The sequence below is a fragment of the Clarias gariepinus genome, chromosome 2 (genome assembly GCF_024256425.1).
Source record: "Clarias gariepinus isolate MV-2021 ecotype Netherlands chromosome 2, CGAR_prim_01v2, whole genome shotgun sequence".
Lineage (NCBI taxonomy): Eukaryota > Metazoa > Chordata > Actinopteri > Siluriformes > Clariidae > Clarias > Clarias gariepinus.
In genome coordinates, this window is record NC_071101.1 from 14,030,371 (window position 1) to 14,102,459 (window position 72,089).

Genomic DNA, 72,089 nt, shown 5'->3' on the forward strand with positions numbered 1-72,089 from the left:
CACTTCGAAATAAATATAGATGATAAGTTAAGATACCTAGATGGCAATTTTTCTTTTCTTTCTTTCTTTTTTTTTTTTTTTCCTAACGAGAATAGCTGGCAACTCACTACTTACTGTATATAACACGTGTTGATTATCTTATGTTTATTCTAATTGTTTTTTTTTTTTTAGTTCTCACATATTAATTTTATGAGAGAACTGACAATATTTTACTGATGTGACCAATGACCAAAAAGAAATCTTGGAAATAATTTGAATGCATCTGCTAGGATGATGAGAAATAGCATTTGATGTTTGAGTTCATGGGGGAAACATTAAACCTGTCAACCAAAGAGCATGGAAAAGCAGGAGAGTTTTTAATGTTGCCTTTGCAACAGCTGACTCTTACAACTCTGATCAGTCTCATCTCATCATCTTCAGGAAAGACTTGATTAATATATGATGCAGCGTCTGGAAGCTAAATCAGTCTGAATCTGGCATAACAAACAGAATTACTAAGAGTGTGACTCATATTGCTATATGACCGTAAGCATACTGCTGTGTAAAAGCTACTGCTTGCATACTACATCTACTGTATAATATACAAGAGTAGCTAACTAAAATAGTGATACAATGATAATTATAACGATTCAGATATTCAATAAATGCTTCTGTTGTTTTTAAACAATGAAGCCTTGTATTAATTGTGTATCACATGCTTTTCTGGAACATTTTCCAAGTTACATGCAGCATTTAAAGAGCCTCATCATTATCTCTCTTCACTCGAATGATCTCTGTTCACACCAACATTGACAGGAAAATTATCAGTTATTAATTTAACTAGCTCTGCTCTGATCTTCCCTGTTATTAAAGTCTTTGCAGGACAGGTTCAGTGTTGTGAAATTTAGACTCATGTTGCTAAACAAAAAGCCTCAGAGGATGAACAAGCTTAGTATGAGTGAATTCATTTGCATAACGTTTAATTTAATCTCTTTGGCCAAAAGCAAACAAATTCTCAACATTTTTACACTGATCAACCTTACACTGATAACAACACCAAAATATTTCTGCCATTTCAGCGCCAGCTGAGCCCTGTGTGCAGCGAGCTGTGGTGCACTGGGGGTTCGTTTGTCTTTCTATCATGGCTAGTATTGACTTTTTTCCAGCAATTTATGTTGCATTGGCTTTTCTGTGGGATCAGACAAGATGGGCTGTTCTTTGGTTCCCACAAGCATAAATAAACCTTGGGCACCAATGATCAGTTTACTGGTATGTAATTGATAATCAATGTTAATATTTTAATATTTTGTGGTTTTAATGATATACTGATTAGTATGTTATCATATACATTATGAAAATATGATCATATTTATGTGACAGTAGATGGACAGACTTTTATCAAAGAGTTCAGGTTTTCTACACACTCTCTGAAGATAAAATACAATTGCAGTAAGCATTACACTTGTACCATGAAAGACAGAAATGCTAAAAAGTTTTGGTGAGAAAATGTTTGTAATTTTTGGAATAAATGATTTAGTATAGACTGGTATTAAATTATTAAAACTGCAGCTATTCCTGACATTTTTTCTGGTTCTTTCCTCTCATTTTTAAAAAAATTAAATTGTAGACTATGTAGACTAGTTGCCTATTATTTGGAGTGTGTTGTTGGTTTGAATTGGATTGGTAAAAACCTTGTGCATTATTTCAGCTTTTTTTTTTTTCTATAACAAGGTTGATCTGTGCATGAAATAGCCCAATATTAAGTAATTTAATTTTTTTTTTAAAGCCATCTATACACAGTTCATAATCGTTCTCTGTTCTACTAATGTATTAATGTAAATAAGATTGGAATATGGTTTGATCAAAGCATGAAATTTACTTTGTGAACAAAAGCACATTTTTAGACCTTGACAGTCTCTGGATTTTTAAAACTTTTTCTGGTTCCCTTGGTTCCGATCCTCCATCACTGCTCAACTGGTCCCAGAATCTCCCAGGGATCGAGGAAGACATGCATCCAGACCTTTTTTCTGTCCTGGCTCCAAAGTGGTGAAATGAAATTCCTCTCGATGTCCTAACAGCCGAGTCATCTTTCAGCAACGATTAAAAACATGTTTGTTTCTTAAATATTTGGGTTACCCATTTTAATTTAATATAAAAATAATTTCTAACAAAGCATGATCATTGCTGGCTGACAAAAAAAAAAATATTCTGGGCATGTATCAAGTCAGGCGAGATAAAACACTTCATACAGTATTCTTGGGCTGCTGTAAGTCACCATGGAAAGCCTAAAATATTTAATAGCCATCAGAGATCGGTTTAAACATGTGTGTATTTGACACTTGTAGGTCACTTCTGACCGGCAGAACTACTTCTGTCACTACTTGAATACTCCTTACACACGTGGTTATCAATTTAACAATCCCCCCGGGGGAGCAGTACACAGCAGAACTCACAAATTGAGTCACAAATTGTTCTTCCTTTAATTGCTTTTAACAAGAGTTTTTTTTGTTTTTTTTTAGTGAAGGCGTCAGCTCCCTAAATACCTGGAATTTTACAATATTTCATTATATCAGCAATATTAAACTGTAATCATTAATTAATGTTCTTTTTATTTTTTTATGACATTAATATTTTTATTTTTAATTGTACTATTACAATTAGTACTTAGTGTGTGTGTGTTTGATATACTGTAGGCTGAAACAATTTTTATGTGCAATTCTTTTAAGATCATAAAGATTTGGTAGTGAATCTTTTTACACATTCTAGAAGATTCAGTTGTATCATAGTGATACCAGATGTGAAAAAGAAATCCACCTGCTGACAAAAACCAGTTAACTTTAATGGAACGTGGTACACACACAAAGCATTAAGGCATCCTCCACCAATTCTACTTCCAACTAATCCAGTCAATCTGAAAAACCTAAGAAGCAAAACTAGTTTTTTTTTTTTCTATAATTTTTTATATTATACAGTAATGTGCAAATGCAATTATTCTTTCATATTCAATTAAATAAAATGATGTAAATTAAATTAAAGAAATGGAAGCAAATGGTTTACTGCAACAGGCTGCAAAGTGCCTAAAGGTACAATTTTGATTGTTTACGTAGCACATTCAGCAGCAACCTCCTTTCCCCTTATGTCTGTTCCAACCACTGAGCACTCAGCATCACAAGGATACTAATCACTGGCCTGATTATCTCTCATCATCTGCACCTGTTTCTCACTGGTTCATGCCTTAACTTAGATGGATATGTTTATGTTTCAATGATTTCTTAAAATTCCCCAGTGTTGAATAATCAATTAGTGTTGAATTAACCCCCAGCAGTGTTATATGAGTCTAGCTGGAATCTTAAAGTTTTAAAAACTAAAATTTTAGTTTTTCAGGAAGGCTGGAAAACTATTGCTCGATATTACATTAAAGGTTTTTATTCTAGTCTTTATTCTAGTTTTATACTTTACCAGAAAGTGTGCCTATTTTTAAGGAAAATATCGAAAAAATGAGGGGTGGCCTAAGACTTTTGCACAGTACTGTAGATTAATTGCTTTTTACTACCACATCAGGACACCCAGTTTTACAAATCATCAGCATATACAGTATGCACATATGCATTCTTTTAGTGACTGGGTAGGTTTGAGCTAACACATTATCATAATATAGTGAACTTGCTAAGAATATACGACTTATTGAAACACTCAAGCTGTTTGCAAATAGTAGCATAATGTTTCTTATCACTCAAAAGCAACACCAAACAAACTGGCTATGGTTGACAGGCCACTGAATGTATCGATTCCCTCCAGCTAGAGAACAGGCTCTGACTAAATTGAATAAAGAGCATTATGTTTGGTTGGAACACTAACATTCAAACAAACACATTTTCACTTTATATTAATCACTCAGGAACATCAATTTAGAAACTTCCTGGTCTTGCAGTAGAATTCTGGATTCAGAATCTTTTTTTTCCCTCCAGTCCTACAGCTGTCTCTATTCTCAAAAGACATTAAATGTCACCTTGCACATTAATATTAAACACTGTTTTTCCTGTATTTTCCATTTCAATTGAGTAAATGATAGCTATGTTGTTGCTACAGTACAAACTGCTAGCGACACTGAAGATAACACACAGCAAGCTATGAAATGATCACATCAAGTAACCAGGTCTTAAATACATTCTTTAATATTGATTTTAATGTGGTAGATACTTATTATTACACTCATTACATTTCTTACCAAGAACAATAGTCTAAAATCCAGGATCTTGAAATGAAGAAAGTGAAATTCCTGTTACTTTAGGTCTCTTTACCAAAATATGAGGGATGTTCAGATTAAACCAGGATTTGCAACCTCTTTCTCAAAGTTGCAATTTGCATTTTTGCATTTTGTACCTTGGAGATTTGCCTTTTAGGTTAATGTAGTGGCATCAAGGGCTTTTAGTGCTTGAAAAGGTCACAGGCTTTTAAATGTAAAAAAAAGTCAGCAAGTCAGCATGGAAATTCAGTTTTCTTTAAAGTCCCTGACTTGCAAAATATGCTAAGAGTTTTCATTTGTGACCTGAGACGAAGACAGATAAACTTCAACCAAAGAGAATCCAAATATAGTTTTATATTCAGAAACAACGATGATCCATCAACATGGATTCTCTTACAGCATAATGCTAACACACAGATACAAAAGATTATTAGGTGTAAGCTTCATAAACAAACTGATTTAATGTGAAAGTACTCATGCTACATTTTGCAATAAAGGCTGATAATTTTTTTTGCCTCACAGATCCTTTTGAGATGAGATGAAGTAGGCTATAGAATTTAATATAACATGCAATATAAAGCATTTATATGAGGTAATTTAAAATGCAAAACTAAGACTGACTGCTCTTGCAGAAATGAGTATGATGATTACTTTAGTGGAATCTAAAACATACAGTAGCTCTGTAAGCTCTGTGCAAAACGCAAAAAGCTGTCAACACTGTGACACTGGCTCTGCAGGATTAACCAGCCCCGATGTATGATGGGGAACCTTAAATCAGCGAATCAGATAGACGATTAAACCCATGCCTCTCGCCCAGGTGCAATCTGCAGGCTGGATAGCCAAGCGGTGTTTCCACTGTACTATTTCTGTCCCACACATTCCTACCACCTGATAACACACATGCTACCAGCTGGCCAGGCACCCGTTTTAGCTATCTCTTATCCACAGGCACTTTCTCTGGGCCTCACTATATGATTGTGTAGCTGTCCTGACAATGGATTGTTATTTTTTTAAACATTTACCCACATGTTGGTTTATTTATAGATTTCATATTGGGAAATGAAAAGGAATCTAATGTGTTTATTAACGGTTTAATTTGTAATGAACTAAAGTATTTAAAGACCTCTTATAATAATAGTGTAATAATCCTAATTCCAAACATACCAATGAATATACTGTTTCCATCAGTTTGTTTAAAATTCCATCAATTTGTATATTGTTTTAATATATATATAAGCCCAGCATTGTGTAGGTTTCAGAAAACCTTGAACTTCTTGCCTTCTAAGCGGTATACTCAGTAACCTGTAATGCACTGGAATAATTATTTATTTTAGCAATTTGTGCTATAGGTATTCTGCGGGATCAGATGAGATGAGCTAGCTTTTAGTTCTCTCACAGGCATAGATGGGCATTGGTGCCGGTGATCCTGTCACCAGCTTACTGATATATAATTGATAATCAGGGTTAATGTTAAGTGGTGTTAATTTTATGGTTGATCAGTGTATACTGTATGTGCCAAATTCCATGCTGAAATTAGTTACTTACCCAACTGCAAAAGGCAGATGAGGCATGCATATAACTTTAATAAAGAGTTGGAGTCAGCTGGGGAAAGGGAAAGGCCTTTCTGTTTTCTCTGCAAAATGATTTCAAATCACCAGACAGGCAGCAGATGGCTTTTAAATGAATAAATAACTCATTAGAAATACATATATTAAGTTATATCCTACGTCACATTGTAGACCGTATAAACTCCACTTGATACAGTAGTCCAGTCTCTCAAATTGGACCCTTTTCCCCATGTTATGCAGATAATGCGTACAATATATCATATATAAACAAAAGCAGATGCCCAACCTGCAATGACCTTGTATCCAAATACATATACACAAGATTTTAGAGTGTTTCTGTGGGAATTCATGCCCATTCATTCTGTAGAGCATTTGTGAGGTCAGACACTTATGTTGGATGAGAAGGCCTGGCTCACAAACTCTGTTCATTCCAAAGGGGCTTGTTGGAGTTGAGATCAGGGATCTGTGCGGCCCAGTCAAGTTCTTCTTCACCAAACTCAGTACAGTCATATGAGAATAGTTAGGGACCTTCCTCAAAATGTTGCCAAAGTTGGAAGTATTGGATTGTCCAAGGTGTTGGATGTTGGAAGCATTGAATTTTGCAAGATGTCTTGTATAGATTATGAGATATAAATTGCTGAACTGCTAAGGAGTTTCCAAGAAATGGAAAGCATTCATTTGTTAAATCATGCAACAAAATCCAAGACAAAGTCCAAAATCAGAGTCAAAATAAGGGCAAAGTTCAAAATTTTTAAAAATCTTACAGAATCACAGCATACATTGTTGATACGACACATTTTAAATGTAATTTCTTGATTACTGATCCTGCAGTAAAACTCTTTTTGGTAGGTTATTTGTTGACTCTAAATTGCTTCTAGTTATACAGTATGTGTGTGTGTGTGTGTGTGTGTGTGTGTGTGTGTGTGTGTGTGTGTGTGCTCAGTGCACTTCAATGTACTAGCTTCCATCTGTGGTCTATACCTGCCCTATGTCTAATGTTCTCAGGAAAAGCTGATAGTTTCTAAGCCATAACTTATTATAAATAACTGACTGAATGAGTGAACAATAACAAGAATGCATCAAATATTGCAAAAAAAAAAAAAAAAAAAAATCTAGTATATATTACAACAGCTTATATTTTGAGACATGTATACCACTGCTCCTCATTTATAGTTGTCCTATCCATATTGGTGTTTCCCTTTTTTATCTTACCTCACACATTTTTCCAGCTCTTTACTAAATTATTTCTGTGTTAGAACAGGATAAAAAAAGTATCCAATGTTTTGGGATTTCAGGATCTGGACAGGAACACACTGAAGCAGCTGTTAGACCGAGGTGTGAATGGGAAACATTTCCTGTCTGATTCTCACCCTATGCATCTCTTCACTTTCCAAGTCATTTCACACAATATAAACTGTGAAAGTAGGCCAGGGGAAAGCAGCCGTGAAGCAGTGAAGATGGCAGTTGTAGTCGTAGGTGTGTAACCCAGAGTACGCACAAGTCAGTTTTCCAGCAACTCTGTAGTCAGCAAGTACCAGCACATTGCAGTCACGCACTTCCTGATATGCGGTTGTATTTCTTAAAAAAAAAAATAAATAAATAAATTACAACAATCAGGAAAGCAATTTATTACTTTTAATTCTTTTTGATTCCAGGACGATTGTTGATGATTATTGCTAAATAGTGTGAAGCTCTGCAATCACAGATGACCTGAGAGTAGAACCGCTGGTCATCCTAATTGAGAGTAGCCACATACGGTGTTTTAAGCATCTAGCAAATAGATTTAATCAATATGAGTATGTACTGAATAGGCACTTTCTTATTGTTCTTACTATTATTAAGAAGAGCGTTTAAGTCAAACCAGGACTTGTGATAAAATTTCTAGTGAATGAAGTTGCAGAAAGACATTTAAATGGTGCAAACATTTTACAGAAGGCCATGAATAACAAGCACCACTTGCACAGCTGCTACAAAAAGCACACAGTTGACTGAACCATCAACTGCATGGAAGAAATGTGGTCGAGAAAAAAAAAAAATAGGAATGACTGAAAATGGAGATCACTTAAACACTTGGTGAAGTTGCATCGTAAAAATCAACAGTAAACACCAGAGCTATGTTTAATAGTGAAAGTAAGAGCATTTCCATACACTCACAAAGCAATGGGAACTCACAGGATTGGGACTAAAAATCTTATGTGTGGCCATAAGAAAACCACTTTGTAGTAAGACTAATCACAAATAAAGTTTTCAATTAGTTTGAGAGGATAAAGATTGGACTGTGGATCTGGGGTTACTAGGTCTAGCAACGTTATGCGGCAATAAAATGAAGCCAGCTGATGACCTGAAAGTACTGTATGACCAGGTTATCACATCAGTGGATTTGTTTTTCTCTGATGCTTGAGAATATTCCAGGATGACAATGTGATAAATCATTTTCTCACGCAAATTAGCCACCACAGAGTTCTGATCTTAACCCAACTGTGTGTCCTTGAGATGTGCTGGAGTAGACTTTATGAGTAGACTCGACTTTCCCGTCATTAATCCAAGATCTCGGATAAAAATCAATACAAATCTGGATGGAAATGTATAAACTTGTTGAAACAATGCTACAGTCAGCGTGCAGTGTAATCAAAGCTTAAGGCAGTCCGACATAATATTGGGGTTTGCGTTTTTTTTCACAGGCAGTGTAATATCCTATGATGTGCTAAAACACAATCTTACAAAGCGAGAAAATATTAAACCATGGCCGCTTTAAACGAAATGAATCAGCCTCTCATACATAAACTCCTTTAAAGAATGCTTATCAGACTTTGAAAGGAAATTTTGTTCCTCCTAATTTGGTCTCCTTCTCCTGTTGTGGTTCTGATGTATATGCATGTTGGTCTGTATGTGTCCTCTATACAGTAGGTTCTCTATTGCCAAGATATGCCAAGCAAATCCATGATCCATAAGTTACAAAGGTTCACTCTAAATACCACGCAACATCAAATGAAACTGTCTGCTGAACTAGAAAGAGTTGGAAAGAGGGAGTCAAAGATAAGTAAAGACATTTTGATGACTGGAAATGAAACTGAAAAGTCTGAGATGAAATGGAGTGGGAAGTCTGAGAGAGACAGGCAAAAAGCGTGCATGCATGGCAAAATACAGAGATATTGAGTGTGCTTAAAGGTGTGGTTTAAGGCCTGAAATTAGTTTCTCAATCTCCTTTTTCCTTACTGTACCTCGCCATTATTTCATCCAGTCATTTTGAATGTACCAGCATTGACATCCTGTGCAGAGTCAGACTGGCACAATGTAACTGGGTCAGCCGCTGCCACAGGGCGCCAGTAAGAGCCATTGCTTTGCTGGCTGTGTCTCAGAGCTACTGAGGGAGCATGACATCTACGGCATGACTTTTTAACAAGAGCCACACTAACTTTTTTAATACCTTTTAGTCTAAATGCTTTGAAATGCAGAAAGTCAGAGCTGGAGTGTTAGCAAATTGAACTATTCAGCCTTGAGGGCTCATCGCACACCCACAATATGTGCACTGTATTCCACAGCCTACGTGCCTCGTCGGCTACAGTTTCTTTCAAGCTGTTGCCATGGAGAGACAAGATATCAAAGAGTAAATCTGAATTCCATGCAGGGAAGAGGTGTCTTTAGAAAAGTTAAGATAAATACTGTAAATACAGATTTGGATACTGACAGTGTAACTTCTTTTAACCCTTAAGGTACGAGTGAAGAAATTTTAGGTAAGATTTTACTTTAAAAGGCAACCATGATATTGTAGTTTATATATCAGTTATTTAAAAAAAAGTATGCTCTATTTAAGCCATCATCGAACCATCCTGCAGGACCAGATGTGATCTGTAAGAAGAATACACATCTGGAGACAGTATTGGATTTATCTCACCTGCTGAAATGTAGAGTGCAACAAACAAAGTATTACATTTTTAAGCCAATCCAGTGGCATATGAATGGGAGCTCAATGTAAGCCAACAACAACACTATTATAAACACTCTAGCCAGGATGGTTGAAAAGTCTTTTTTTAAAAAGATATGTGCAAAAATGAATGCATTAAGTAAAAAAAAGCAAGGATTTGAGCAAAACAAGAATTGTTCAGTTAAACATTTACATATCTTGCTTGAAGGAATTTACTCTAAGCCATTAAAAGTGCACAGACTGGAACTAGGGCAAGTTTTCTAAGGCAAAGCCTGTACTGCTGTTTGTGGGTTTTTTACTCTCTTTTTTTTTCTCACCAAAATTCACTGCCATGTTTTTGAAGGTCTGTCACCAAACGTGAACTCTTGTTGTTCTGGCCTTGCGAGGATAATCCATGAGTATAAAGTGCATCGAAAATCATCAGTGATGTAAGACAGCGCATGGAGTTGGCAATGATTTATTTAATCTCCCCAATCTCACCATGTGATAACAGATTCAGCTCAAGTTCCCGCCATGCAACTTTCCACCCATGATTAATCAACATAACCTACTTTTTTGGGGGGCTGCATTTTGCTGACTACAATCAGCAACAGACTAAATATTGAATCTTGCCTAATGCAGATTATTAAGAACAGGAATTGGAAGAGGCAGAGTTTCAGATCGATGTTACTCTGAGGCCTTTACAGTAAGCAAACAAACTGCATGTGACATAAGTACCACATATTGGGCTTCATTTTTTTCAAGCTGATTACAAATAAATTCATATTACTAATCATTTCTACAGTATAAGCTTTCAAACAATATGTGCTTTTTGAACTTTTGGGTCTTTTAGTGCATCATCTGAGTCTTTCAGTGGGGTTTAAGATAAGGGTTTTATAGAGGACACTTGAGTTCTTCCATCCTGTCCTTCGCAAACTATGTGTTAATAGAGCTAGTGTCATGCTGGAACAAGTTTTAAGCTTCATAGTTTGACTGAATAGGAATTATAATTCCCTAGCATGCAAAGACATTTTCACTGTTAACTTCCAGGTTGATAACGAAAGGTTTCATAAAAGAAACGCATATAGGGGTAATTGTCAGGTGTCCAATAACCTTTTAATGGCATTGGCATGAGTCAAAATAATTTTCACTTCTACCTTTGAGGAAGTTTATTTCCTGTTTACTCATTTCAGCCCGTCAGCATTGTCTTTTGTGGGGTTTTGTGGATGTCTAGTAATTTATAGGGGATTGGCATGCATTAACATATGCACATAAGTATGAGAAATTTTGCAGTTTGGAAATATTTGTAAAATCTGAAAAAATTAGGAGAAAATTTTGTTTTAGTGTGGCTTAGGCATTAAACATACATTAGGCATTAAACATAACTTTTAAACAATAATAAATGAAGCCCATTGTGCCTATGTTCAGTATATTTATAGCTCTGAGTTCATTCATTGTGTTATGCAATGTTTAGCATTTCATAATGTATAAGGTAAGATGGGCATTTACTGTAAGTACAACTGGGACTTTTGATAAAATTTCTCATGCAAAAATTATTTCAGGCACAGTAAAATTATGAGATATGAGGCTGTCCGATCATGACTCCGGTGTACTGGGAAAACTTTCTATCTTGATATCCAAGCACAAGTAAAGCACTGGGATAAGTGAATTAGTGTATCAAGGGATTATATAGAGCAATAAAGAAAGTTTTATTCCTACAACTGTGTTCTGTTATTATGCACAATCAACGGATTCAGTTTGACTTGAACACCCCTCATTTTATTTTTAGGAAATCTTTTTTTTTTATATAATAATGCTTCTCTTTTGCAGCTATAAAACATGGTGTTGAAACTAACCAGATTAAAAAAAAAAAAAAAAAAAAGAAAAGAAAAATAAATGCTAGATAGCCTTTACCAGGTATCACATCAGAGAAGCAGTCGGATGTTAAACAAACAAAAGAAGTATGTAAACTCTAATAAGAGGCTCTTCAAACCTTAAAATAGGGGTGGGGAGTGGGACCTATGCCAATCAGTGGCGGCTTGCTCTTGGGCCAGCACATCAGATACCTATGATTTTCATACCACAATTAACAGTGATACACATTTTGGCCTTTATTTATCCATGTTATATTGAAACCAGTGAACAAAATGACATCAAAGAATCAATGTCTAATTCATCAAACTTGTATTAAAGCATTAAAACAAGCTGTGACTTTAGTGTAAATGATGTCTCAGTTAGAGTTAAGTGGTTTCTTACTCCCTAGTACCTTATTTACATGTCAGAACCATACAGTATGGCACACCCCAATTTACCCTCACACACATCTGATTTACATTAAACACATTTACATTTACACAGCCTTGTGACAGTGAGCCGGAGAAGAAAAGAGAATTAGAAGAAGTCTTTGTCATTATAAAGTGTACAACAACATTTGGGAAAAAAAAGGACATCATAGCAGGCTACAGTAACTAAATATTTAAATAAAAGGACATTGGGATATTGGAATCCATGGTATTCTCATATTTCAATGATGTACACTGGGTACAATATTTAAAATAAATATTCAGAATACACAGTAAAGTGCAAAGTCTTGACCCGCCACTTATTTTTCTATATTTTGCCTTGAAATGATAGATTATAGGAACAGTGATTTATTGTAACATGTGAGAGTTTATGTACTGTAATTCTAACAAGCTTTAAAGTCAATATTAAGTATGACCACCATTATTCTTCAACAATTTCAATTCAATTCAATTTATTTCTATAGCGCTTTTAGCAATTTTCATTGCCGCAAAGCAGCTTTACGCAGTCAAAAGAATTATTTAAGTTGGTATGAAATGTGAATTTGTATGAATCAACACACAGTAGTCTTCAGGAATAGTTTTCCCAGGTACTTGAACAATATTTCAAAGCTCTTCTTTCGATGTTTGCTTCCTTTTGTTCCGTTCTCTGTCAGGATGATCCCACACTGCTTCAATAATGTTGAGATCTGGAAATTGGGACTCATGTTTCTTTTTTATCAAGGTATGCTTTAAGTGCATTGCCAGTGTGGTTGAACGATTCCTCAAGATTACAGTACATTAAAAATTTAATACAAGAAAATTGTAAAGAAATAAGGGATGGCTCAAGACTTTTGCAAAACTCCTGGTTTTTATAAAATACATGCACTCAGATTTAACTATTTTAAGCTTTAGTGAATAAGAAGCAAAAGTTAATGGCTTGCAGCAGTTCATCATCTGTCAGACTCAGGGTGAGTAGGTAAGCTAAGCTAAGTGTGTCAGGTAGTTGTGAGCAATGCACTGAGACTGATTTGTTCCTGTGGCTGCGCACACCTGTCTGTCTCTCGGCAGGGTGACCTTGCGTCTGGGATCTTGTGACACAGCTGCCGAAAGATGGTTATTCAGGGCCGGGCTGGTTTCTGGGAAACAGAGCAACGAACGATGCCAGTCATGCATGAACTTTAATTGGAGAGCGGATCGTATGGTGCCTCTGTGCTGTTTATGGCAGCTTCTGTTTGTCTTGTTGTTGATAATGATACAGTGGTGAGACAACCAAAAAAAAACTCTTTCAGACCAATATATGTGTGGTAATTCGCTGCGTTGTATATAATCAGCATACATTTGTCGAAGCTAGCAGAAGCTTTTCTGCGTAATCAGATGTTATTTAATCCCAACAACAAATAACAGATGAGGTGGTTTATAGCACAGGAAAATAAGGGTAGCAGAATCAGAAAGACATAGTAAATAAATGAGCGCATCTTTTTATTTTAAAAGTAGCCGAAACCTCATGCTCTTATCTTTGAATTATTAGCAGTTTTATTTTCTGTTTGACCAGAAGACGATTTTGTATTAAATCTGACTCACCTACCGAGTGATGCAACCATTTTTAAACCAACGCTGCCGAGAAACAGCACGATTTTGATCTGGCCCAGACATAGATAATCAAACGCTGAAGCTCGATTACAGGCTGGAAATAGCAGCAGCTTACTTTAATGAGATTTCAGCCTGCAGTAAACACTAGAACGGCCCTGCACAACATTCTCCGAGCCTGCTAACCCATCATTAAAAAGACATGCACAGCTCATATAGCGCGCGCTGAACACAGACGGACTGAAATGAAAAAGGCATTCACACTGGATGTACAAGGAATACAGATAGGAAAATGAAAACAGAATCAAGGCGTTTGAATCAGAATATATCCATTATATAATTTTATTTCTTAGCACATTAAAAGTGTCAAGCTCAGTCTTCCTTTATCTTGTGTTAAGAAAATATGAAAGAAATTGATTTACATAATTGATTTGTAAAGTTGCTTACTTACTATAATTTAACAATAATAGTATTTAGTATTTTTGTCTACATGATTTTATGCATTGCAACATGATTGGCTGACTGGATAGCTGCATAAAAGAGCAGGCCGACAGACGTTTCTATTAAAGCTGCTAGTAATTGTATACTACGTTGGGGTACCCATTTAAGAAAGAATAAAAAAGTAATAGCCGAGAGTTATAGCTGGTCGTATTGTATCAAACACTGGATTTCACTTCAGAAAGAAACCAAAGGTTACTGCAACAAAAAGAGAACAGGAAGAAGAACTGATTATATCAGTTTCAGCAGATAAGTAAGCCACTGTCACTAGCGAGCACGAACAAAGCAAATCTTTAGAAATTAAAGAGGGAATTAACAAAGCAAATAGAGATAAGCTGGTTTCTCAGACAGAAAAGAGGCACTTCAGCTCACTGAAGAGAAACTGGCCTTAAGGGATGTGTCTCTGCCAAGAAACCTCTTCTTTAAGCAATGAACAAGAAAAAAAAAACACTCCAGTGGACAAAGGAGATTAAAGACTGATGAGTGGATGATTGTTAGCGTACACTCTAGACTGATGGAAACATCTTAACATCACCATTCTTGAAACATGGTGGAGGTTGTGGTGAAGTAGCATATCCTGTCTCCCTGTCTATAACAACAGAACAGCACAAGACAATGAAATAGGGTGTGTGTGTGTGTGTGTGTGGGGGGGGGTATTCCATTATAAAATAAAAATGAATATATAAAAAAGCGTTATGTCCAAACAATTTGTACAAATGAGCAGTATCCAAAAGCAGAAAAATGGATATTCATTTATAAGTGTACAGGATTTACATTTCACAATTACTGGCACCCTTTAAGAGAATAGGCACATACACTATAAGTTAAAATAATAACGCCACATTTTCCATTATATTTTTTAAATACTTTTAGATTTTAAAAGTCGGTCTTTGACGGTCTTTGACCGTGTCTGGTATTCCTGGTGTGCACTACACACACATATGTAAAATATCCGTCATCACTATGAAACCTGAAGAACTTTCAACACAAAGAGACAGGTGTAAGTTGACCTACAAGCTGGCCAATGGATATGAAATATACATAAGCAGTTTGAAATACCATTACACACAATCAGAGCCACAATATAAAAAGAAAGAAAGAAAGAAAGAAAGAAAGAAGTAAAAAAAAACTCCTGGCCAGAAATTGGACATTTACAGTAAGTACTGATGTTATTTTGAGCAAAGGAACATTTCTTGGCCGAATTTTGTGCGTGTGTTAATGCAGTTTAAATTTACACCAGTGCTTTGCAAAACAAACAAGCAAACAAATTAAAACTATTTTGCGATTGGAAAGCACAGTGGTGAACTGGGTGATGTTGCCACCTCACAACTCCAGGGTTACCGGATCAATCATAAGCTCAGGTTACTTTCTTTATGGAGCTTCATGTTCTCATTATATCTACTTAGTTTTCCCTCATGGTTCTTTGGTTTCCTCCCATTTCTTAAACATAAGATAAACTAGAAATATCAAAGTATCTCCTAGGTCTGAATGAGTGTGAGCATGGTACCCTACAATAGCCGGGTATCCTATCCGATGTTTCCACAGGATCTGTATCCATATCAACCCCAAGTAGGATAAAGCACTTATTAAAAATGAATGAAAGAAAGCTTATGCATATGCTTATACTGGTTTTGTTGTTCATTCCTATAAAGGCTGCAAATAATTATTAATATTTATAAAAACATGATTGACAATTGATCTAATGTAGAATTTTGACAAAGTAGCTTAATGTAGTTAAATAGTGTAACAATTTGAGTACTTTTTTGTAATACAGGATGTCTCATCAGTCTCTATACATAAGGGAAATTAAGATTATTTTTTACTAAAATGTAACTTTTTACAAAACATACAAGAATTAGAATTTTTACATTATTATTCCAAAACCATTCTCTATTTCCAAACATCCCCTAAAAATGAATAACATTACAGAAGAGCATCACATGTTACATGACAAACCAGTTTTTGGATGTGGACTAATAATCTAGAACCTGGGTTTTACATGAAAATAGAAAGGAGGAAGTGTGCCAAAGTTACCAGAAAAAAAGTGCTTTGAAGTTCCCGACATAGAATATATATTCTTACACTGGTTTACCAGGTTATTAAATATACGTACCATCAGTCAAATGGTACTGTTGGGAAGGTTTTAGTTTTTTTAGAGTTAACCCAAATACCTAAGAAACAGATAGGCCCTAGTCATTGCTTAAAGATTGCCATTGACTCGGCTGTACACACAGAAGTCATAGAACTTATTCTCCAGAATGCTGATTTACTTATAGCTGTTTGTAGTACTCCTTATAGAAGTGTCTTTTATATAGAAATATTTTAAAAGGCATCTTTGCTTATGGCATCTTATGCTTCTTATTAAGTAAAATACAATAGCTGTTAGGTTGCATTTTTCTGGTTGTTGTTAGTCTTTTGGCTGCTTCCGTTGAGGGAACAACTTACCACAGGTTTTTTGCCAGATGCCCTTCCAATTTTATCCAGACTTGGGACCGGCACTGCATCCCGTGGCTGGGTATCGAACCTGGGCCTTCAGCATGGCAGATGAGAAACCTACCAATGAGCCACCAATGGCCCTACATGATGGACATACAGTATGTATATACAGTATGTATATTTGTATATAACAAAAGTTATACTAAAGACATTTGCACAGTACCGTATGACATATAGACAATTTTGGAAGACATTTTGCATAAAGACAAACAGTATTATTTGAACATTTCCAAATTTTGTCACAGTACAACCCAAAACAAAAGTGTATCTTTTGAGATGAATGGACCAACACAAAGTGGAACATAATTGTGAAGTGGAAGAAAAATGATGAATGTTTTTAAATTTTTTTAAATAAATAAATATCTGAAAATTGTGGTGTGCATTTGTATTCACCTCCCTTTACCATGATACCTCTAACATAAATCCAGTGTAACCAATTTCCTTTAGAAGTCACCTAATTAGTAAATAGTGTAATAGTGTGTAATTTAGTCCGTATAAATTTAGTGTGTAATTTAGAAGTATAAATACATCTGTTCAGTAAGGCCCTGAGAGGTTTGTTAGTGAACAGTAGTGAACAAACAACATCATGAGGCCCAAGGAACACACTAAACAGCTCAGCGATAAAGTTGTGGAGATGTTTAAAGCAGGGTTAAGCTATAAATCTCACAGAGCGCTGTTCAATCAATCATCCAAAATGAAAAGAGTACGGCACAATTGCAAGCCTCCCAAGACATGGCTCTCCACCTAAACTGACAGGCCGAGCAAACAGAGCATTAATCAGAGAAGCAGCCAAGAGGCCCATGGTAACTCTAGAGGAGGTCCAGAGATCCACAGCTCAGGTGGGAGAAGCTGGCTGCAGAACAACTGGTAGTCGTGCGCTCCACAAATTTGGCCTTAATGTAAGAGTGGCAAGATGGAATTAGCTGTTGAAGGAAAATAATAAATCCTATTTGCAGTTTGCGACAAGCCATGTGGGGAACATCAAACATCCTCTGGTCAGATGAAACCAAAATGTAATTTTCTCGCCTAAATGCTAAATGCTATGTGTGGCATAAAACTGACACTCTGCATGGTGGTGGCAGCATCATGTCGTGGGGATGCTTTTCTTCAGAAGGAACAGCAGGGAAGTTGGTCAGAGTTGATGGGAAGATGAATGGAGCCAAATACAGGTCAATCTTAAAAGAAAACCTGTTAGAGTCTGCAAAAGACTTGGGGTGAAGGTTCACCTTTCAGTAGGACAATGATCTACAGTATACAGCCAGAGCTACAATAGAAAGGTTTAGATCAAAGCATAAGCATATTGCGTTAGAATATAGAATATTGCCGAAGTTCAGACCTAAATCCAATTGAGAATCTGTGGCAAAACGTGAAAACTGTTGTTTACAGATATACAGTTCTTCATTCAATCTGACTGAGCTTGAGCTATTTTGCAAAAAAGAATGGGGAAACATTTCACTATCTAGATGTGCAAAGCTGGTAGAAATATACCCCAAAGGACTTTATCATTACAGTGAAAGTTAGCTCTACAAAGTATTGGCTCAGGGGGGGCTGAATACAAATGCACATCACGCTTTTCAGATATTTATCTCTAAAAAATAAAAATTTAAAATCATTCATCCCCCTGTCCCAACTTCACAATTATGTGCCACTTTTTAATCTATTACATTAAATCTCAAAAAATGTTTGTGGTTGTAACGTATTTTTTTTTTTGGAAAAGTTAAAGTGGTTTGAATACTTTTGCCAGGCACTGTATACTGTATATCAGTCATTGTTGAGAATGTGCAAACATAATCAAGCAAATAATTTTTTTTTTCTGTAAAATTCAGAAATAATTCATATTTCTATTATCAGTTTTAGCTGAATCAACTCAACATGATAAAATATTATTTTCAATTTTACTTACTTTTTTTCATTTACTTTAATAAAGTATTCCCATTAGACCTGAAAAAGTTCTTGTCCAGAACAAGGATTTACATTTTTACATAGCTAAAACACTGATTAAAATATATGGGGGGGAAATCACTTAAGTAAATGTTAATTTATTAATGGCTGTTAAAATTATTTTATTTTTTTTAACTTTAATTTACTTTGCTGAATTTGTGTCCTGGGTTACTGTCAAGGACACAAATCCAGCAAAGTCATTAAAAAAAAAACATCAATCATTTATAAAAAATAAATCAAGTCAGGCAATCTTTTGGTGAACGCAAACTCCAAGGATCCCTTTATGACTACCTGTTTTGTTCTATATCCTCAAGTTCACAAGTTCTTGGAAATGTGATCATTTCTCTTCATTTTAAAAATTAGATATTGATATTGCTGTGGTCAAAACCATAACATGTAAACACTGCATGTCTTAAATTATATTTGAATTTGGGGTAATTTTTAGAAACTGTAATAAATTTCAGGCACATTAAATATGTATCTAGCAAATTATGCAAAAACAAACTGGCTCCCACATACATTTCAAAAGTTATCTAGCATAATGTGTAATTTTGTTGACATATGCATCCTAAGTACATTTTATTTCACTACTTAAAATACTTTTTATAGTTCTAAAAAAACCATTAGTTTTCGTTAATATTAATTTACTGTTTTCTTTAAAGCATGATTCATTGCAATTTGGTAATGCCACTTAATCTAATCTATCTTTGGCTTGTGAAGGGAGACCGGAGTATCCAGGGGAAACCAGTTGTTTAAAAAATATGAATGCTGGATTCGAAAATAGTTCAATGCTAAAACTTGTATACATTAAAAAATGTGAAAATTAATTTAAAAAATTTAAATACTGCATAAATGTTTACAATAAAATGTAATAGTTTTGCATGTGTAAAACCTTTGATATCTTCAAAGATCTCTTCCTGTCGTATAAGCCTGTCACTGTAGACACTTTGCAGTCTGATCAGTAGCCATGAGATCTGCCTGACGTACCTGTTTTCACCACACCTACTGTTACATCCTGTAAGAAATGTCTGTGATACGATCGTAATATGCTGTAAAAGTTGATGATGACACACCCATAGTATGACATGAAAGCTGATTTTATATATAGTCAATACCGTCAGATGTGTGTCAACACCATCAGGTAGGAATTTTTTGGTGTTTATGTGTTCTTTTAGAAAATCATTCCTACAAAAGTGTATTTCTAATGAAACTACTAAAATTACATTTTTCTTAACATTAAAGAACATTTTATTAATAGGATTACAACTTCACTGTTTTTGGGAAGTAAGCATGGAGGGATTTTTTTGTAATAACTTAGAGGAAGCCAGTTTTTATCCTAATTACATGCTATTAAAAAGTGCTGCATTAAATTTTAAAATAACTATATGGCAGAACAAAAAAATCACTTAGTTATTAGAAAAAACATTTTAGGAAAATAATAAATATTATATGTTCATAAAAATCCTGTAATGCACCAAGATCTTTTCCTGAAGTTTGTTTACATTTATGTGGCTGACTCTGATATATTTACACATATCAAGTTCTTGACTTTTAATAAATGAATAAATCTATTAGGTTTGTCCATACACAGCCTAAACATACGGTAGTTTTTTTTTATTCTAAACATATTCTATATTGTGAAAGCTAAAGTCCAATAATGGAATCAAGGGGGAGGGCTTGTGATACGGGGGGCGTGGTTAGAAGCCGGAAGTGCGGTAGTATTGGCCATTCAGCTGTCAGAGTTAAGGTTAAGAGCGTACCTGAAAATAGAAAATGCGATAATTACGTTGGTCTAAGTGACGAAATACTACGAGGGGGAAGCATGAGTTGTGTAAATGATGATCTGCTGGACAAGCGGTAGTGACACACACACACACACTCACACGCACAGTCTCTCTCTCTCTCTCTGGTGCGTTGTGTCGTCAAGCAACCAGAGCGCGATCACTGTGTGCAGGTCCGCAGGCTGTGCGCTCAATCCCGGATATCACCGAGCCTGGACACACACACACACACAAACACTAACTCACCGGCTGGCCTTCAGAAAGCTCTCCGATGGCAGAAACCCCGTCTGTGCGGCTGCTGTGACAGTAAGCAGAAGGGAAACTACCCCCATATCACGCACGCACGCACGCACACGCACAACCGCGCGCGCACACACACACACGGGAAACGTCATCAGCATTTTCCTGTAGTTAAATGGTCGAAACCGAGGAGGTCACTGGCGAAAAAAGGAGGATTATTAAAAAAAAAAAAAACGGTAGGTCGATTTCCTTTTCTCTGATACCACAAGGACATTTCATTTCACTGCACACACCTTTATCATCATCATCATCATCATTATTAATATTATTATTATAATTTATTATTATCATAGAGATCCATTTAGCGTTTAGCACGACATGTTACATTTTTTTCATCCGTGCATTCGATGAAATATCTCCTAAACGTTTTAACTTCCTGCACATATGCTGTCGAAATGCTGAAATGCAATAAGCTTTTCTTTCTAAAGATTACATCAGGAAGCAGATCAGATGCTTCCACAGGCTTTCTCATAGCCTCATTTTTTTTTTTGTGCTGGTGCATGATGAAATGAATGAATGAATGAATGAATGGTTTGTATATGGCATGCATTTACATCTTTTTCCCCCCTTTCTCCCAAGATATTCAAAATAATAGAGGATTTTTAAGAAAAATAAGGAGTCACCATATACCGGATTAGGCTTCCTAAATGGGGGATTACAGTTTCGGAGTCCTGGTTAAAAACAACGCGTCTAACAAAGCCGTTTTCCCGGTCAGAATCCACCCGCACCTGCAACATCCAGTCCACCAACCTTCAAGCCCACCTGCTTTTATAAACAGTAACACTCCAAGCAGCGGTGGAAATGCAGGCTCTGCTTGGCTGTTCCCTGCTGTATCAGCCCACACTGGTACGCAAGATGAAATACTGGAGTCTGACAAAGCCAAGGCCCAACAACAGCAACACCAAGAAGACCAAGAAGGACAGGAAAAGCGCCCTCGTACTCCTCAGGGCCACCAAGAAACGGTGAGCATCATGTCTGAGCTGGAAAGCGCCATGCCGGAGGAAGGTCAGCTGGACAAGGGGGCTGTAGAAAATGGCAATGGAAAAGAAGTCCTTCGAATGGAATCTCCTGTATTATCAGGTTTTGACTACCAAGAACCAGCTGGTATTGGGACTTTGGCACAATCCAGTAGCTCCTCTTTGCCCAGCTTCAGCAGCTGGTCCACGGCTATTCCCGCAAACCCTTCTGCCATGATGGAAGAAGTGGGTTTCTTTAGCCAGAACGCCACCACTGCTAATGCAGCCCCTCCATTGATGTTCCAAAACTTCTCTCATCATGCAAGTCCTGGGTTTGGGGGCAGTTTTTCCCATCAGATCGGCCCACTGTCCCAGCACCACCCGCCTCCTCCCCATTTCCAGCACCCCCACAATCAACACCAGCAGAATCGCAGGTCCCCCGCCAGCCCGCACCCTCCTCCCTTTAACCACCGCAATGCTGCGTTTAGCCAGCTCTCTCATTTGGGGAATAACCTAAATAAACCACCATCGCCATGGGGAAATTATCAGAGCCAGTCCTCTACTCTTTCCTCCAGCTCATGGAGTCCAGGTGGAGGTTATGGAGGATGGGGAGGCTCTCAGGGGCGAGAATACAGACGAGGCCTGAATGGAGGTATGACCGCAATTAACTCCATTTCGCCACTAAAGAAATCTTTCCCAAACAACCAGGCATCTTCACAGAAGTACGCCCGCAACAGCTCAAGCTTCAACCCCAAGCCATGGATGGAGGATAGCATAAACCGGAATGACAGCTTCTTTCCTTTCCAGGTAAGAGGCCTTGAGCATGTGGGCTACATTCCTTTTTGTTTGTTTTTGTTGAGCATTGAGGCCTGGATCTGGGCTGCTGTGAGTGACATGCAAGTGGGAGAGTAAACCATCTGTCAGAAAGGAAAGGTTTTGAAACAAAAGTTTTCTCCAACTAAATTAACCTCAATACCACTGAGACCCAGTCACATGATACATAAAAGCACATTGTGTCAACGTATGTTTTTAGCTGCTTGCTATCTACACCTGCTTTCAGGCCAATCTCATTATGACTAGTGGGTACTCCTGAGGCATAGTTTGATGGATGTGTTAGATCACAGCCCAGATGTGCAATGTGCCTCTACCATTGTACCTCTCTAAGCGGAGTGTGCTGTTGATATAAAAAGACATGGATGAGTGAGTCAGTGTCAGAGGATGGGCTGTATGACGTGGAGCTAGACGGAAATAGGAAGATAAATGGTGTCTGGTGTTGTTAATGGCTCAGGACAGTGTGATTATCTGTAATTCTGGATTTCCAGAGGGGGGGGCGGAGGGGGGGGAACTGCAGAGACTTCTCTAAGGTCAGTCATTTTCTTCCACCACCTGTCATGCTGTAGTGATTGGGCGCTACAGTGGAACTCTTAATATAATTTCTAACAGTCATTTTGTCAAACAATGGGTTTTAACATTCTGTTTCCAAATACTATTACTAGTAAAATTTTAACCATCATGCCAGTATTATGGATTAGTGTAATTTGAAAGTATATATACAGTATCTTATACTAGCTAGTTAATATTTACTGTTGCACACACCGTTTATGTTTACTTAGATGGTGTTCTCATTTGAACCCAGTGGTAACAGTGGGGACTTTGAAAACACACTGTTGTTTCATATGCTTAGTCAGTCCTCCCCTCTGCACAGCTTCTAGCCTAATTCCAAGAACAGAGCTCGTATTGTGCCTGCAAGCTTTTTTGCCCTCCTCTTTTAGACCAGGCCTGTTCTACTAACAGACAGTTCACAACGATGAGGAACTGCATGGCATTAGTTGGTCTTGTTAAAATATACACATTATTTATTGCTCCACTTTGCACCTACAGCTTTGACATCTCTAAACTTTGTATTGTTTCTCATAATGTATGATGGCTACCTCCCAAATCAGACGCATCCCCAGGTAATTTGATGCGTCATCCACTGAGTCCTCTATACCAGTCCTGGTATCTCTGGTTGACTCCTGAATTATTGGTAGCCTCCATAAAATGAACAGAACTTACTTTAAAAATAAGCATTACAACCCCTTAATGTTTCCTTTAACTTAAGTTCCAGTCAAAAGTATTGTTTTTCACGGGTTTGGATTTATTTTCAACATCATACTGGATTTTTTTTTTTTTTTTTTTTTAGAAGTGCAATAACATACGACATTAGGTAGTAAAGTCAGTAAAAACAGTCAGTTGTTATTTTAAGAGACACAAAGGTTAGCTGTTCTGGATCATTTCTTGCAAGAACAGTATTGATAAGTGCATTTGCAAAACCCATCAAGCACCATGATGATGAAACGGTCTCTCATGAAGACCTTCCCAGAAAAGCGAAACCAAGGCTTACCTATTGCAGAGGAGAAGTTCATTTAGAGTTACCAGCCTCAGAAATCACCAATTAACAAACAGCACCTCAGATTAGAGCCGTTATGAAAGCTTTACAGAGTGTAAGTAGTAGATACATCTCAATATAAACTGTTCAAAGAAGATTGTTGCATATTTTGCACGCATTCAGCATTGTTTTACAGTGTAGAAAGAAAGAAAAATCAGGAAAGACCATGGAGTGGTGAGTCCAAACGTTTGACTGGCATTTAAAATCTATTCATAATCTTAAAAAAATATAATAATAATAGTAAAATGTTTTAAATAAATGTCATATTCCACAAAATCTGTTTTAAGGAACCATATGTCTTCAACTTTTTGATTTTCTGCAGTATACATTTGTAGGCAGAAGAGCTGGAATTGTTAGGAACCCCAGTATTTAGCGGATTCTTTGGGTTGTCAAGATTCAAACGCAACATTTTTATGCCATGTCCGTAGCACCAGCTATTAGTAAGAGTTGCACAAATGATGTAATTCCTGAAAGAAGCTCACAAAAGGTGGTATCTGAACTTCCTTTACAAAACATCATTGAAACTACAACCAGCATTGTGTCAGATACTTGGGTTAATTCACTATCAAATATGGTGTTGTTTGATGCATTGGGACTGTTTTGTTTTCTGTCTGGGGGTTCAGGCAATCTTTTGCATGAACTTGAATGAATTTGATGGTGTTATGAATTCCCAAATTTAATCCCAAAATCTGGTTTCCTCATCCATTAGGTATAAACTTGGTTGTAAATGAATCTTTCAACAAAATGATCAACCCAAAAAAACTCTAAAATCAACACAGATTGGGACACTAAATGGTTCAGTGGTTGTAGTATCTGCATATGAACCATATTCAAAATGAGTGGTCAGAACTAAAAATTACATTACAGTAACTCTTAACAATATAAAGAAGCTTAAAGCATTCTGTATAGAGGAAGATCGTCTTTCTACAAGTGTATCTAACCTTGTGAGACATTACAGGAAGTGTCTTGGCACTATCATTCCAACAAAAAAGGTTACACCTAATAGTAGCGTTAGGTTTGATTCAAGCATGTTACAAAAAGCTTGAATAAAGATGTGTTGTGTGTTCTTTTTGCACACTTCGAATGAATGTTGGCAGTATTAGATAAATTGCACTAAATTCTGATTTTAAGATTTGATCCGTTTAATTAAACCCACCGCTAATCTCCATTCAACATCTTATCATCTCCTATCTTTTTGGAGTCTGTTTTTCTGTGAAGTGCCAGTAGGTGTTTTCTTTTTTGTGAAAATGATAGTGACCTGTCATGGATTGGCCTACTTTACAGCCCTTTACAGCCCATCACAATGTGAGGATTATTTTATCTTCATCACATCACTTAAGACATTGCTGAGACAATCTATCAGAAGGTTCTGAGGCTGACCTGTTTAAGTATTTAAAGAGCTTCCATTGCATTGCGGTGCTCAGGGTAGATCAGGTTTATGGGTTACTGCAAGTCAGCATTGGTGCACAGACTAATATGTGCATGAAAAGTGACTGACATCCCTACCATAAACATCGATATCATTTAAAAGCACACACACACATTTATTTACATGCATAAAACATTTTGGGCCCAAAGGGAATTTTGTAGGTTAGCTAGGCTTTCAGTTTATTTTTCTTTATTTAATTCAATAAACTTCATTTGCAATTTCCTTTTAATTGTTTTTATTTATGCATTACTTTGTAGGGTACTTATATGTACATATTAAATAAATTTACCCACCTTTGATCTGATGCATCTCTACCACACTCTTAAATGAAGACGGGTGTCTCAGTGCATATACCTCAGTGCAGAGGTGCCTTGGTATAAAATGAACAGAAAGAGAGTGATTTCAGTCTGTAAAGGTTACTAACAGTTCTTCCTGGGCTCTCAGCAGGAGCGCAGTCGGTCCTTTGATGGCTTCAGCATGCACTCATTGGAGAACTCACTGATTGATATTATGAGAGCTGAGCAGGATTCTTTGAAAGGTATGTGAAATTGTGCGATCTAAAGTACTATTGCTTGCTTGGGGAGTTGGAGGGACTGCATAAATATTTACCGCACTTACCCAGGAATACAATATTATGATTTTTACCCAAAGTAATGTTTTTGTGCAGGTTTGCATGATGTGGTATTCTCTGTTTTCAGTCTGTCTTGATAAATTGGTTATTGTGATTTGATGGTGCCATGAGGTCAAGTGATTTTAAAAATCACAGGAATGTTTTGTTATATTTAATATTAAATTGCAGTCCTCTACATAGTTCCCTTATATTCAGAAAGCTTAACTAAAATACAGTACATTCTCCATGGCCTAGAGTTTGTAATTGGAGGAAAAAAACAGTTGTGAAACACCAATGTCCAACCAATCAGGACTAGGCAGTGTTCTTGGATCCCTTTCTTAGATATTGTCCTCGCACTCAAAATGGCAAACCTCATAAAAGAAGTAAAATGAGTGCTTTTTAACAATTGTGTGGTGTACACTGCCTGGCTGAGGAAGAAAGTCAGGAAGAAAGAAATTAGCAAACACTTAAGAGCCTTTGATTGGATAATTGCTGCAGTTATACACACTTAACAGCTAGCAATGATTCTTTTATCCCTAACTGATGTGGTAAGTAGCTTTAGATTTCTTAAACATTCATGCTAGAAAATGTATTACATGGGGGAAAAATGTTACTGTGTGAAACAACTAAGCAGATGTCTGGAATTTGGTTAAGATCTGTCCAACGCATCACTAAAACCATCAACATTATGGAAGTAAAGTGTTTGGAAAACGTGATGAGAATTAACAGGACTGGGACTAAATAGCTGTGTGGCCTTAGGAAAAACATTTGTTAGTGAGACTAATGAGGAGGAAAAAAGGTTTTGGAATTGTTAGGGAGCATATAGACTGTACTTTGGAGCAATGGAAAAGGTCATGTGGTCTGATCAGCTCAGTTTGAGCCTCTTTCAAAGTGATGGATACATTAGGGTAAGAAAGAGAAGTGCATGGAGCGATGCACCAATCATGCAAAGCGGCTACTGTTACAGGTCTAGAGGCAGTGTTATGATCTGGGGTCGCTTCAGTTGGTGAACGTTCAGCAACATTCTGTGGCAATATACTGAAGTCAGCTGACTACACAAATGCACTAAATTTCACCAATACAAAAAGATCTAAGCCAACAATTAATGCATCAAATAAATGGTGCATTACAACCGTGTAATCATAGCTAAGAGCGTCCAGACAAAATATTAATTGGCGACTTTATTTGGGACAGGCAGTGTTTTTTTTTTTTTTTTTTTTTTTTTTTTAGCCAGATGTCCTACCATGAACTTCTCAAACAAAAAAATCTTCAGTTTTTTTGAAAGTCCTGTTTATACTGTATGCGTATTACATGTCATCTTATCCAAACTTGGGCACACATTTGGAGAGGTGAGGCAGTATTAGCATAATGGTATGGTAAGTGTAATCAGTGTTTCTATTACACTGCCCATGGTAATAGTTTTAAAATTATTTTCAACTATATAAAACATCATCTACGTGTGACTTTTAAACAGCATGTCATGTTTTTCTGTGAGGATGAAGTGTTCATTCAGTAAAACATTATATCAAATACTATTACTAATCTTAGATTAGTAGATTAAGAAAAATTTAGGACCGTCAGAAATATAGAAATATAAGTTTGGTCATATTTTTTTTTTTTTACTTTATTTTAGCCAATCTTCATCCCATTTATGCCTGAAGTTGTTGTTATCGTTATGATCCGAATGCATGTGGCGATTCCCATAGCGAAAATGCTCAGGCACAAAAGGTTTACAAGGCTATTATTTTTTATTGACTGGACTTTATCTTATTCAATAGGATAGAGGTTTCATTTAGAATGGCAATCAGTTTACTGTAATTTAACTCTGTGTATACATGAAGGTTTTTTATAGAGATTTTAATCCGGATTGGGTTACTAGGTTGCATGTAAACAGCAATCGAGTCAAAGGAGGTTTAAGCTTAAGTCTAAGAACAGCTTTAAAAAACACAAAGCTAGACTCGTGCCAAATCGACAAACCTATGAATGAACATGTTTGCAATCTAAACCATACTCAGTAAAGTCATCAATGCAATGATTGTGCACATAGTAACTAATGCAAAAAAATCCCTTCAATTAGTTGTGCACTTAAAATAACATTTTACTGTAAATGAATAATTAGCCATGATGGTGTGTCTGAATGTGGACTTTACTACAGCATGCAGGTTATGGTTACTAAAAATGAACAACTCTCTATTTTGTTTTTAAAGAACTTCAAAGGCTATTTCAGGGGAATAGCCTTCCTAAAAACAGTTTCAGGTAGTCAGCTGACGAAGTAAAGCAATCCCAGATCATAACACTTGTACAATGGGCACGATGCATAATGGCCGCATTGCTTCATGCGCTTCCCTTTTTACCCGGACACGCCTATAGCTCTGGAACAGGATCAATTTGGAATCATCAGACCACATGACTTTTTTTTCCATTGCTCCAAAGTCCAGTTTACCAAAATTTAATCCTTTTGCTTGGTTAGTCTCATTAACAAGATCTATTCTGATACCTAGACAGCTATTTAGACCCAGTCCTGTGAGTTCCCATAGCTGCTTTTTTTTTAATATATATAATTCATCTTCACCAAGCCTTTACATGATCTCTAGTCGTTATTTTTGACAACCACATTACTTCCAAGAAGTTGATGGTTCGGCACTGTCCACCCTTGATGCAGGCCATTAGTTTGACCTTTCTGAAACACAGTAACATCTTTTCACGTCCGCAGGATAAATTTTCTGAGATAGACATTTAGGAAATGAGAAGCTGCTCAATGCATCAGTTGTGATTAAAAAATTATTGCCAGCAGAAACATCTTAGTCACTGCAGTAATATTTCAATCAAGGTTTTGCTTATTTAAAATCCATAAAATATATTCTGGCCAGGACCAAGGACCATGGTAATGAGAAATATTCAAATGTTCAAATTATTCAAGGTTGCCCTAGAATACATAGTTAGCATTTCTGCTTTACTAGGAGCAGCAGTGGAAAATGAGCATGTAAATCAGCTGATTTGATACACTGATTCTGGACATAATATCCGTCACAGTGTTCAGTCACTTGATATAAAAGCAAATATTTAGCTTGCACTGAATCTGATTCGACTTTGAAACATGACAGGTGGCAGGATTACAAAAATTCCCCCATGACGAGATTTTCTGACAAGGGTTTTAATCTGAGCAAAGCTCAACTCTACAACAATAATATAGCAGGAAAGTCACACACTGAATTGTGAATTTTCTCACTTCACTGAGATCACCACACGATAAGAGTATATGCATTTTCCAAGAGAAATACCTTTGTTGGACTGTGAGGCCACAGTTGTGGCAGGCTGTGACATTTTAATGTCTTTCAGCATAAAACCATTTTACATAAACGTTCATGCTCTGGTATATTTGATCATAGACCAACTCCATGTAAGTAAATGGAAGATTTAAGCGTAACTGAATATATTTTATGTAGATGTTTATAGATATTTATGCTATATTTGTTGGACATGCCAAATACATAGCATGGTCACTTTGTTGATTATATAAATGTAAAATGTTTATGTGACATCATTCCAGAGAACAGAGCAGACATTTGATTCGGGTGAAGCCGCTCCTGTCTTTGGGTTATGTTTCCATTAAATCAAAAACTGTTTTATTTTATTTCAATGCTTTATTTCCTCAGAAAGTTCTAAATAATGTGGCATAAAATAATAAAGAAACAATGGACTTAATTACGTACAGTAAATGCAAGATAATCAGGGCACCAAGATGAAGCTTATTACGTAACATATTAGCAAAAACATTATTAGTATGACTAGTAAGAAATATTAATTTGATTATCAACGAAGTGACATGATATTGTCTGAAAATTTCTTCCCAAGAAAATATTCCACCAGAACTTCTTTACATGGCAAATATATGCGTAAACAATATTGCGTACATATTTTCATGGAAAATATTTTACTGAATATTAATATTTTATTTATTTATTTATTTATTTATTTATTTGTACAGTCCTTTTACCACCAGAAATCCTCATGTAGATTTAGAATGAGATTTAGGTGAGGAAAACTTTTCTGATCTGACCTGAAGAACATACCTTAAGCCTCTCATTTTTCTTGGGTGAGACTGGATAGTGTTGTTATAAATCAGGACTGTAAACTGTACAGTCCTGAGTCAAGCATAATAGAGTCTTTATTCATAGGTCTACAGTGGTCAGGTGAGATTATCCACACCTACAACAAGCAGCAAGTATAGCAGTCACTGCACACACACACACACACACATAAAGTGACTTGTCACTCTCTAGTGTGAGCATGACATAAATGTAAAGATCAAAGGTCAGTTAGAGGCATTCACTACTCATATTTCCGAAATGCTTTAATCGATCAATCATCATTAACGTTGTGTTGCTGTAGGTCGCTTTGGCTTTTCCCATCCACCTGAGGAAGGCTCTCTCACTGGGAATGGTATGTCATATTTCATGTTCTAAGCTTCCCTTTGCATACGTGGACATATTTTTTTAGACTTCACTGAATGATATCTGTTCTTGTATCTGTTTTGTCCTACTTTGCATGCAGCAAGAAATTATGGAAGACGACGAGGTAAATGCTGCATGGTGTACTTTGATTGTGTTTAGTTTGGCCTCAGTTCTTTGATCATATGTATACCGTACATTCAGGTTGAAATGTCTCCTACCCATTACACATCCAAGAGGTTGTTTGCAACCACGTGACTCTTATGATAAACGATATCCCTCTCTGTAGGGCAGGAAGTGAAAACCAGAATGGACAAGATGGGGAAGGTCCATATTGTGCTAGTTTAGATGATATTCCCAGAAAAAGGTAGAATCCATAAAGCTGGGCTGGCTCAAATGGTTAAGGGTGTGAGTTCCTGGTTTTTTAATTGGAAGGTCATGGTTTTGAGCCCCAGCATTGTCTAATTGCGAGTGTTGAACCCTTGAGGAAAGCCCTTAACCCTACCTGCTCCAGGGGCAGTGTATCCTGGCCCTGTGCTCTGCCCACAGCTTCTTAACTAGGATATGTAAAAAAATATTTCTCTGTGCTGCAATGTAACAAATAACTAAATCTTAAGCTTAATAAACGGAAGATCACCAACTATTTTGGATGAAGTCCTTATATTATAAAGAGAAGCAATTTTTCGTAAGAACTGAAAGATGTGGTGGTGCGAACCTGCTCCTCGCACTGGATTGGGCGCGACGTGTTGCTTATTGCTGCCTTCTCCTCTTACTGTGCTGTGATTGGCCGGTTGAGCTGTCAATCAAGCTGAAATTTTATTCATGCTCACCAATCTTATGTGTAACTGTCAACCCCTATTACTAACAGATGTTGGTGGTGTCGCTTATGTGTTTTAAATCTACCACACAAAATACAGTTGTACATTATGTTGACTTATTGTTGCTATTGTTAAACGGAGGTACAGAAAAAAAATAGTATTAGGATGGAAAGAAAGATTACTGCTTAACTACATAAATATTGGTCTACATAAAAGTGGCCTCTGCATATCCACGCACACGCAAGCAATATTTTAATCTTCTCTTCCTGACCACGCACAAAGATTTTTGCTGCCAACATTTTAATTTTGTTATTTAATTATTATTTTTTTCTTTTTCATCCTCGTTATGACCAAGTACCTGTTGTGCTTGATTAATCTCCTCGTACAGTAGATTGTCTGTTTAATCAATCTGAGCGTTCATAAACACACAAACTATATATTCCTATTTAGAAAATCACTTCCTGACCTCCAGTAACATTTCACCCCATGCAACACCGCGAAAGTGACGTCATGTGCAAACAACCTATTGTTTTTATGCTGTTTTTTTTTATTTTTTTTATTTAGTTTAAGCATTAAATAATGATATGATTGTATGTGCATGTGTTTCTAGGTCCTTCGTCCCTCTTCCCAATGGATGACGAGCGCAGTTTCGGGGATGATGAGAGGTCTGAGCAGGGTCTCGGTGGTCTGGGTTCCCCGCACTGCTTTCCTCATCAGAATGGCGAGCGTATTGAGCGTTACTCTCGCAAAGTGTTCGTCGGTGGTCTACCTCCTGATATAGATGAAGGTAATCTGAAAGTAGTTTAAATTTCTGCCCATTGTGCTTCAGCGTCTGCACACAGTTTGTGCTACGGTATATACAGTCCTAAATAGATTTGAACAGCATATTCGCTGTTTCTTCTATTCAGTTACGTTTAAAATGCATGTTTTTACTAAGATTTCTAAAATTCTACTAAATGAAAACTATAGTTCATGAATGAGTTCCTGTTTTGTGTTTCCGCTGCATTGCAGTAACCATGATTGTTGCCGTTACAGACATTATGCAACTGTTAACAGACTGTGCACAGCAAAGTTACAGCGGAAAAGTGGTTGAGACTGAAGTCGTATTATTGTTTTACTTTGTCTTTTAAATCTTCATTCCGGATAAACCCATTTACATACAAAGTGCTGTGAAAAAGTATTTCCCCCTCCTGTTTTTATTTATTCCTATAAATATTTGCATTCTTAAATAATTTGGATCATCTAACCAATTTGAATATTACCCAAAGATAACCAGGGTAAATAAAATATAAAATAAGAATAAAATTATAGTCTTTAAATGATTATTCCATTTAGTAGGGGAAAAATAAATTTTCTCATTGCTAAATTATGAATGAACTTTTTGGAAAGCTGATTAAAATTGAATTTGCCACACCCAGACCTGATTACTGCCAGACCTGTTGAATCAAGCAGTTATTTAAATAGAACCTGTCTGATGAAGTGGAGCATGCTAAAAGATCTCAAAAAGCAACACATAATGATGCAATCTAAAGAAATTGGAGAACAGATAAGAAACAAAGTAGTTGTCATGCATCAGTCAGAGTACTTTCAACAGCACTGTATAGATTCACAGACTATGAAGCCCCGAGCAAAAACCTTAATAAAAATGCATGAAGTTTAAAATACAAAAGTGTGTATACAAAAGTGTGTATACAAGTGTGTTTGGTTATTTTATTTATTTATTTATTAATTTATGGTTTAGTGGGATGCCCATACTGTACCAAGCTCTATTATATATACAGTATATATGATTCCAGTCCACAGAAATATGCTCAATTTGGTGCATGAACTAAAAAGTTCCCTCAAACATGGCTCTGCAACTAAAATGCCTTAAAAGCTTCTGAAAAAATTATTGTGATGGCAAAGGACCGTATTCCTAGTAATGGCGTTATCGTGTCTTGTTTTAGATGAAATCACTGCTAGTTTCCGTCGTTTTGGACACTTGTTTGTGGATTGGCCCCACAAAGCAGAAAGCAAGTCCTACTTTCCACCCAAAGGTAGGTCTTATAAGGTTGGACATTTTCTGGACCGATGCAATAAGATGAGAACTTTTTAGAATAACTGTTGAAGTAAACCTTGCAGTCACACATCCCACCATTCTATATGCTAACATTAATCCTAGTTCCTATTTCAAACCACGTCATGCTTATTTACTTACATACTTGTCAAGGATATTCTTTCACGGATTTTATAAATCACATGTAACTATTGTTGGACAAAAGTTGCAGCCAACACATCAAATCCAAATTCACATTTTATTTATTATAGACAGTACACGACCATACACAGTATGTTATGCAATGATGTGCTTATACGACTATTCCTGTCCTAAAGTAGAAAATTACACAAAAAATAGAATTAAGTCTTATTAAAGTAAAGTAAATGCTTTAATTAATAAAGCCAACTGATGTAGGTCAATTTAAATAATCTTGAGGTTTAAATAATCGCACTTGAGGTATGTGCTAAGCCTCCGTTATACAGATTTGCAGAAGTATCTTGAAACGTCAACATATTTTTGTAATAAAGCCACAGACGTTGCGGCTTCTCTTCTCTGAATGTGTATGCAAAAATGTTCTCTTTTACCAGGTTATGCATTTCTGCTGTTTCAAGAGGAGAGCTCAGTCCAGGCACTGATAGACGCTTGCATGGAGGAGGAAGGGAAGCTCTACCTGTGTGTGTCGAGTCCCACTATCAAAGACAAGCCTGTAAGAGCCAACAGCCTGCACATCCACTCCATCTCACAGTATTTTTAAACTTCCACACGATTCACGAAAAGACGCAGTGACCACTTTGCAACAGTGCTTTCAAAGTGGGTGCAGTTAATTATAAACCTACAGAGCAACTCTGGACTTCTGCACACACTGTGCTCCATTTGCGCAGCATGTGGGTCAGTGGAGTTGTGTTGCAGTGCCAAATCTCACAACCTCAGGATTCTTGCAGGTTTTTGAAAAGTCTTAAAAGATGTGGAATTCATCCCCTTAACATGAAGTGCATTGATTGTTCTTTTGAATACCATGTTTAAATATGTTATAGTTTTTCTTAGGCAAAAAAAAAAAAAACCTTATGAATTACACAGTATAGACTTTTAAGTCCTTCATTGGTCTAAACAACGCTAGTTAACATGGAATGACGATCAGTGCACCCCTATGTTTAATAAAATAAAAATTGGTCAGTTAGAGCTGAGGCCACTTACAGTATCTGCTGTGCATTATTAGGTACAAATCCGTCCATGGAACCTGAACGACAGTGATTTTGTCATGGATGGCTCTCAGCCTCTGGATCCCAGGAAAACCATCTTTGTTGGAGGAGTGCCACGACCTCTTCGAGCAGGTATGGCCAAGACATGATATATATATATATATATATATATTTTTTTTTTTTTTTTTTTTTTTTTTCATTTCTCAATAAATATGATGTAGAAGCCAAACTTTTATTCAGATTTACACCTATGTATTGTCTTTCCTTTCCATCTGTAGCTCACTATGGCCAACTGACTGCTTTATATCTGGGTGCATTTCATCTAATTTAAATACACTGTAGGGCCAAAAGTTTGGGGACACTGAATTATACAACCAATATGTGAGACTTGCACGAAAAGTCACAACATTAGATGCACACAATTGTCTAGAATGTCATCATATGCTGTGAAAATACAGTTTCTCTTTACCCAAACTAACTTGACTATGCACTTCTACACAAGGCGTGCTCAATGAAGACATGGGCTACATTCGCATTACCAGGCTGAAGTGACTTAAATCAGATTTTATTTGCTTCTAATGTAAATCAGACTCGGATCTGATTTTTTTAAGGTCTTTTTGAACACACAAAGCTGATGTTTTTTAGATCAGATCTAGTCACTTTCAAATATGATTCTGAAACGAATGCATATCCAATGCTCAGTTATGCAACGTGAATGAGAACAAGCAGATCAGAACCCGTGTAGTGGTTTTCATTACAGTGCTAAAACAGCGAAAGCGAGGCAGCTGGCTTTTTTTCCTTTTACTGGTCCAAACAAATACAACTGACAAACAAATACTCACTACTTACCATCTTCCAAAGCAAAATCACAAGCAAGTATGGTGGCTTAGTGGTTAGCACTGTCACCTTGCACCTCCGGGTCCTGGATCTGATTCTGGCGTTGAGTCTGTGCGCATGAGTTTACATGTTCTCCCCGTGCTTTGTGGGTTACCTCGATTATCCAGTTTCCTCCAGTGATTCTAAAACATGCAGTTTAGGCTAATAGGCGTTCCCAACTTGCCTGAATGTGCGTGTTTGATTGTTGACTGGAGGTCCTACCACATTCGTACAAAATGGGAATAAATACTGTGGTCACCTTTGAAATACAGAGGTTCTTTGATGGAGATGTATTATTGAATTATTATAATTTTTTTTTTATAAAATTGCAAGTATTGTTTTGAAGTGAATGAGCAGTTGCACATTTGTTTTAAAGATGCATTGATGTGCGCCTGGATGCCATTTTATATGACAGATGTGTCCACATTAAAGTCAGATACAAGTCACTTGTAATTATTAATGTGACCTGTCATGACATGCAAAACCTTGTCTGACCAAAAAATCGGAATTGAGCAATGTAGCCTGTAAAGTGAACGCAGCCATAGTGTGTTAAGAGCAGACTGGAAGAACCCGAGTGTCTTGAACAGAGCCCGGACCTTAACTCCACTGAGCATCTTTTCCATGAACTGGAACCCCAACTGCACCCCAGGCCTTGTCACCCAACATCATTGCCTGACTTGACTTGACTTGAATGGGCAAATTCTAGAGAAAAGCATTCCCAGAAGCGTGGAGGTGATAACTGGAAAGGATGATTAAATTTTGTATGGGAATTTCAAAAAGCGCATGTTTCCTTCCTACAGACAATAATTATCACCATAATTAGACGAATATGCCTTATAGGAATATTCAAGGTGAAAATGCTTTGCGTGGAAAAAGGATGGTCTTGTTTATATAATGTTAGTATTAACAGGTGACATTTACATAAACTTTGATATCGTATTGGCTATATTATAAAATAGAATTTTCTTTTTTTGTTGTTGTTGCTGTTTTTTTCCCTAATTGCTTCCCTTCTCCTATATTTAAGAACTCAAAGCCCAGTATCTACCTGCCTAGAATTTTTGCAAGTCTGTTCATTTTGTTGTTTCTTTCAGCTGCTTCCATTAAGGGGTCTCCACAGTGGACCATTCAATCTTCAAATTTTATTTGGCACAGGTTTTAGGTCGGATGCCCTTCCTGACACACGCCTTCCATTTTTATCCGTGCTTTGCACCTGTGCCAGGGGTGCCTTGTGTCCCCTGTGGGTGGTTTTGAAGCATGGCAGGTGAAAGGCCCTACCACTGAGCCACTGATGCCCGATGTGATGATTTCCATGTGTCCATCAAAAATATTTTTTTCTATTCCGGAATAGTGCCTAAGCAAAGATTAGACTTTGATCTGATGAGACTAGAATGACCCTATACCAGAGTGACGGGCATGTCAGGGTAAGACGGGAAGCCCATTATGCATACTGCTTACTCCGCAAGCCCCTAGAGGCAGTGTTATGATCTGTAGTTGCTTCAGTTGCTCAGGTCTAGGCTCTGCAACGTTATTTGGCAATAAAATAAAGTCAGCTGATGACGTGAATGTACTAAATAATCAGGATATCATGTCAATTTATTTATTCTTTCTGGTTGGCATGGGCACATTCCAGGAAGATGATATGAAGATTTGTCAGGGTTTTTTATCAAGCTAAGGTTGATCCAGTGAAATACTATTTTGGCCAGGTGAAAAACAGTTTTCCTGACTTGAGATGAAATTTCTCATAAGTGAAGGCGTGAAACTGATCGACATTTACAGAAGGCTTCAAGCACAGTATGGCGATGAGACAAATTTTAGCCGCATTGAAACATGTGAATGGTACAAATGTTTTGAAAAAGGCCATAGGTCTGTGAATGATGATCCCGGCCAAGGTGGCTTTGAGCACACTGCAGTAAACATTCAGTGAGTCCTTAAAATTGATTGGTAGCTTATCGGCAACTTGCAGAAGAGACAAATCTGAGTGTGGGAACTGTACACACAATCGTTCACTAACACCGCTTGCACATTACAGGGACTCAGCTGAGAGTTATTGCCACATCCCTGTACAGTCCTGACCTCACTCCAGGCCATTTACATACGTTTGGGCTATTAAAGGAGTTCCTGGGAGACTAGTGCTTCAGAGTTGAAGCAGATAGTCTGATCATGCCTCAGGAGTACCGAGAAAACGTTCTACAAAGCACGGGTAAAACACTGGGATAAGTTCATTAGTGTAGAAGAGGATTATATAGAGAAATAAAGTACAGTAGGTTTTTACCCTCATAACTGTGTTCTGTTATTCTGTACATTTAGAATAAGTCCCAGTTTCACTTGAACACTACTCATACATTTTCTTGCCTGTACTGAGGCTGTGTAAGGGATGAGGATGGCCCACAAACATAAACATATACAGTAGAATCTTCATTTTAGCATTTCTGCTTACTTCCAGTGCAATAACAGTTGGACAGTAGGTATATGTTGCACTATAAATGGATTTTGTTTTTGTTTGATTCCACTGTCTTTTTCTTTTTGACCTTGATTCAATAATCTATAATCTATAATTAGTTTAAGACGAGTTATCCAATAAGTAACCTATTGAGTTCCTACTTATTCCCAGAATATAATGTCGGCTGATTTTTTTTAATTTTTTTTTTTATTTCCTTTTTTCCCTTATTATTACTGAGAATTAATGACGTCTGAGCTGGCATTGTCTTAGTCATGTTGATGTGTGTGTGTTTTCCTTGTGGCAGTGGAGCTGGCTATGATTATGGACAGGCTGTATGGAGGGGTGTGTTATGCTGGCATTGACACTGACCCCGAGCTGAAATACCCTAAGGGAGCTGGACGTGTGGCCTTCTCCAACCAGCAGAGCTACATCGCTGCCATCAGCGCTCGATTTGTGCAGCTGCAGCATGGCGAAATCGATAAACGGGTTGGTGAGGGCACCCGGTGGGGTGGGGGAGGGTGGTGTTTGTGTATGATGGGGGATGTAGCTGAGGAGCAAATTACTAGATCGGAGGTTCCAGTTCAGCACTTTAAAGCTCATGGCAGACAGAACCAATCACGAAGCCTTATGGCCCACACCAGGCTCGAAAGATTACAGTAATTAAATTTCAAACACCGTAATCAGAGAAAACTGGACTACACCAGCTACAGTGTGGCTTTACAATGACATCATAATGATTTAAAGATGCTGCTGTTCAGCCAGGTCTTCACGAAATGAGCACTATAACGGAAGCAGCGTTTGTTTGCAGATAAATGAATATACTGTACAGTACATAAGCAGAGTAATGCAGGCAATTCATTTAAAGTGCAGAAAATTAACTTAATAATGGATTAGTCTATTAACTGACTGACAACATTCAAATAAATTATCCTTATAATACAAGGGTGAAAATCTATTTAAATGAACTTTTAGAAAAGACAAATACATATTTTGTCATAACCTTCTTGCTTTTCAATACACTTTGTCCGTCTGTCAACAAGCTTTTGTGTCCCCTCATTAAAACATTTTCAGGTTTTCACTTTTTCATCATAAGTAAATCCTTGTAGCCCTCATAGGGCTGCTTTCAGGGGACCAAACAGGTGAAAGTCCGATAGAGCGAGACCAGGACTATAGGGAGGATGCATAAACACCTTAAAACAAAGTGTCGACAGCAAGTTTAGGCTTCAGCTCTTCAATAAGCATCTCACTGTAACGAGTACTGTTCCAATACTGGCCATTTAGAATCCCAGAAAACTGTAAAAAAAAAAAAAAAAAAAAAAAAGAAATAATAATAATAATAATAATTCTCTGATGGTTGACTTTTGAACTTTTTCTTGGTCGCCAATCAAGGATGTTTCTGTTTCATGTTCCATACTCTGCCTTTACTCTCAGACTCAGACATAGTTTTTGACTTACCCTCATACTGATGTCATGTGTGTCATGCATGTAGAATGCAAACCTTACACTGTATCCTTAATGGTTGAAGCTTGAAACACCTGATAGAAGAAAAAAAAAAACGTTTTGGTTCAGGTATATTATTTCAGATCAGCATACCAATTGCCTTAACCTAAATCTTAAAATCACCTTAAAATAAAACCACTAAGCAAATTTTATGGAAAACTAGTAGTGGCCATTATTTGCTGTTTTCGTGATATTGTAGTGGGCCATGGTGTTCCGTATTAGAAAATATTAATGTAAAAATAGTAGCAGATGGAACAGCGTTTAAAAAAAAAAAAAAAGGATGTGTCTGATTATACAATGCATGAGCTAGAGGATAAAAATAGACGTTTGTTTCCCTGGTGCTTCTTTAAGAATACAGCTATTGTGGCTCACGTCAAAATGATCAAAGTATTCCAGCTGTTTGAAAATGTTTTTTCTGAGTTTCAAATAATATGGCATTTTTTTTGCTGTGTAATTTGGGGAGTTGAGTGAGTTGAGTATATTTCAGAGTTCATAGTGATGGCTTTCATAGTGTAAACACTGAACACTGCTTACAGTATAACCTTTACGTAACCCTTGAGCATCACTGTAGCCATCTTCCATTCCTTTTCCATTTCGTTGTGCTAATGCCATTTCTCGCTCTCTCCAGGTGGAAGTGAAGCCATATGTCTTGGATGACCAGCTGTGTGATGAGTGCCAGGGTACACGCTGTGGGGGCAAGTTTGCACCCTTCTTCTGTGCCAATGTCACCTGTCTGCAGTACTACTGTGAATACTGCTGGGCAGCCATACATTCGCGTGCAGGGCGAGAGTTCCACAAGCCCCTGGTGAAGGAAGGAGGAGACCGGCCTCGCCATATCTCCTTCCGCTGGAACTGACCCGGCACACAGGATGACTGACCTAGCATACATGCACTTTTCCTTTATTTTGCTACATTTTTTTTTATTTAGATTTCTTTTAAAAGTCTACAAAATTTAATTTATAATTTATAAGTTTTTAATTTTTGGAAATAATGACGATAAAAGAAGTGTAATCTCTGTTCTTTTTTATTTTTTTTTATTTTTGCCGGACCGCCTAATAGGTCGGCCAAGCATAGTAAATATCCCTAACTGACTGAATGACTGACTAATTGATTCCTTATTCTTAAATAATGCATGTAAAAATCCTTAAGGTTTCTGATGCAATCTAGATGCTGATTTGTAGTTGGACTAGCAGTTTGAACAATTATCATTGATTTACTTGCTGAGTTTGTATTCAGTATTCAGATGCAAAAAAAGCAGTGACATTGCATGCAGCATTAAATGGCTGCCATACATCAGTACTCAGCAAATTACAAACAGATACAGTACGTATATAGACATTTAAATTGATTACCCATTTCCAGTCATTTTTTCTTTTGGTGTTAGTTGAATAATAGCCAACAGGGCTAAGTTTACAATTAAAGAATGATTATATTTCACATCTCAGTCACACTAGCTATTCTTAAATAGATTTGCCCAGATCAGATTTGACCCTTTCACCACTGTATAGCCATGGTGATACATTTGGCATAATGCTTTTGGTATCATTAGGCAAAATACATTTAGGAAAAATAGGATCCTAAATATGTTCCTATATTTCCGTGATCTATGTTGATGTCCATCACATACGTTTTAGATTATAAGTGTGAAATTTCTTTAGGTCTCATTGACATTCATCATGGAGGAAGAAAGGGGTCCCCTGGAACCTGCATACACAAGTTAACCAGGAAGTCTTTCATTGATCACCCTGTTGCTGCATTTACGCTCCGGCTAACCTAGATTAATGAAGTTTTAATTTAACGACAGTCTTAATTTGGTGTGCATGAAAACTTGAATGCTTTAGACTTTTCAATCTAGATGTTTAGAGTGACTTGACTCTAAATTGCTGTTTTACTTTTTTTATCATACTACTGTTAAGACCTTGCCTTTATGTTGTGGGTTTGCATTTAGGACATGGACAGAACTACGTTTTGAAACTGTAGTTGAATGGGTAGTGAAAAAAGGCAGGATTATTTAAGGTGCACATTTCACTGTAATTAAAAAAAATTAAATATGGTGTTGACTAGTTTTGAGACCGCAAGCTCAAATAGTTGCACAAATAAACACGTAACTATTCTAGCAAGAGACCAAACCTACTGTAAAACTAACAAGATGCAGGTTTTTAAAAGGCTGTTTGAGCATCACTGGCATGTTTAGGTGGAACTGCGTTAGCCACTGAGGCAAACCTACTGCTAATAGTCTACATGAATATGCATATTAATTTCACTCACTGCAGGCACTTGCACTCACTTTAACACGATCGTCTTGGATTATACACGCATGATGTGCTCAGTATACGGAGAAAGATCTCGGTGCACTCGTGTTGCCTGTTCCACAGGTCAGACTGACCAAAGATAAGCCTTAGAGATAACAAATGTCTTGACCTTCCTGAAATTACTGTTGTGCAAAGCAAGTAGGGCAGACTATTGTTCGTGTCATTTGATGGAAGAAAAAAAAAAAGAAACACACGCACACCTAATAAGATTACTTATGAATAATAATGCTTGTGATGGTAACAGCGGTAACATTGCTCACTTGTCAGGGAATTTGTGCAAATATTGTAGTGCTAATGAGAATTACCACGTGGTGTATTGATAGTGCTTTATTGCATGTTTTCCCCCCCAAGAGTTTTTTGCCGTTCTGATTGAACAGTGTAGTAGCTAAAAGCATTTTGAAGAATTTTCTGTCACAGAGAAACAGTTATTGTTTTATACATGGTATGCTAATTTTTGTACTGTGTTTTCTAGATGGTTATTTTCTCATTAACATAAACATATGCACTACTTTTTCTATATATTGTTTTTTTTTTTTCCCCAAAATCATTTAGGCACTTTTTTTTCCACAAACAATGTCTTTTTTTCGCAATACCTCATTTATTTTTTAATTTTTTTTTTATTGTTGGGTATAGATTTTGTACTTTTTGTTATGAAGACACCTGAAAACAAGGCAAGAAATAAGAAAGAAAAAAAGCATTAATAATTTTTTCAAATTAAGCTTTTTAAAAAATGTAAATGCAGAAGTAAATATTGACTTGCATAAAGGAGGAAGTCTTGAAACGTGTGACACTTTTGGAAATATAACACCATAAAAACACCAACCTGCTATTAATAATAAAACATATTACTTTCCTCGTTAGTGATTGTGGACATAAAATTATGAGCAATGTAAATAAGGTTTATGATAGACTGTACTTTGTATCACAATTAGGAATGTTCCATAGTAAGTAATAAAAGCTTATCAAAATAGAAGTATATTTAAGTGTACTTGTACACAACTAGTCAAAAGGATGGACACATCTGCTCATACGTTAATTACTATTTTGACCTTTTTTCAATTAATAATAAGAACTATTACTGACAGATATGGAATTATTTACAGACTTTTTAAAACAATTGATCCTGCTCAGTCTTGGTGTATCTTTACCACCAGCTTCACAAGCTTTTCTTTAAGATCCTAAATCAACTCAGCTTCTTGCTGTTACTCCCAAGTTCAAAATATACGCTAATTTTAATGTAATTCAATTACGTGTAATATAGAATAATTTTTTTGGTTTTAAAGTAAAACTAATTTTTAAAATATATAGTTGTTTCAGAAATTTATCTGTCACTTACTATTGAAATTTGTTTTGAAATGTTTCAAACCATTTCAAAACATGTAGTTTTTTTTCCCCTTAAAATGTCTTTAAGACGAATGTAAAATATCCATTCATCTAATTTTGTGCAAACTTTTGACTGGTAGTGTATATACAGTACTGTGCAAAGGTATTGAGCCATCCCCTTATTTTATACTTCGCTTCCAAAGAGCCAGATCTTTTTGTATTTTTAATGTAGTCTTAAGGAATAGTTGTCCAAGCTTCCTGAAGGACTTTTTCGGCTCTCATTTTTGCAAAGATTTTGGGTCTCGTTTTCAGTCCAGGACCTGTAACTGACCAGTTTCAGAGGAATATTTTGTTTGTTTGTTAAGCCGGACAGTGGCCTATAAATCTTTTAAGCATAAAAATCATCTAACTAAAGGCTTGAACCAGTCAGGAACAGGTGCAGATGATCAGGAAGGCGATTAGTATACTAGAAATGTTGAATGCTGAGTAGGTGGAACAGATAAGAGGGAAAAGTAAGTCGTTACATATACAACCCTGTTCCCATTTCTTTCATTTAATCTGCATCATTTAATTTAATATGAAGAAATGTGAAGGGCTCAAGTCTTTTGCACAGTACTGTACATTATATAATAGGTATAAACCCAAATGCAAGAAAGGCTAATATACGTATATTCATATGCATGAGCAAAATTTAAGCTAATATGGTATGATATGGCTTCAGTAAAATTACAATAATGTTTTATATAACTTCTTCCAACCTCACTGAATTATAGTTTTCTTGTTCTCAAGATGGATAAACTACAATATAAGCTCTCGCCAATACTCCAACATTTAAAATCCCAGACCTCAAAAATTGTTTTTTGTTTTTTGTTTTTTAATAAAGCCCACAGTGATTCGGGCCTTTGAGACTTGAATGTGATACATCTTGCAAAATAACCTCAGATTATGTGCAATATGGTTCTCTCTCCAAAACCAATCTCTGCAGTGTATTTCTTAAGTTGCTCACAAACCCACCTCCTCTCATTATAATCTTTTCTTCATTTTCTGATTTGTACTAAAATGCCACTAATATGTGTTTAAAAAAAAAGTTATTTTTTACTTTTTGTGTATTCACATATTTTCCTACTTAATTTTATGCTACTGTGATTAAAATAATTGTAAATATTCAGTGAAGAACGTATGAAACATTATATTTTCAATTGGAATGTTGAACTTTTGTCATTCGAAACATAACTAGCTATTGGTAAAACGGTACGCTTAATAGAATTTCGAGTTTTATTAATCAATATTGTGCATCATGTCTAAAGAAAAAAAATATGAAAAGTATCAGAATATTCTTGGTGTAACTGCTAATTTAAATTGACATAGTTTATAACTATCAGAAGGTTGTATTTATCAATAGATTTTTATAAGAGGTCTAATTTTTTGCTATGCCATTTATAAGTTTAGATTTTCTTTTTTTATATATTTTACCACCGTATGGAATTGTGAGAAAGAAATCATTGTTTTATAGTCAGGTTAGTCAGTGTGCTGTTGTAGTTGAGTCTGACGTCTTAATTATTTGCAGCCAGCTATTTATAACAGTATGCCTAATTTTTAAGTATTTGTATTGTGAAATGTTGAATGAATAAACTTAATAGCAAGAATTGCTGTAGTGTTCTCGTACGATCTAAATATGTGTGATTATGGATTGAAATGGCTTTTCATTTATTTGTGTGTGCACTAGTGTAACCTAAATCCCAGGTAGGCAGGTAGCTTGTGGTTTTCTGGCACGAGGTCAGATGTATTTTTAGATCTTGTATTAAAGGGTGTGCTGCTTCAAAAGTGGAGCAGTATAGACATAAATACAGCACCAGCCTAAGGCATTTTCAAATACACACACAGAATAGATGCATTTTGAAAAGTCTGGTTATTTGTTATTTCTTAAAGCAAACAACAATCCAAATTCTCCTTGGAAATAGTTTAGATACTGTATCATGCAGCACTTGTAAGTGTCCTGGAACCGTGCCGTTCCATTCATTATCCCATTTAATCCACACTGCCATGGGTGCTGTTTTTATATTTTGGCCAACTGTTTTCAGTCCACTTCACTTCAATCATACAGTACACTATGAGCAACCTACACTGCATGTTTTTTTTCGGACTGTGGGAAGAAACCCACAAGGCATAAGAAAAACATGCACAATGCATACACACAGACAAAAGGTGAGATTTGAAACTCCCAATGATAGAGGTCTGAGACAGTAATGATAACCACTAAGCCACTTTCAGACACTCTTAGTTCCAAAGAAAGTTGTAATGCTTTAGCTGTGTGACTTAGTTTGCATGAAATACCCCTCTCAAAAAAAACAAATAAGTATAGGTAAAGTGGGTATAGTACAACAAAAATCCTGACAGTCACAAAGCAAACCAAATCCTGTAAATCTGATGTTTAAAAGGAAAGTCAATTAAGTAGGCATTTGAATGTTGTAATTGTTCCTTCCTATAGATAATGTGAAGTAACGTTTATCAAGTAAAGTTTATCAAGAGAATTTTGCAATGAATGAAAAATTTCACCTGTTAACGTGGAGTGCACAGAACAGCACTTATTAATTAGGTTTCAATCATGGTTGCCAGCTCTCATGAGACACAGGAACCATGGCTTTATAAACAAGCCCATAACAAGCCAATATTACTACAGCATGGTATGTTACCTTATAAAGTTTAATCTGTGAGAGAGAGAGAGAAAGCGAGAGAGAGAGAGAGTGTGTTAAAAGTTCCATCTTTGGCAATGAAAGTACACTATTTTTTAAAATAAGGGCGCTTTCCATTTAAAATTCAAATAAGCGCATCTTCACTTCCCATAGGAACAGAAGCCTAATATGAAAAAAGCCTACATGTTACCTCAAACTCAACTTAATGCACCTGTGAAAATCCCAGTAACAGTTGTTCAGTAGTTTTTACGTGAGGTGTGCAAACAGACAAAAATTCCCTCAAAACAATCTTTATATATTCTTTTACTCATCTTACATCCCCATAATTATTTTTTCTAAAATATGTACAGAATATGTAAGATATATTTGAATATGTATGCAAATAGGTACAGACATGCCAACTTTACAGTTTTGTTGCAATACCTGTACCCCTCCTCATGCCCAAAGACTCCTGCAGTCAGGACCCCATGACCCTGTACATGATAAGAGGCATGGAAGAGGAACGAGAAATGATATGATATAATATGATATGATATGATATATGATTGGCAGATTGTGATGAAACAATGCCTATATGTTACTTCAAGCTCTGTCAAATACATTTGTGGAAACAGCACCATCTGTGATAATGAAAGTACACTATTTTAATAAGAGCATTTTCCATTTAAACTTTTCCATTTATCTTCTCTACCTGTGGGCTGATTGTGATGAATCACGGCATACAGGTGAAACCCGAAAAATTAGAATATCGTGCAAAAGTAATGCAACTTAAAAGGTGAAACCTATATATGAGACAGACTTATTACATGCGAACCAAGATAGTTCAAGCCGTGATTTCTCATAATTAAGATGATTTGAAAACCCCAAATCCACAATCTCAGAAAATTAAAATATTGTGGAAAGGTTTAATATTCTATGCTCAAAGTGTCCCACTTCAATCAGCTTATTAAGCCATAACACCTGCAAAAGGTTCCTGAGCCTTTAAATGGTCTCTAAGTCTGGTTCAGTAAGAAGCACAATCATGGGAAAGACTGCTGACCTGACAGTTGTGCAGAAAACCATCACTGACATCCTCCATAAGGATGGTAAGCCTCAAAGGGTAATTGCAAAAGAAGTTAGGTGTTTCCAAAGTGCTGTATCAAAGCACATTAATAGAAAGTAATGTGGAATGGAAAAGTGTGAAAAAAAGTGTCAGTGCATCAAGAGCCACCACACACAGACTGATCACTTCCATGCCACATGGCATTAAGGCCATAATTGCTGCAAAAGGGGCCCAAACTAAGTACTGAGTACATATGCATACTTATACTTTTTTAGAGGTCTGATATGTTTTATGTACAATCCTTGTTTTATTGATTGCATGTAATATTCTAATTTTCTGAGATTGTCGATTTGGGATTTTCATAAGCTGTATGCCATAATCATCTTAATTATGACAAATAATGACTTGTACTAGCTTGCTTTGCATGTAATGAGTCTATCTCATATATTAGTTTTACCTTTTAAGTTGCATTACTGAAATAAATAAACTTTTGCATGATATTTTAATTTTTTGAGTTTCACCTGTACAGTCTATGTTACCTCAAGCTTGGCTTAAACTCCATTGCATCTCCAATGTTTTGGCAAATGCTGCCAATGTTGGGCCTTTAAGCTAAAACCGTCAGCTCCCCGTGTGTCTTGTATCATGACTGACTCCTGCACTCTGACCCCAGATGCCTAAATTGAGATATGCAATAAAAAGTTGAAATGCACTGTATATGTGAAAAATAAAGGCTTAACAAACTACAGTACATTCTTCTTGAACAGTACTGCAGCTGTTAAACAACAGCACACCCTGGTGGAGTCACTTAGCATTAGGAGAAATCAAAGGGATTTGACTAAATTGTGCATACATTAAAAAATAAAAACCTTTTACAATTTGTAATAACAGCTGCAATGTGTGTCCTTTTCGCCTACATGTTTCAACCCACACAGCAGCAGATTCTGATATGACTTTCTTCCAAACATCCTGTATTAATTTGCAGACAGATGTAAATCTAAAGGGACAAGCACACCTACTGTAATCCACACCAGTATAATAAAGCTGTTTCTTTATTCCTGACAGTTGCACTTGTTCAACAACTATTTACATTACATTTAGGCAGACGCTCTTATTCAGCGCGACAGATGTTCCATTATACATCTGAGCAGTTGAGGGTTAAGGGCCTTGCTCAAGGGCCCAACAGTGGCAACTTGGTGGTTGTGGGGTTTGAACCTGGGATCTTCCAAACCGTAGTCCACCCCTGGCCCCCAACCAACCACTAATCCCTACAGTTTGTCCAGGACCTATCACTGATCATCATCATGTGTCCAAAAACCAATCACTAATCATTTCCATTTTTCCACCACCTATCACTGATATCCACCATTTGTCCACCACTAATCTCTGATCACCAAAATGTATCTACAACTCATCACTGACAACCACAGTTTGTCCATTACCAATCCCTAAGAACCACTGTCTGTCCACAATCAATCACTGATCATCATCATGTGTCCAACACTAATCATTAATCACTACAGTTTGTCCACCACTAATCATTGATCACCACAGTTTGTTCATGACCAATCACTAAACCATTGTATTTGCACCATATCATTCAATACCTTATGTTTTTTTTATGAACTAAGTCTAGTTTTACCCATACGTATAAATGGGTGGATAAAATTCAACTTTATAAAATACAGTGTGCCAGTATGTTTAGATTTCTGTGTGGGCAAAAAAAAAAAAAAAAAAATAGACTCAGTTTTCTCTCTGATTTTATATTAGAGCATCAACTTAGCAGTTGAGCTAGCACATTGTGCATTACTGTACTGTATATTGTCATATTTCATTATCTAGGGACTTCTTGCAACTCTTTGTGCATGCTTTAGGATCTGTCCTCTGACAAGGTCTGGGATCCCATTTGGAAGATGGCAGTAGGCACAATAATAAACACAAAAAAAAAACTATTAGTACAGTGGTGTTGAACTTTGCTCTATGTATAATATTATTTTGGGGACCAGATATCAATCAAGAACCAGCCTTTCTACATATACAGGAAAATGTTTTAATTGGATATGTCTGGTACACATTTTTACTCTTATCACAGTAAACTGGACTTAGGGTTCACATGTACACAGATTAGGACTTAAGTCCACAATGCGAAAGCACTATAAATATACTGACCATTTTACTTAAGACTGGGGACATTTATTAATAACTAATAAATGCAGTGCTTCATACAGTCAAAGATGATAACTCACAGTACACAGAAGAACAGCCTGAACACTTGCATGCTATCTTTAATGTGTAGGTACAAGGCATGCACATACAGCTACTTAGTAAGTGAGTGAGTAGGCAAGAGAGAGAAAGAGAGATTAATTCATGTTTATTTTATTTTATACAACACTACCACTACAAGTAGCCTACCACATGCTAGGCTACTTATTAGTCTCCCAACACACAAGATAAGATAAATTGGGCTATGTTTATATTATAATTACAATGATGTATTAAAAAATTTTGAGATTCTGCATGTGACACAGATCTAGTCGCTTTTGCTGTATGTCCTCCCTCAGACGTTTTAACACCAGGCAGTAGAATTCGCTATAGATGGTCTGGCCCCTGGGGTCGAATTCTTGATGCACAATGCCGCAAATGTCGAAAAGGATGATGAGCATGCACTTGGTTGTGCTGCGAACCTGCCTCAACATTTCGTGGAGATGATGGGCTCTTCCACTGTTAAGACTTTTGCTTTGTCTCAGAGTTGTACCCATACGACCAAGTTTTATCACCGGTAACGTTCCTCCACATCAGGTCAAAGGATAGGTCATCCATGGCACGCTGACAGAGTTCTTCGCAGACTTTGACGAGATGTTCCTTCTGCAATGGGTCAGGAGCCTGGGGACAAATTTGGCAGCAACATGGCGCATGTTCAGATCACATGTGAAGATTGCCTGGACTGTTCCATTTGACACACTGAAAATGGCAGCAGTGTTATGGATTGTTCTCTGATGATCATCATGCACAAGTTGCCAATAAGTATGTCTTTCCACAACCCACCCATTTACATTTAGGCATTTGGCAGACGCTCTTATCCAGAGCGACTTACAATTTTATCTCATTATACATCTGAGCAGTTGAGGGTTAAGGGCCTTGCTCAAGGGCCCAACAGTGGCAACTTGGTGGTTGTGGGGTTTGACCCTGGGATCTTCCGAACCGTAGTCCAATGCCTTAACCACTGAGCTACCACCCGACTCCTACAAGGGGACTGGACTGATAAACAGAAACACACACACAATCACCTCAATACAATGGGACAGGACTGAAAAACACACACACTCAGATGTAATTTATTTGCACTACCTCAATTCTGCTTTTTGTGCTCCTTGCCGATTTATTATCACAGTGTATGGTGTTTTGTTACTCCTGTTTGCACAATTGCACTTTATGTTGTCTTTTTGTCTATCTGTATATTTCTATCTTTTTACATTTATAATGTTGATTTGTTGTTTAAGTTAATCAGCTAATTAGGTTTAGTCTAGCTATTTATTTATTTATTTTTGTTAATTTACATTGTTACTAGCACCTTGGTCCTGGAGGTGCGTTGTTTCGTTTCACTGTGTATTAACAACAATAAAAGCCTACTTGACTTGACATTATCAGGGTTGAACTCATTGAAGGTCTTTCAGTAATGTTCTTCTGCCCTTAAAAAGCGTGTACCTTGCCTAATCGTTTTAAACATCTCTGGGGCAGATTTGCATGCAGAATTGCATGTTTGTTATTTGCTGTCCATGATGAAATAGCAGGTCTGGTAATGCACGTGGTCAGAATAGCACGAGGTTCACAGCTCCCGAAGTACACAGGACAATGTCTTTTGGCACACTGACTTATGAAGGTCGGTGCTTCCTGTAAATGTACTTACAGTCTTGTGCTGTCATCTGCTGGCGTGTTACAAAACTACAGTATTCTTGAAACTTTGTGATACGACGACATATTATTATTATTTAACACAGTTATTATTATTATTATTATTATTATTTAACACACTGTTTGTGACCTAACTAGCTTTTTTTAAACTAAAGATAGTGATTTACTCTGTGATTTAACTAGCTCCCTCCCTGTCACTCACTTTGTGGGCCATCTGCAGCGCGCGCTATTAGATCCGTTAATTAAAAAAAAAAAATACACGAAAGAATTGGCTGCGTCCCAAACCGCAAACATCCTATGTAGTATGTCAAGGTAGCACGTTATTGTGTGTCGGCAGGAATGTACGGCAAACTGTTTAGTAAGTAGTGTTCGATTTATGACCGAACCCTGGCTTTGACGGTACAGGTGGATTGCTGCTCTGTGATTGGATTATTCTCGAGAGGCAGGTGTTTTGTGATTGGATGAACCCACACACGCTCATGAATTATACATGAGATTTCTGTTAGAGCGTTGGAAGGCACTCGAGCTTCGAGGCGTGGCGTTTCAATCCGTACATTTAGAATTGAACTGTTAGCCTGTTAGCTAAATCTGGGCCATTCATTTTAGCAAATAAACATCGCTTCAATAGAGAAAGAAAAAAAAATCGTTATATTATGCGTTATGACTGGTAAAAGAAAGTCTAGTAGACAGCGCCAGAAAGTACCAAACACGAGTTTTGTCACGGGACAGAAATTAAAAACAAAGATGGTGCTTAGCAAAGCTTTCCTGTCCCTGCCTGTTAGAAAAAGTCCAGAAATTTCTGTGACCTGCTTAACAAGAAGGACAGGCGCAGAGCACGGTCTGAAGTTTAACGTTAGGTCCTCATTAAAACTAAAGGAGAAGCGTCGGAGTGCTCCACAGCACAACAGAGAACCTTCTGTCTCTACACCAGGTAACTTAAATTAAATATCCATGTAAGGACATCGCATATTTAGATTAATCAGCTATAACATTATAACCACCGCTTACTATTGAGTAGGTCCCCCTTCAACACCAAAAACAATAATGCACTAAAAAATAGTGCATCACTGTTATGGTGGCAAAAACCGGGGACCTACTCAGTCTTGGGCAGTTTTTCTGCCACACATTATTGTAATATATGTTCATTGTGTGTATATATTCAAGTGTAGTATATATTTCATTTCCTTCATCTGCAGTTCTTTGTGATTTTTCCCCTTTTTAATATTTTTAACGTTATAACAGAAAAATGCTATACAGTATAAACATGTCAGGTCGTGATAACTGTCTATTTGTCTGTCTCAAAAGATGCAGAGCCATATGTTTTCTGTGATAAAGAAAATAAAGGTAATATTTTGAAGATGTCTTGCACATTAATTTATATTAAATGCATTTTAAGTTGTGCCCACAAGTACAGAGAATGTTTAACTTAAACTGGAACTATTGACTGTCTCGCGCGCTTATCTGTCTCACGCGCTTATCTGTCTCACGCGCTTATCTGTCTTACGCGCTTATTTGTCTCACGCGCTTATCTGTCTCACGCACTTATTTGTCTCACGCGCTTATCCCATCGTTTCACTTTTGCTTATAAAACTGCACGAATCTGTGTCGGAAACTCCTGATTTTAAGCAATGAGTTTTATCTCCAAATATTGACTGTTTATTTTATTATTCTTTATTGCTATTTACAGTATAGAAGTTTCTCTTATGCAAAAATGTTTTCAAAAACATCTTTTGCTTATGCCATAGTTTTGTATGTACCCAAGACTTTTGCACAGTACTTTAAGTAAAATTTTTTAGGTTTTACTGAGCTTGCTGCAGAATATGAGTTCTTCTGGTAATTTTGTCACACTAGGCTAATTTTATGCAAATCGTACAGTACAGGAGGGTACAGTATGTTTCCATTTGACCATCTGAAAACAGGTCTGTCTTGTACTATATATATATATATATATATATATATATATATATATACTGTGTGTGTGTGTATATATATACAGTATATATATATATATATATATTGGTACAGCATATATATATATATATATATATATATATATATATATATGTTAACACAATCAGTCATTTTAAATGATTATACATTTTTGGGGTTTATTATCATCAATACATCATTAAGTATAATTGGCATCAGGATTGTAGGGTTCCTTCTTGGTTAAATGCTGAACTTGGGTTACTGTCTGGAATATGGATTACAGACCAATGAGAAAAGTTCTGCTTACAAAGAGTCACTTTAAAATCTCCTTGGCATATTCACTAATATGAAAGAAAAAACCCATGTACGGGCCTCACAGTCTCCTGCTCTATCCTAAACTCTGGTTACTGTCTATATGGAGATTTTCATGTTCTTCCTCTGTCTGTCCCTTTGGTCTGCCTTTGGTTTACTTTTACCACTCCTAAACATTCTAAAATTAGAAGCACTATTTATATTTATACACTGTTTATAATAGTTTTATTATTCTATTATTAAGACCAAATAGCAAAACGAACAAAAATACATATAAATTTATAACCCTTTAATTGATTATGGGAATCCTGCGTAAAACCTGCGTAAAAGCTTGGTACTGTATGTGGATGGTCTGCTGTGGCATCCCATTGTCGGGAGCACCTGAAAGACTGACATCACCACCAAGTAATATCTTCTATCTTATTTTTTAATAATATGGTTACTTTCAAGGTTACATAAAACCCAACTCACATTTGCACAATATGTAGGTAAAAATTATTGTATCTTATGTACATTACCCATTTGTAAGATGCCAACATTATATATTAGCAGGACCCTTGGCGAGCACCCCAGAGGGTAGAAAGGAAAAGGGAACTGTAAGTTTTTCTGCTTAATATCCCCAGCTAATATATACAATTCATTTTATTAGTTTAATGCTGCATTTATAAAGGCTTGCTGGAATCTCTCAAAACATACCCACTGCCATTAATTTCCTAACATGCCAAAGATTCATTGTGTGTGCATGTATGTAACCATTATTAGACAATAATGTTTGCCTAAATGTATCTCCAGCAGAGTGAACTGAAGCAGAATGTGCTGAGGACAATATCCAGGATGCTGCAGGAGAACAGAAGCATCAGAGAGCAGAGAGGATTAGGCTCTCAGGTAAACCAATTACATTTAATACTACTGGAAGCATTCATGCCATATTGGCTCAACTTTGACATCCCAATTGGGAATCTAGGGTGGTATCCTCAAACCCATGTTGATGGTGATTTTTGTTTGTTCGCTTGTTTATTGTATATGTTGGTAATAAATTATAAGTTATAACCGCAGCGTTAGCCCATGCTTCATCTCAGCCCAAAGAGTGAATGCAGCAGAGCTTTAGAGATGCAGTCGATTTATTTATTTTTTTTAACCAGTTGTAGGTGGCGAACTTAAAAGTTGCCATACCCCGAAATGACATAAAAGCTGCATAAAGCATTGAAACTTTTCACCCACCTGTTTAGTTTTTTTTTCCAGGATCCAGGAGAATAGCGGCCTCTGGTGTGCAAACGACTATAATCCTGAGAGCCATTTAAATTTTACCATCAGGTGTACAGTACATAAACCAGTTCCAGCATATTAATGCCCCTGCCCACAAGGCAAGCCCCAAGTGCATGGTTTTAATTCAATCCACTTTTATTTGTATAACACTTCTAACAATGGTCATTGGTCACAAAGCAGCTTTACAGAATTAAAAACATATGGAAATAAATTAGAACATGTATGGAAAAAAGTATTAATTATAACTATGAGTTTGTCCCTGGTGAGCAAGCCAAGGGTGTCACTGGCAAAGAAAACCAACCATTAGAGTAGGAAGAAACCTTGAGACTCAACAGGGAACTCATCCTCATTTGGGTAAAATGACTTAAATGTGATCATTGATTTGCCATGGCAGCTCGTTGAACCTCAGTCACACCAAATATCTTTTGGATAAACTGTAACACTGACTGCACCCCAGACTTCATCACATATTTTCATTAATGATCTTGTAGTTGAATGATTACAAATACTTAGTCACGTTGTATGTTGGAAAGCCTTCCCTGAACATTGGAAGTTGCTAAAACAGCACAGAATGAACTAAATTTAAAATGAGATTTTCAAAAAGCACATATTGGTACTGTATGATGGTCAGCTGTCCACAAACATTTTATTTTTTATTGTTTTTTTTTTCTTCTTTTAATTAGCAGTGCAGCCACGTTTTTATCTGCATTGCTGCGTTGCATTTTGTGATTTTAAGCCACTTGAATTTTATTTTGGTTTAAAAAAATAGAAACTCCTGACTGAGATTGTTGGATATATTTTTTTCAATCACATGCCTTGGCTGAGTTGCACTTCTCATTATTCATCATAGCCCACATGGGATAAGACTCTCACAATTTCCTGTATATGTTAAAATCACACTGCAGTATATTATATTTGTTATTCTTGTAGTTTTGGTATTGAAAACTTTTTCTTAAATTGTTGTGTGTTATGTTTTTATTACTTCTCTAGAACTGTGAACTTCTCCAACATAAGAACCACTAAACACAGCACAAATATTTTACTGTTTCAAGGAAATGTTTTCACAATGTTCTGGTTCTGTTAAAATGCATCACATTATAGAATAGTTATTCTTATGATTTAGGTTCATCGGAAGTAGAGAGTTAACTTTGTGTTTGTAAGCACACTGTTTCTGTGTGTTTGTATATGCGCGTGTGGCTATTATTAAAGGAACATGTTTGAAATGCTCTGCGCCTGATCACTTGCAACTGTTTGAGGACAACTTGTTAGACATCAATTTTTGTCTTTATGCATGTAAAAAAAAAAAATACATGAAAATATTACACTACAGCATGCTACAGGGGTGTTATGACTGACTCTAGAGGGTGCTGTTTTCAAAGCTTTGAATAGCTTTTCCTTTTCTTTTTATATTTTTTAATTCCAATGGTAAAAATGGCTCGATTTTGTTTAAAAGTTAATTTGGTAATTGAAAGTTTGTTTAAAAGTTTGTTAACAGTGTGTATTTAGATGTGTATTTTTTGCCTTTGTTCTTAACTGAACGTTTGAAGTTAAAATTATTTGGAATAAAAATCTAAGTGTGCTAATGTTCTATTTTTCCATTCGTGTGTAGTTGCATTTCCATCAAGTACACTCATCTATGCATAACGTTTTGTTTTTAATTTATGTCACCAGAATATAATTATTACTCATTTGTCCATAATTTTCTTGATTGTATGTGGCCAGGATGATCACAGACATTTTGCCGCTTCACTAGAACTTTGATTAATGGGCAGTATATTGGTTGGGTTCAAATACATGAAGCAAGTTACTTTTGAAGGTGAGGTCCCAAATGATCGACAATCCAACTAAATATTTGTTTGGTTGTTTAATTGTTACAAATTATAGTACAAGGACACAGTCGCCAATATCCTGTTTCAAATGAACCTTTTTTATCTCTCTGTTCTTAACCATCTGACAATCTGCTTGTGTTGTACAGAGATGCACAATGATGCATTTTGACAGCTTGTCAGTCAAAGAAGCCACATCTGAAGAAAACCAAATGGCAGATGTGTAATCTCACTTATGAATTTTAATTTTAACTGTCACCATTTGTTCAGTCTTGTCACATGCAAATGCCACACAGGGCATTTAGTCTTTTAAGTTCATCACCAAAGAACATCACCTATAATTACTGAGGGTTAAATTTAATTGTGAGAACATTATAGGATTATTATGAGTGTTTTTGCTAGAAGGGGAACGAGAGAGAATAGCTTTTTTTGTTTTTCACTTTATGAGACTGCTGACATCTGAAACCAGCTTAAATGGGTAACATTTAGTCTTCTTCTTCTTATTATTATTATTACTATACCTTTTTTAATTTAGAATTTATTGTTTAAGGAACTGAACAGTGTTTGTGCTTCATTACAATATGTGTACCATGTTTACATAAAAAAAAAAAAAAACTACACACATCATAGTAATGGCCTGAAAGGGACGCTAAATGGTCTGTTTGATGATTGGGGTGTTTCCTACTGTTTTATGGTTCAATGTGGTTTGCAGGATGAAGTCTTTAGATGTAGCTGTGCTTATATAAATAAAGCGTGGTTTTGGAGGCTTTGGAAGTTTTTCGTGAAATGAAATCAGATCACTTGGTCACTTATTAAAGAATAAGTGTGGTTATTCTTTATAGTTTCTTTCGCTAGATGAGCAGAAGTGTTTATTTCTTTACACTGATTATGCGTTTTCAATCAAATCTGCTTACGGTTGTTGGCCACAACTGTTATCTTGGTTGCCTGGTATTTCAAATCATAGTAATTGAAACTATATGTGTCTTTAATGGCTGTCAAAAGTTCAATAAACAGTATGCAGCTCGATGATACCTCAACTTGTTACATGACATCAGCATGTCATTGCTGAAGGAGGCCCAAGTTCAAGGCCACATAATTAACATGCAGTTTGCCCTACGTTTGGGGGGAAAAAAATCAGCCTACAAAGAGAGCAAATTTGAAAAACAATGAGTCATGTCCAAAATAAATGTTTTCAAAGAATGAAATGCTCATGAAATGAAACAGGCCTTATCACGGTTAAAATTGAGGAGTATTAATCAAGTTGTCAGAGACTTCATGATTGAGCAATAATTCCATGGGCGGATTGTGATTAACAATGCTTATGGCTTTAGCAGCTTCTTTTATAGCTGCTAGTATTTATTAGATGTATCTTTCCTTCCATTCCATTCATGTCTGTGTGGAGGTGCTTATGTCTCCCCATACAGTAACTAAGTAAATTTTCTTCAGGTTCTCCAGTTTCTACCGACGTCCCTAAAACATGCTGGTACAGTAAGTATATTGGCTCCAATTGCCCTTTGGTGTAAATAAGTGTGCGACCGTGTGCATCAGAGGGCAGAGTGCGAATGCTCTGTGCGACGGTGTCCTGAGTTGGACAGGCATCCCACCCACGGTGTAACCCTGTATTCACAGTTGGCCTAATGCCCAGCGTTCCCGGGTTAGGCTCTAGATACACCACCACATCTAGTCCAGGATCACATGTTGTTAAAAAGGAATAAATAAATTAGATCTTTATATTCTCTGTTATTATTATTTAGTTAGTTCTGTCTTGCCATAGTTTTAAATAGTGGATTTTGTCCTTGAACCAAAAATAGTGTCTTAGCCTACTGTGGAATTTTAAAAAGCCACTTTTGGTGAATTATATGGTCCTCAACAGATTAATAAAAATTTCTTTAGCAAAATGCAATGAAATTAGATTGATTATGATGAATGTGATGCTTATACTGTACATCCTAGAATGTGGATCCTAGGATATGTAAAGTCAAGTGCTTCTCAGTTGAGCGCTTGCTCATCTCAGTTTTATAGCTACTTTTTGTTATTTTAATAATTGAAAAACCTTGGAAAGCCCTTGAATTTAATTTAAATGATCTTGGCATTGCTGTTCTCGACATTAGCAACCTGTTTGACAGATGGCGTTGGAAGCACAAACAAAGGTTGTGGGTAAAGACTATCTGACAGTGTTGGGCTGGAATCTGAAAACAGGAAACCTACACCATAGTGTTATTGTTAACACTGACTTTATTCTGTTGTGCCAAGTCATTTGAATACACAGTGTTGAATAGTTTTCTATGGCCACACCACATTATTAGGCCCATGTACATTTTGCTTCAGACACCAGTGAGGAATTAAGCTGTAATTATTTTTACAACAAGGCTCATTTAATGTCATATGTTGAAACGGGTAAAGCAAATAGAGCCCCACCCAGCCTTTAATTGCTGTAATATGCCACCTCTGCTCAATATAATCTCCATAATGGTGGGTAGAGAAACAGGAAAAACACAAACGGCAATTATCCCTCAAGGGATAAGCGGGTCAAATTGGGCCACACTGACTCAGTGTACACAGTTTCCAAGCACAAGCTCCCAACTTCTTCCATTTCCTTATACAGAGCATGTTAATTTCTTTTTGATCGTTTATTTCTTTTGGGTGGAACACAAATGATGCAGAATAATTGATACTTAGATGGTTTGATCTTAGCTCTTAAGATTAGGGAGGGAGAAAAAAAAGTATACTGGGCTTTTTTTCCCCTAATCCTCTGCATTGTAGAATGAAGCCTCTACTTGAAAGAGTGGTAGTTATATTTTCTTTAGTGAAATAAATGTCAGTAGATGGGGAGTTGTTTTATTTAGTAGAAATGTAGTTTTAAGTATAAAGCTTTTTTTCCCCAGGCAATGCAATATGTAGGCACTATATTAGAGAGTATAGTGCGACATAAGGGCAAAAATTATGCTTGACATAATGGTCATAAATTCCCATGAATACACTCCTAAACCTGTGGAAACCCTTCCCAGAAGGGTTGAAGCTGTTATAGCTGCAAATGGTGCACTGTAAAACTAATAATAATAATAATTTGCCTAAACATAAAAAAAAAGTTTAGTAACAAATTGCACAGCTTTTTTAAGTTTACTCAACTTTTAGAGAAACTTGCTGGCCAAACAAAAATATTTCACATTGCTGTTTAGTTGATACAACATGTACTGTACCCAGTTCAAAGTCTTATGTTGACTCAACTTGTAAATCAAATATTTCAGTCAGCTCAAGTAGTATTGGTTGTGGGTTCAGTTAATTATATTTATCCATGGTTGACTTGGCCAAACTTATCAGCTACTCAAAAAGGAAAGTTGTCTCCCATTGGAGCCCATTGATGATGGTTTAAGTGATTTTTCAAGTCCTATAATAATCGTTCGAATGGCTTATAGGTATCCATCCAGTCTTTTTGGAATTTAATGTTTAGAGCACAGACCTGTCCAAACACTACTCCTAAATCTGCTGGATAGTCACCCGGGCCTCAAGGACTTCCACAATTTCAACACCTTGTTCACGCTCCTCCAGCAGATCCACAAGGCCATCTGTCACCCCTCTGACCCAATTCGTAGAATATCTAGTTATAAAATATATTAAAAAGGCTATACACCACTATAGTGTGTAAAAGGCTGTTTCTGGAATTCTGATGATGGGTTAAATCTGCATATTATTTAATATTATTTAATATTCAAAAGGGTTTGATATTTTCAAGGGTTTTACTTTGTCAGGAGTAGCTACATGTTGAGAATAATGTTTTAAATAAAAGGTATTTACTAAATTCAGTGTTCATACAAACAGGTTAACAGATCCATAGATGAGCATTAGAGACTCAGAAAGGTGAAAAGTCAGGGCAAATGTTGATAGGGTTATGAGTTTTTAGCTCCCTAACTCCTCTACAGTGCGTTAGCATAAAGACTAACGTTAGCTAAGCTCATCTCAGTAAGGTCAGGGTGCCTCGGTATAACGATAAGCAGAAACACACACTGCCCTCACGTATATAACGCTAACTGTATAAAATACCCTTTTTAAAAATTAATTAAACATTTTTAAATTAATGTTTTAAACTGTTTAAACTTTATTTGTAGTTAGTTAAATAAGCATATTTTACACAATTCAGGTTCATGCTGAGGAGTGGCATCTAAAATCATAGTCCCATAGTCTCACAATGTCTGTGCGCATCCCCATGTGCTATATTCGACTTTACAGCATATATATATATATATATATATATATATATATATATATATATATATATATACAGTGAAACGTCATATCATGAGTAACTCGGTTTGCGAGTGTTCTGCAAGACGAGCAAAGATTTTAAATAAATTTTGACTTAGAAAACAAGCAGGTTTTGGTTTACGAGTACATCCATGCATGCGTGTACTGTTTACTACAACACTGTGACCCTGTGTGTGTGCAAAACATATTTTATTTTGTGTCTGTATGTGTGTGTGTACAGTGCACGTGTAAAGCAAAAGCAAATCTCATTAAAGAGTTTAAAAATCCAATTTTTTCTCTCTGCTCACGGCTCAGCCTGCTCTTTGTGTCTGTGTGCGCGTGCGTCATACACACAAACACACACACAGAGACCCCTCCCACTTTCGCCTTTACAAACACACGCACACACACACACTCCTTCTCTCTGCTCTACACAGAAACACTGTCATGATTCTTTTTAAAGGTAAAGGTTAATTTGTTTTATTTTTACTTTACAACAGTGGTTCTGTTAGTGTGTCGCTCAATCGAGTGTCATTAGAGAGATTTCTTTTTTATTTTTCCGGTAAAGCAGCGTTTCTGTTTTTTTGCGCGTGTGTAAAAAGAGTGGAGGAGGGGTAACTGTGTAAGACAAGAAGGGGAAGAGGGGAGTTAACTTTAGATTCACACATACACAGCGCCTGCGCGCACAAACAAAACCATCTGTCACGATTTATTTTTAGTTTTTTAAAGGTATAGTGGAGGTTAAGTTGTTTAATTTTTATTATTATTTTTATTTATACTTTTTCCCCGATTTTCTCCCCAATCTAGTCGTGTCCAATTCCCTTTCCGTCACTAGGGGGGACTCCCACATTAAGGGTACTTACCTCCATCTAGCCAGGAGGGCCTGGGGCTGTCACGTGGTTCAGAGGAAAACGTTGGGGGCAGCGTCACACAATTGGAGGCCAGCGCTATCCGCTACCTCCGCGTGTGCGAGCTTTCAGACTCCGAATGGCGTAGAGCCATGCAATTAATGTGGGAGCACTAATACCTCTTATCCCTCCCCGCTGAGAGAGCTCGGCCAATTTAGCTCTCTCGAGGCCTCCGGCTGTGAAAGGTTACAGCATCACCCGGGAACCGAACCAGTGATCTCCCGATGATAGGGCGAGCACTTTACCACTGCGAACGAATAATTTAAGTTTCTATTATTTCTTTTTGGAAAATTCTAATTTGGTCTACGGATTTTTTGGAATAAGAGCTCACTTCCGAAACGAATTATGCTCGTAATCCAAGGTTCCACTGTGGATATGTACGTATATGCAAATGAAGTATATTTTATTAAAAATAAAAACACATTGTGTATTTTTTTAATGCAATATAAAAGAACAATGAAAATAGAACTCACAATCAACAATTGTTTATAAAGTTTTATGACATTGAGATTTTAGTGACATTGTTTTATGACAGTAACCAGTAACACGTCTACATACACAAATTTTAGCGACAGTTCCAGTAATCAAAATATTACAATGCAGCTAAGGACATATTATAATAAACAGAATGAGTAGCTCAACTTTCATATCTTGCAGTCTGAGTCATTCGTTCTTTTGAATCTATTGCATCGCAAAGCGTCTATGGGACAACCCGGAAAAGAAGAGTCATTGAGAACGAATCGCTCAATTCTATTTCCTGTACATAACCTACGGAGGTTTTGCAATGATTTGCGCATGCGCGCTCAGTAGTCAAAGAGAATGAATCGTTCATGAACGACTCACCACTAATCTATGAGATCATAGACTGAGTCAAGCCAGTGAAGGGTGATGCTCTGCTGATAAACCCTGGCTCCTGGCAAGGATGTTACCTTGACACATATATAGCTTTATGGCAGTGGTATCATATCATAATTTCAGTGGCCATATTCAGCAGAAGGAAAGCACCCTCCCACACTACAATCATATTATTTATGATTGAGGATGAGGGTTTAAGGAACAAAATCTGATTTTCCCAGATTTCAATCCAATCGAGCATCTCTGGGATGTGCTGAGCAAACAAGCCCTATCCCTGTGTCGCCTTGCAACTTACAGGATTTACATAATCTGCTGATAACAACTGGCACACCTTAAGAGGGATTGTAAAGTTTATGCCTTCATTATGGTGCCCCCTAGGAACAAAGAACATACTGTAAAAGTCAAAGCACAAACATTACAGAAATGCAGTGCAAATACAAAAACACATACAAATGTTCAAGCATATCCAACAAAAAGAAACATGGAGCAAATCCAAATACATATTAAAAAACCAAAGAACATGCAAAAAGAACAATACTCCAGAAGAGATTTGCTACACTGGACATGCCCCAGGATGGTAGTGGAAGTCATGAGCACAACTGGACCTAGTGGCCATAAAGACCAGGACGTACCAATGGAAGAGAAATCAGTCAGTGTTTCCAAGAGGTAAATTAAGAAAGACAAACAAATTTAAAAGAGAAACAAATTTGTTTTCGAAATCATTAGAACTTTTGTGTTGTGTATTATTACGGAAACAGACTAAAGTCACACAGTAATTATTAGGTGCAGTCAATTCAAGCATTTAACATTTAACCACAAGCTTTGACTTTTGTACTGCATGTGTTTTTGTATCTGCAGCATATTTTTGTAATGTTTGTGCTTTCACTTTTGTATGCGCTAGTGATGGGTCGTTAATGAACGATTCATTCTTTTTGAAAAAATCTTTAACATGACTCAGATGAACAAGTAACCCTGGAAAGTGATTTGTTTATTATCTATTGGGCGCGCATGCGCAAAGCATCGCAAAACATCCATATGTGTTATACAGGAAACAGAAATGAGTAGTTACCTTTGAGTCTTTTTGGTCCTGAGTCATTCATTCTTTTGTCATGTGACTCCCATAGACGCTATGCGGTGCAATAGATTCAAAAGAACATACAACTCAGACTGGAAGATATGAGAAGTGAGCTACACATTCTGTTTATTATAATCTGTCCAACCAAAATTTGTGCATGTAGACATATTGGGGGTCCTTTTATTGAAAATGCAACATTTTATTTTATTTCTGATCAAAAAAATTATGAACTAAATGACTCAAAGAAATAAACTTAATGACTCAAAAAAGATTTGTTCATTCTGATGAGAACCGAGTCACTAAAATGATTTAAACTTCCCATCACTATTATGCGCTTTGTCCCTCGAGGCCAATGTACTTGTCACAAGCAGGACTGTTACAGTCTTAGGCAGGTGGTTTTAATGCTATAACTGGACAATTTGGAAATCAGACAACAATGCATGTCTTTCGACTGTGAACCCACAAAGCACTGAGGGAACATGCAAAATTCATGCATACCGCCCCGAGACAAGGTTCAAACCACTATTCCTGAAGGTGTGTGACAAAAGTACTAACCACTGAGCCACCATGCCACCTGAGCAATATCTGTAGATCACAAATGTGTCTGCATACTGACTTAGTGAATAGTGACTTATTACCCACAGACTAAAAACATCCTCTTTGTCTTCTTTTTTCATTTCTTGTGATGTTTTTTGTTTGCTTGTTTGTTTTTAAATGTAGATTAACATAGATATTTCCTGTAGATTTTGAGATGTGGTTGGAATTAATATTTTGTTGAAAAGAATCATTAAATGGTAGCCAGTAGTAAAGGTAAAGTTTGATTGCCTCTCAACATTAATTTATTTGTGTGTGTTATTGTTAATGTTATTCTACCCCACTAAAGTATACGGCTGTGAGCAACTGCAGTGTGGAGTGATACATTTTAATGGTCTCTTTCTGTAGAAACTTTTTTGTGCATTTCTTAGATCTTGGTGATTTATTCCTTCTTTCCTTCTCTCTTCCAGGCTCCAGGAAAATGACTTGCTCTTAGTTTTTCTTAGGGCCACACACCACTTAGTTTAGTGTTATAACTGTTTCAACTCATTACTAAGCCCTTCATTACTTGAATTGGGTGTGTTGAAGACTAAACAGTAAACTCATTTCTGTGATTCTACTTCTTTCAGCCTAAACTTGTGTTGTATGGAGCCATAATCCAGACATTGCTGTCATTATGTGCAGTGGCGCGGCCACATGGGTGGTATAAGGTGTAAAATGTTGCCTTAAAAGTAAGCTTTCCACCCATTTTCAGATGTGACTAATTCTCTTTATCATTATTTTCGACAAAATTCCTTCAGTGTTCAACACAAAAGTGCTTCTGTGAGGGTAATACTATAATATCATTAATTTTGCACCAATGAACAAATTGGATATTGTGTGTATTGTACATAGAGGAAAGTGAACTACAAAAATTTTACACTGCAAGTAAAAGTACTTGACTGAACCTCTTTATTCCAAACATTCCTATACTAATGGAAGAGGTCTCTACTAGGATCCATCCATGTATAGATTATATATGGCCTTTACAGTCTTAGGGAATGCCTTCAGATCTTAACCTGGTTGAACTCTTTGATAATTTGCACTTCAAGAAATTTTGAAGTGATGTCTTAGTAATGAGACATTCACCTTAGGCAGGATTGTTTAGTACAGTGCCTGTGTTCGAATGAAGCACATTATGTCTAAAAGGACATAGGTATCATTAGTGAGTAGATTTTTTTTTTTACAACTCTTGTTTCTAAGAAGAGAAATGAGCACTGTTGACCTCTAGCCTTCAGCCTACTGGTTGAACCAAAATTTGTTGCACAGACACATAATACTACTGTATCCTTGTTACATGCTTTTTGGATGGTAGTTCGTCCAACCCTGGCTGCTTGTGGTGGACATGTTTATGAGGTTAGAACTTGTTAAATGTTTGAGAAACATGATAGAGCGATCAGTTGCTTTAATTATGAATGTTTTCAATTTTCAATTACTAGACTATGAAAATGTTTTTATCAGATTAGGAATCAGCTCATGCACATGCAGAATTTCTGCATATAACAAACATAAGCTGACTAATTTGAAAGAACAAATGTGCCAGCAGGATTGCGGTTTATAGAATATGACGTTCGACCTGTCTGACAGCATAGTCGTTAATCACCGGTTGATGGCCTGTAAATTAAGATGCTGACATGTAACTGATAATTACCCTGTCATTCAGCTCGTTCGAAAAATGCCTCTCTGTTTAACCCTAGGGCTCAGGTATAATTGCACATCGCCTAAAGGAGCATGAGGTGAGCACTGTGTAGGGCAGGAGCAAGCTTTGGCGCCATGTGTTATGTAAGCGCTGATGAGAACGTGATAAGACCTGGAGCTGCATCCACACAGCCGACGGGCAGCCAGGCCATCTGTGTGACGAACATAGTGCTGATTTGACATATGAGAGTTTTAGTGCTTCTGACACCAGTGCATAGTCGAATGTGCATAGTTCTCTGCACAAACTTAATTGTCAGTGGTGTTCGAAATGGCTTGGTCTGTTGTTCTGTCGAGTTTTGTTTTTCTGCTGCGATAAGAATACGGCCAAAGGCAGCACTGTTTGGAGTAAAATGTTCCTGTGGTGCAATCCAGCCCTAAAAGTGGAGCTGTCTGCTGCTCTGTCTCCTGGGGCTTGAACTGTTCGTAATGGTCTGCTTACATTTCACTGTAGCTTGACGAACAGAAATTGGCTGTTTTAGGGCATCAAGCAGTGTGACTGTTAAGAGCTCGAAACCTCAAAGTGCCTTTTTATTCACATTTTGACTAGTACTTTAAAAATAAGTTTAGATACCCTGTTGGTGTTGTGTCATACTTAAACCACTTTAAACCCACCTATTGTTTTATCCTGATTTTGGTTTTACGCTGTTAACTTTTTACAATGTTATTGTGCATGAGAAATCCTCAGACACGTAATGCACGGTTCCCACACTAATTTAGAGTGGTATGGGTGTGGAACTGATTGAATCTTAAATACTTTCATCAATCAAAGCTCTTTAGGTTACATTTGTGGCAATACACATTCAGACTAGATTTCATAACTTTTTTTTTTTTTTTTAAGGACAAGAAACAAAATGTTGACCCTGGAGAGGAAGATAGTTCATATGTGTTACTAAAGTCAGTTGTGAAGTGATTGTCAGAACATAAAGCATGTTTAAGTAAACACGAAGGGCCAAATGGTTTATGCTGCGCTCCATTTCCTCTGAGCATTCTGTAAACATAGTAATCGCTTTGATATACTTAGCGATGTGCTTTCATTGTCACATCTTTGAACTGAAATAGGAGTTTGATTTTGTTTACTATTTCAGGCGTCTTTTTGGTTTTTGCCTCTTTCTAGCAGACCCTCCCAAGACATGACATTTATAGCTAGAGGAACAAAAACTGTGTTTAGACATCATCATAATTATAACAAAAGACCTACCATTGCTACAGGATCATAAACCATTAAAGAATAAAAATTAGTATTGATGTATGATCAACTATTTCTTTGTTATGGAAGTTATACGGAGGAAGAGATACGGTACAGTAAGTGTCGAAGGATATTCATTTAAGATTTTCTTAGTTGTAAAATCGATATGATGCACTAGAGCAACAAATTCAAATTCTTGACCAATTCACTGGCATATATGGTCCAATGATTCTTCAATCTACTACACACTCATAACTTTAGTGTCCACCTTCAAATTGTTCCATATATTGTTTGATGCATAAAAACCTGAAGGAAAGATTGTAACTGGTAGTTTCCTTTTACCTTGAAGTATAGTACTTAGCAAAAGTGATGTATATTAAATTAAGCAAATTGAGACAGATGTTTTAATGTGACAGGCTACAAAGTGCCTAAAGTTACAATGTAAAATTGTAAATGGTTGTTTATGTACCAACCTTAGCAGCAACTTCGTTTCCCTTCTTGTCTGTTTCGACTTATGTTTACGTATATTAATCACCGGCCTGATCATTTGTCATCATCTGCACCTGTTTCCTCCTTGGTTTATGTCATAAGTTTGATGTTTGTTTTATGCTTAAATGATTCATACTTCAACATTCCATAGGAACTGCGAAGGTACTGTACACGCATTGGACTGAAAATGAGAACCAAAAAGTAATTCAAGAAACCATTCCTAAGGACTACCTTAAAACATATTAAATAATAAATAAATTTATTTCCATTCATGGAAATAAAAATGAATGGTGGCACAGTTCTGTACATGCCCTCTCATTTGTGGCAGGAATAGCTAGTACATTTAGCTTGCAGCAATGCTAATAACAAAGCTTAGTGTGTTATATATACACCAAAGTGCTGTAGGCTATTAGCATTTATGATAAAAAAAAACTCTATGAAATCTATACCATTATAAAAACTAGTATAAAAAAGACAATTAAATTTTATAGATTAAAAAAACTTTAATATAAATAGTTTCATCTATTGGGAGATTGGAAAGTGACACCATGAAGCTTTTTTAAAATACTACTCGTTCTTCTGAGTCAGGATTATTCATGAACAACCCAACACTAGTACGTACTGTACTTGGACCTGAATGAATTTCAGCTGAATACCTCTTAAAGACATACAGTACAGCTACAGTTTAGGGGAAAAACTCATGTCAAGCTTCCTTACTGATGATGAAATTACTATAAAAAAACACATCATTGTTAGGATCAGATTACATTATACATGTTTTGCCCTCCTGTTTTCTTTTGTTATTTTTATTCTATTTACTCATAGAAACAATGTGTCATGTCCTATCATTATTTCCCAAGAACATCATACCTGGCCATGTATCAAAACAGAGACAGGAGGTTAAAATGGTTTCAGAAAATGTCTTCTTTTTTTTTTCATGAAGTACTCGTTTGAGCCCATGAGCGTTTTCACACACCTTTTAGTAGTTTGTTTCTCATACTTTGTAAAAAGCTGTCAAAAAAATGAACCGCCCTCATGCATTATTTCGTAATATTTCTTGTTCTTTTACCTTAGCGTTTGTGGTTAGTGCGCCATGAGGTGTGTTAATATTGTAAGTAATTACCTGGCAGAACTAAATACAAAGCATTCTCTTCTCAGCCTCTAATGAGTGTTATGCTCCTGGATATGCTCTTCCACTATAACAGAGTGTCCTGCTAATTATATCTTCTCTTTCTTCTCATTAAGTAACCTTAATGACTCTAAATTAACCACAGTGGAACAAGTTTGCTCTGATTTTTAACCCACGAGTGCTCCTTAATCACCGCTTCTGTGAAGGAGACTCATGAAAAAGATGAAAAGGCAGGATCTTAATTGATTTACAGGCATTTACACCAACAAGTCAAGCTGTGAACACAGCGATTCATAAACCTTAATGAACCCATAAGCCCATGAGGCCTTCGCCACGGCATTAAACCTGTCACAATTACAGAGCAGCGTTTCCCTTGAGGGCTGTAATAAGAATGCAGGAGCCCAGACTCAGTGGAGGCACTTAACTATTACTCTTGACTTGTACCATTGCATTCCCAGAGTGAATCAAATAATTACCACAGTGCATTTTATAGAGGAAAGGCTCTCTTTCTTTCTCTCTTTTTTCAAAAGTACCGTTTGTCACTGACGCGTTGTAAATCTCATCAGACCCAGCTGGCAGTGGGCGTCCATGAAAAGCGGGATGCATTAAAGTTAAAATCATATTTGCAATAAATGACACTTAATTTTAGTTCCATTTGTAAAAGTTATGCTGAACACCTGGCCTTCACAATGAGTCTAATTTCAGCTAGATAAACACACATTTACTTTCAGTTTCTTGTATTCATGCATTGTTGCAAATACAGCCCTGTGTACAGTTTAAAGGTCAGATGACCTTGAAGCAAAGGAAAATTCATAGCTTTTAAAATGACAGTCTCAGACTAATCAGCTTGGGCGCCATGCACCTCAGGAAGGTAGCAATTTTGTGTCATTACCGTTAAATCCCGGTTAAAAGAACCGGATTCCAAAGGCCTAATTACAAGGTGTTAATAATAACAATGTAATGACAGTCATTTTCTGGCTAGGCCAATCCCAGTGCCTTTCACAGCCTGCTAAGAGAAGCGCACAAGGGGAATTACCTTTATCAATCATCTTTCCTGTGCCTGAATTATTAGTCAGCCTGTGATACAAAAGTTCAAAGAGGATCAGATTTCACTTGCGGATATGTTTAACCTTGTCAACCAAGTGTGGGTTTTCTTTCTTTTTGTTAAATTAAGTTTTTAAATAGACCAGGATGTTCTTTAAGATCAGAGACATGATTTGTGTATTATATTTTTTCATGCTGTCAAAACAGTGATGTCACGAAATGTTTAAAAAATATATTTTTTTATTAATTTCACATCATTTGTCCAAAGGGCATTTTTTAAATTGCTTATGAACACTACCAGTCAAAAGCTTGGACATACCTTTTAATTTTATGGTCTTTCCTGATTTTTATCTCTTTCTAAATTGTGAAACAATGCTAAAGGCATCCAAAATATGCAATAATCTAAAAGATTTTTTAGGCTTTGTAACTCCAAATGCAGCAGAGATAGGTTTTGGTCTTGGTTTCCTGGGAATATCTTCATGGGAGCCAGTTTAATCACGGAGCTTGATGGGTTTTGCAAATCCACTTGACAATACTGTCCTTGTAGGAACTGTATCAGAACAGCTGACCTTTGTGGCTTAAAATAATAACTGACTGTTTTTATGTTACTTAAATACCAAATTCAGTGTGTTATTTCATAGTTTTGAAATCAGTATTGTTCTAGAATGTGAAAAAAAGAAGGTGTGTCCAATCTTTTGACCTTTACTGTATGTATTCATGTTTAACAGGGATGTTGTGGTCTAATATTTTGTATAGCAATTGGTGACAAACCTGTCTTGAAGTGGTATTGACATGTTTTCTGGTCTGAATTACAGAATCAATATTTTGCATTTGAAACTGGCACAGTACACATTACATTGATAGAATTAAAGCCAAGTGCTGTTACAGCTGTAATGTTTTGTATACAGTATCATCACACAAAAACAAATGTAATTGTGTGAAACAAGTGTTTCACACAATCAAATGTCAAATTTGGGTTTTGTTCATGCAGAAGCTATCATACAGAATTAATAAATATAAAGATTAAATAAACCTCTTTGAATATTTTCAATGTGTTTCTGTAAGGGTACACCATATACACATTTCTAGATTAAAAGTGCAGAACAAAGGAGCACCATGTCAGCAACAAGGAAAGGTAGAGTTTGGCATGTTTTCTTCTGTAAGTGTACCCTACTTTGTGTCAAAATAGCATAGCACTATAGGTTATTGTAGGTGATGTAGTGTTTTAGTAAAGGCTGTTATTGAAGGCGTGCAACATTATATGCACAATAGGTAAACCAATGTATAATGAAGGTACAACGTTTGATCCATGGTGATAGCAACTGAGAGGGAATGATGCTTAAAAGCCCTTGTTTTACGAGAGTGGTATGCATCTTCCATAACACACTCCAAACAATTTGTACCATTTCCCTATCACTGAGGAGCTAAAGTTAGTCATTTTTAGGGCATAACTTTTAGATAGTAATACAACTATTAAAGCATTTAACTTAACTACTTTTAGATCCTCATCTTTGGTTATTTATATGAATAAAAGACAGATTTTGACCGTACATTGGTCAGAACTTGCTCTTTCAACGATATCTTTAGGTTCATACATTGGAGGACCCAAAACCAGAAAGTTTTATGTATGTGTGTCTGTCTGCGCATGCATCAAACTGTGGGTGCGTCTTAAATCGAGAGCTGGACAGAATTTAATAAAACTTTTGCAAATATTTGCCTAAGGTTTAACCTGCACCATAATTGAAATCAAAAGGGTAAATAACAGTAATGTCATGAACAGATATGTGTCAGATTCATTAATCTACTTTAAAATAAGCTAATTGCTCAATGTCAACAAACACCTGCCCCAATAGATATCATTAGAAAATCTAAACTGAATTTTTAAGTCTACATTTATCTTAATGGGATAACATAATATTTAGGTTAGACAGAGAGCTCTGCCATACAGAAAGACAGGCCAGAGGTACATGGGCTTCAAACTGAAATATTAGTATTACTGATTATATTAAAGCTGATAAGCTTTTTATTAGCTTTAACCTTTTAACTATTTCTATGAACTCTTTTCCTGTCTAAGACACTTCAGCTAGTTATAAATAAACCTAAATAAGATTTCACAAACAGGTACATCATGTAAACCCGTCTAGATCAAATATACAGAACATTATGAAAGGTACAGTTTAGCAAGATTTCTTCTGTAGGTGTACCCTACTTAATGTTAAAATACCACAGATTACTGGTGATGTAGTGTTTTTGGTAAAGGCTATTATTAAAGGCAACATTATATGCACCATACTGTAGGTAATCCGATGTACATAGGTTTGATCCTTGGTCATAGCACCTTAGAGACAGTCAATGATGCTTGAGTGCAATTGTTTCCTAGAGTGATGTATGATTTGCAAGGGCATCTTCCATTAATATATTCCATTAAAAAAATTATATACTGCAAAGATACAAAGGACCACTTTTGTATCTTATCTTGAATAATTAGTAATATTTTTCATGCACATTTAAGAATATAACCTCATTGATAAGGAAAGATATGTGTGCAGTGTATCGTGTGATGCTATACAGTATATACTGTGAAGGGAATTTAACGGCAACCCGTTATTATGCGTCGAGCCCTGCGCGTGCCGTGTCTCCCTGCGTTAATCAGGTATAATGGACTGAATGAATGCACTTAAACGAGCCAAAGGCACGCACACACACGCGCACGCACGCACGCACACACACACACTTCCCATAATAACTTTTTTTTTTTCTTGGCTGGGCGGTGACGGTGACTGCCTCCAACAACTTTGCTCCGGGATGCTCTTCAAACGCTGAGAACTTTGAGCGGAGTGCACGAGAACCTGGCGCACGCGGAAGCACCGACAGTGTGTTTGTTTTATTTTATATTATTGCGTTTTAATTTTTACTTTTATAATATACTCTTTTTTTTTTTTTTGGAAGGC

General features: G+C 36.5%; 2 protein-coding genes and 1 long non-coding RNA gene across 5 annotated transcripts in view; 2 read left to right on the top strand and 1 right to left on the bottom strand.

Moving 5' to 3' along the window:
* Positions 1-12,826: 12,826 nt before the first annotated feature.
* Positions 12,827-20,727, bottom strand: LOC128514951 (uncharacterized). Its single transcript, XR_008356577.1, has 3 exons — positions 20,529-20,727; positions 16,510-16,640; positions 12,827-13,115 (listed from the first exon to the last, which is right to left on the bottom strand). It is a non-coding gene; the product is annotated as an uncharacterized LOC128514951 (long non-coding RNA).
* Positions 20,728-21,192: 465 nt separating this feature from the next.
* Positions 21,193-40,423, top strand: cpeb4a (cytoplasmic polyadenylation element binding protein 4a). Of its 3 annotated transcripts, none has more exons than XM_053512749.1 (10): positions 21,193-22,345; positions 25,840-25,933; positions 30,398-30,448; positions 30,560-30,583; positions 31,885-32,061; positions 33,221-33,310; positions 33,900-34,018; positions 34,529-34,643; positions 38,132-38,313; positions 39,956-40,423. In XM_053512749.1, exons 1-10 carry the CDS (start codon positions 21,230-21,232, stop codon positions 40,181-40,183), a joined length of 2,196 nt encoding a protein of 731 aa, XP_053368724.1. In that variant the 5' UTR covers positions 21,193-21,229; the 3' UTR covers positions 40,184-40,423. The 3 variants fall into 3 exon arrangements, with proteins under 3 accessions (XP_053368724.1, XP_053368735.1, XP_053368744.1); XM_053512760.1 differs by having other exon boundaries at positions 25,843-25,933; XM_053512769.1 differs by lacking the exon at positions 30,560-30,583.
* Positions 40,424-71,967: 31,544 nt separating this feature from the next.
* msx2a (muscle segment homeobox 2a) overlaps positions 71,968-72,089 on the top strand; it is a 3,150-nt gene continuing 3,028 nt past the window's right edge. The window contains exon 1 of the mRNA XM_053484913.1: positions 71,968-72,089. This exon is cut by the window's right edge and continues 296 nt beyond it. The gene's annotated coding sequence lies outside the window, so the exon portion shown is untranslated.

What these genes read in the sequence shown, in the direction of transcription:
- cpeb4a (XM_053512749.1), top strand. Translation starts at nt 21,230, where the DNA reads ATGGGGGATTACAGTTTCGGAGTCCTGGTTAAAAACAACGCGTCTAAC. An exon ending in GCCACGACCTCTTCGAGCAG is followed by an intron (nt 34,644 to 38,131) that starts GTATGGCCAAGA and finishes TCCTTGTGGCAG; the next exon opens with TGGAGCTGGCTATGATTATG. An exon ending in ATGGCGAAATCGATAAACGG is followed by an intron (nt 38,314 to 39,955) that starts GTTGGTGAGGGC and finishes CGCTCTCTCCAG; the next exon opens with GTGGAAGTGAAGCCATATGT.